Source organism: Nicotiana sylvestris, chromosome 9 (assembly GCF_000393655.2).
Source record: "Nicotiana sylvestris chromosome 9, ASM39365v2, whole genome shotgun sequence".
NCBI classification, from domain to species: domain Eukaryota; kingdom Viridiplantae; phylum Streptophyta; class Magnoliopsida; order Solanales; family Solanaceae; genus Nicotiana; species Nicotiana sylvestris.
In genome coordinates this window covers 3,560,526-3,632,614 of record NC_091065.1, presented here as the reverse complement: position 1 = coordinate 3,632,614, position 72,089 = coordinate 3,560,526, and the positions used below count along the sequence as shown (strand labels likewise).

Genomic DNA, 72,089 nt, shown 5'->3' with positions numbered 1-72,089 from the left:
TACGGGTGCGACACCAAAAGTGAAGAGTCCGATCAATTACCCACCCACTATCAGGGGCGGAGCTAGCATGCGAGACGCGAGTTTCCGTCGAACAATAGCTTTGGGTGAAACCATGTATTATCTTAAGACATTCATTAAATATGAACAAACTATCAATTTGGAACCCAGTAACTTAAATAGACTAATATTCCGAACCCACAAACTTCAAATCCTGATTCCGTCACTACCCACTATCAAGGCTTGAAATTATTAAAAATTGAGATGTCAAGTTGTATGTCCAAAAGCATCCCAAAGAAAGACCCGGAGACGGTTGTGGTAGTGCAATACAAGTGTCGTGCTTCCAGGCGAAGCGGCCCGAGTGATGCGCCCTAGATGGTGAAAGTCCAGTAACTACAAGCATCACTAGCTTATGCTTTGATCGAAGTAGCATGGGGCACGTGAATAAAAAAGGACCACCTTGAAAGGCTAAATACTCTTGCGTGACCGATAGCGAAGTAGTACCTTGAGGGAAGGGTAAAAAGAACCCCCATCTGGGAGTAAAATAGAACATGAAACCGTAAGTTTCCAAGTAGTGGAATGAGCCTCTTAGCACAACATGGACAATCATCATCATCATCATACTATATTATAAGTATGAAGCCCGAAAAAAGAGTTTGAAAGACGAAAATAACCCTAAAAACTTGAATGACAATTTTGCCCTTCACATAAAAAATGACGTCTATTAAATGATAATTTTGGCTACATTGATTCATACTAATGGAGGATTGTTTCATCTCCCAGGGAAGTTGCAATGGTGAAACATTTTTTAGTTACGTTGGCCTTTTTCATATTTTTGCTTTAATTGTTTAAACTTTTGAGTTTCCAACTTTTATAACAATTAAATGTGGCCTTTTCACATTTTTGTTGCACTATGTAAAAGCACAACAAAGTGTTAAATCACTTATTAATTTTTTTTTTCCTTGTAATCGTCAGAAGTTCTCTCCCACAGAAAATTACTGTGGTATATTTTGCTCAACATCATTTTAATAGGTAAATCTATTTATATGTTAGAGCAGTTCATTTTATGCTGATGTGTTGTCTAAGGGCTTGTGTTTATGAGATAACGTATACTACGAAGTTATGCAAAAATCAATCATGGACATAGTTCATGACTTCATGGTGGACTCTTTGCCAAGAAAAAGTTTTATTACTTTCAATTGGTACATGCCTAGAGGTTATACTAAAGATTTTCTTGGTATCATCTTTATATAAGATATTGTAGTGATTTAACTCATGTTAAATAGGAATAGTATATTTTATTATTGCACGGAATACAAAAGAATCGAATTTATGGATACTTATTCTATTAACAAATGAATAATATATTCTGACATTAAAAATAGTAGTATAATGTTTCTCATTTGAATTGCTAAATAATTTTTTAATCCAGATTATTTGGTACAAAAATTAATGAATATTTGATAAGAACTACGTAAAAGATTCAGCTCATATTTTCAAACTTTTAATTAGTCATAACTTACGTGTTTTAATAATATCAATCATTCTAAAAAATTTGTACATATTGATAGGACACACGTGCAATGCATGTGTCTAAAGACTAATATGAAAAAAAAGAAAAAATATGGGGTGTTTTGAAGACAAAAAGGAGCAGTTGTTGTCTATGAAATATAAATGTTTATATTACTTGTACTATTGGAGAGATGAAAGTGTTGTATTGGATCTTCAAACATGCTTGATAGCTTAGGTTTCAAGTGTTTTATAACCAGCACTATCTTTGTACTATCAGAGGTCATTTGGTTAGAAAATAAGTTATTTCATGATTAATTATTCCGTGATTAGTTATCCTGAGATTAGTTATCTCACTCTCCCAAACGGATAAAAAGAATACTACAATTCCAGAATAACTAATCTCGGGATTAGTTATACCACGAGTTTATCCTAACCAAACATGGGATAAAAAGTGATGCGGGTGCCACTGGTTCCGCTCTTTCTATCGGTCTTTGTAACTAGAGGTAGGTATGATGTTTACCTAAAGAGTGGCACCTGCAACCTTTAAATCCTCGATCCGCCTTTGTTTAAATGCCTTGTCAGGTGTGGGATTTTAACACTCCTTAAATTTATAAAAGTTTCAAGATACGCTAATTATAGAACTAAATTATTATTATTATTATTATTTTTATCTTGTTTATAGTGATATATATATATACACACACACACACACACACACACACACACACACTTAAATAATTGGATATACAATTATGAAAATGTTAATAATTTTAATATTGTTAAGTATTAAAGGTGGGTATCATTAATTAGTAGTTAAGTCACAAAAGAAAAAAAAAGTAGGTTGAAAGCAAATAAAATAATTAAAAAAAAAAAAACACATACGCGGGGGTAGGAACAGAGGCGGACAGATATTGCAGCGAAAAAAATCCTAGGGTTCTTCATAACTCACTTATTCTTGAACTCAGGTTTGTAAAATCCCCTATTGTCAATTACCCTACAATAGTAATAGGTAAGAATAGAATAGTTAATTCCCTTCTCCCTCTATATCAACAATAGATTTCATATTTAGGTGTAGTACTTTAAAATTGATTAAAATACACTGATTGTTGTAGAAACAATTGTTTGACGGGTATAAATTTGACTGGAGTCTACGTATTGGCCCAAGGAGTATTGAGGTGAGTTGATATAACCCTTTACTAAAGTGGTTTAACTCACAAAAGCACGCATACAAGGTGTTTGATCAATTGCTTAAAAGAGTTTATCTTTATTTAATTAGAGCGAGTGGGTACCCATTAATTTAGAATTGTTCTAGCAAAAGTTTAGATGATCTATTATGCTATATGTGCTTAAATTTTTAGATTTTTGTGTAATTCTTATATGCTATTTTCATGTTGAAGATTATGAAGAAGAAAGAGTCTTTAGAAATATTTTTATATGTTTATTTCATTCTTATGCCATGCTTTACATTTAAGGGCACCAATATGAGCATGTACATAATGTTCTATAAAGAAAAGATTTAGACTTGAAAAAGTCACAAGGAAGAAGTTTTAGAAAGAAAAGATTTTTGGGGAGTATCCGTTATTCTGAGAAGGGGTCATCGTCCAGGCCGAGGGTCCTGACCAAGGCGTTGACTTCCTGAAACTACTTGTGCCAAAGTAGGGAGCACATGAGCCGAAGGTGTCGTTGCTGAGAATTTACTTAGCCATGCTAAGGTATGATACATGAGCGCTGAGAACCATGAAGCGAGTGGCACCTCGTGGATTGGACCTATTCGATCAGTTTGGGATCGAACCCGTGCCGATCACATGGTGACTGAGACAGAATTAAGTCAGGATAGTTGGAACTCCCAAAGTATAAAGTGAAGTAATTTTTTTGTAAAGAAAGAAAAAGAAAAGAATTTCTTTTAGAATATTCGTAAATTGCTATTATGCAATTATTTTAGAATTATTCTTATAAGCTTTATGTTTTACATGCATTTAGAACATTTGCTCGTAATGTATATGTTATTAAAGTTTCTCCTCCTGTTGTTGAGACTCACTGAGTACAATGGATGGTACTGACGTTCTCTTTTGGGAACCTACGTTGGTCTGCGGTACAACGTAGGAACCGGATTTGCAGGCGAGCAGGCTTACGAGTTAGGACTTTCTTCCCTTCCAGTGATATTGGTGAGCTCCGCTTTTGTTCGTGGAGTATTCTTAGAATCATTTTCATTTAGCTATTTCTTTGTTTATCTAGAGAACTGACCAGGAAATCTCATGTCCTGAGCAGTGCATCAGTTTATCAGTAGAGGCTTCATAGACATTGTAATTGGGTTGAGATTCATATGTTATTTTATAATAACTTAGCAATAATTCAGTAGTTACAATGAATAAAGTTTTGGAGTTGATTTATTTAAATATTTCAATTAATCAAGAGTATTTGGTTAGAGTATTGCTTTGTTGCATATAAAGTGTGGAGCTATAATAGATTGAATAAGCAGAGATGGTTCGCTCGATCAGGTTCAGTGATCGAGTGCCGGTCTCGGCTTGTTTAGAAAATGGGTCGTGACAAACTTGGTATCAGAGCCTCAGGTTTATGGAGTCCTAGGGGTCTTTGAAGCCGTGTTAGTAGAGTCTTGTTTATGTGTATGAAGCGCGCCATACTTATAAACAGGAGGCTACAAGCATTTAGGAAATTTTTTTTTCATACTTTAGATCGTGCAATAGAGCCTACCTCTAAGAAATTATCTAATGTATTCTTTTCTCCAAAACTCGCAGAAATGGCTCGTACTCGCAACTCTGACACCGACACTCAGGGTGCTGCTCAAGAAACTATTGCTACTATTGTGGCTCGAGGCATAACTAAAAAGGCTCGAACTCAGAAAAGGAAGGGTAAATCCACAAGGGGGGTTCAAGAACCCCAGGTTGAACATGAAGAAGGGGTGGAGCATGATGAGCAAGTACCTCAGGATCCAATGCCAACCCCAACAGCAGCTCCGACTCAAACAACTATATCCCCAGAGGTGGGTCAGATGTTCAATGCAGTCAACAGTGCTATGGAGATGTTTAAGGACTTTATGGCCAACCAGAACGAGAAAAGAGATAAGATTCCACCTCAAACAAATAGGCAGAACAATTCTGAGTCCTCAAGAGTGAATGAATTTCTGAAGTTGAGTCCTCAAATGTTCCATGGTTCTATAGTTGATGAAGATCCAATGTTATGGATGGAGGGTGTTAAGAAAGCCCTCCAAGTGATGAAAGTATTTGATGACAGAGCTGTGGAGCTGGGTGCTTACCAGCTTAGAGATGTGGCTGGCGCTTGGTTTGAGATGTGGGAAAAAGAGAGAGATGAAGATGATGGTCCACCTACTTGGGAAGAATTTGAAGAGGACTTTATGGCTAACTTTATCCCAGAAGAGGATATGGCAGCTAAGGCTACAGAGTTCGAACAGCTCAAGCAAGGGAATAAAAGTGTGCAAGAGTACTACATGGAATTCATAAGGTTAGCTAAGCATGCTCCTCACATGGTTAAGACAGAAAAAGCAAAGATTCGCAGGTTTGTTGGCGGTTTGGCTTACCACATTAAGGATACGACATCAGCTGCAGCGGTAGGAATGACAGCTTTCTCATCTGTTGTGGGGTTCGCCAAGCACTTAGAAAAAGACAGACAACAAAGGAGAGAAGAGAAAGAGCATAACAAGAAATCCCGGATAACGGGCAGGTTTAATGGTACATCCAGCAGAGGCGGAAGGGATTCCTTTAATAAGGAGTCATTAACACCAGCTCAGTTCAGTCATCAGTCAAGTGGTGGGTCTTCCTTCAGACGTACTCAGAGTAATGGAAATCAGTCTCGCCAGAATCAGAATTTTAGGACATCATCCTCACATAGTCAGAGTCATGCTGAGCAACATTCACACCAGCAAAGTCTTTGTGGAACATGTAAGCGGCAACATTCAGGTCAGTGCAAGCTCGGGTTTCATGGTTGCTATCATTGTGGAGACATTGGTCATATAAAGGCCAACTGCCCAAAGTTGCAACGTAATTTCAGTGGTGGATCAACTCGTCCTTCTAGTTCCTCAGCTACTGCAGTTGCACCACCTCAGGCTCGTGGTTCTCATAATCAGTCCGGGCATGGAGCAGGCAGAGGTGCAGACCGAGTTACTTAGGGAGGGGGACAACCCCGTTTATTTGCTACACTTGATCGTCAGAGTGCAGAGGCATCTGCAGAAGTTATTACAGGTATACTTTTAGTCTGCTCACATAATGCTTATGCCATAATGGATCCAGGTTCAACATTTTCATATGTGACTCCATACTTTGCAATTAACCTCGGACTAGAACCTGAACAACTTAGTGAGCCATTCCTAGTATCTACTCCAGTTGGCGAGTCAGTGAAAGTCACCAGAGTCTATAGAGGCTGTATAGTTTCAGTCCAAGGTCGCAACACCAAAGCTGATCTCATAGAGTTAGAAATGGTGGATTTTGATGTGATCATGGGTATGGATTGGTTGTCTTCCTGCTATGCCATGTTAGATTGTCATGCCAAGATAGTCAGGTTCCAATTTCCAAATGAATAAGTCTTAGAGTGGAAGGGTAGTTCAGCATCGCTTGTAGGTAAGTTTATTTCTTATCTTAAGGCACAACGAATGATCGGTAAGGGGTGTCTCGCCTATTTGGCTCACATTATTAATCCAGAATCAGAACCACCAGCTCTTCAGTCAGTGCCAATTGTTAGAGAATTTCCAGAAGTTTTCCCAGATGACCTTCCCGGACTTCCTCCCGAAAGAATCATAGACTTCGGCATTGATCTCATGCCAGGCACTCAGCCCATATCTATACCTCCCTATAGGATGGCTCCAGCAGAACTTAATGAGTTGAGAGAATAGTTGAAATACCTTCTTGACAAGGGCTTCATCAGGCCGAGTGCTTCACCGTGGGGTGCCCCAGTCTTGTTTGTCAAAAAGAAAGATGGGTCTCTCAGAATGTGTGTCGACTATCGGCAGTTGAATAAAGTTACCATTAAGAACAAGTACCCACTGCCAAGAATTGATGATTTATTTGATCAACTTCAGGGTGCAAAGTAATTTTCAAAAATAGACTTGAGGTCGGGATACCATCAGTTGAGAATCAGAAAGGAGGATATATCTAAAACAGCCTTTAGAACTCGCTACGGGCACTATGAATTTCTAGTAATGTCCTTCGGGTTGACAAATGCTCCAGCTGCATTCATGGACCTCATGAACAGAGTTTTCAAGCCATTCCTGGATACCTTTATTATCATGTTTATAGACGATATTTTGGTATACTCTAAGAGCAAGGAAGAACATGCAGAACACCTTAGAATAGCCTTGCAGACCTTGAAGGAGAATGAGCTTTATGCCAAGTTTTCAAAATGTGAGTTCTGGTTGCAGTCAATAGCATTATTAGGCCACGTGGTATCTAGTGAAGGAATAAAAGTAGACCCTCAGAAGACAGAAGCAGTCAAGAACTGGCCCAGGCCGACAACGCCAACCGAAATCAGGAGTTTCTTGGGGTTAGCTGGCTACTATAGAAGGTTTGTAGAGGGGTTTTCCTCACTTGCAGCTCCATTAACTAAGTTGACTCAGAAAACAGTTAAGTTCCAATGGTCAGACGCTTGTGAGCAGAGTTTTCAAGAGTTAAAGAAGAGGTTGACCACTGCACCTGTGCTAACCTTGCCAACAGGTTCGGGTGGGTTCACAGTGTATTGTGATGCCTCCAGAGTGGGCCTTGGTTGTGTTCTTATGCAAAATGGAAAAGTTATTGCTTATGCTTCCAGGCAGTTAAAGAATCATGAAAAGAACTACCCTACACACGACTTGGAGCTTGCAGCGGTGGTGTTTGCATTAAAAATATGGCGACACTACCTTTATGGCGAGCATTCTGAAGTGTTTACAGATCACAAAAGCCTCCAGTATATTTTCAAGCAAAAAGAACTAAATTTGAGACAGAGAAGGTGGCTCGAGCTATTGAAGGATTATGACATCAATATCCTTTATCACCCGGGCAAAGCTAATGTGGTAGCAGATGCACTTAGTAGGAAGTCAATGGGTGTCTTGGCCCATCTTGCAGTACAAAGGCGATCTTTGGGTCGAGAAATTCAAAAACTAGCAAATGATGGAATTAGATTGGATGAGACCGAAGAAGGAGACATAACTGCTTATGCCTTAGCGCAATCCTCCCTTGTTGCGCATGTTAAGGCTAAGCAAGACGAAGATCCGTACTTAGTGAAATTAAAAGAAGGAGTCAGAAGCAAAGAAATCACTGCTTTCACTCTAGGAAGTGACGGAGTTTTGAAGTTGAATGATCGGTTATGTGTGCCTGATGTAGATGGTCTTAGGAAGGCCATAATGGAGGAGGCTCACAGTTCGAGATACTCTATCCACCCAGGTGCTACCAAAATGTATCTAGATTTGAAAGAGTTGTATTGGTGGAAAGGCATGAAGAAACAAGTAGCAGATCATGTGGCTAAATGTTTAAATTGTCAGCAAGTCAAAGCCGAGCATCAGAGGCCTGGTGGCCTAGCTCAAGATATAGAGATACCACAGTGGAAGTGGGAGATGATTAATATGGATTTCGTAGTAGGTTTACCTCGCACATACCGTAAACATGATTCAATTTGGGTTATTGTAGACCGACTGACAAAGTCCGCGCATTTCCTACCAGTAAAGACGACAGACTCCGCAGAGCAGTATGCGTGGTTGTACATAAAAGAAATAGTCCGATTGCATGGTACTCCAGTTTCAATCATATCTGACAGAGGCCCTCAGTTCACGGCAAATGTTTGGCAGGCATTTCAGAAAAGATTAGGTACCAAGGTCAATTTAAGCACCGCTTTTCATCCACAGACCGATGGCCAGGCAGAAAGGACCATTCAGACTCTCGAAGATATGATGCGTGCGTGTGTTATAGATTTTGGAGGTAATTGGGATGATCACTTGCCACTTATAGAATTTACTTACAATAACAGCTACCAGGCCAACATTGGTATGACTCCTTATAAAGCATTGTATGGGCGGAGATGTAGGTCTCCGGTGGGTTGGTTTGAACCAGCAGAGGTGCCGTTGATTGGTCCAGAGTTTGTTTGTGAGGCCTTGGAGAAAGTTCAGCTAATTAGAGAAAGACTTAAAGCGGCACAGAGTCGTCAAAAGTCTTATTCTGACAAGAGGCATCGTGAGTTAGAGTTCATGGGTGGTGATAAGGTGTTTCTGAAAGTTTCACCCATGAAAGGAGTTATGAGGTTTGGTAGAAAGGGAAACTTAGCCCTAGATTTATCGGACCTTATGAAATTCTAGAAAAGAAAGGAAACGTGGCTTATAAGCTAGCGCTACCCGTTGAGTTGTCCTCTGTTCATCTTGTCTTTCATGTGTCTATGCTTAGAAAGTACATCCATGATGAGTCGCATATAATACCTGTCGATACCATAGAAATTAAGGAAGGCCTGACTTATGAAGAGGTACCTATAGAAATTCTCGATAGGCAAGTAAGAAAGTTAAGAACAAAAGAATTAGCATCGGTAAAAGTTTTGTGGAGTAATCATGATTCAAAAGAAGCTACCGTGGGAGGTCGAGGAAGATATGAGGAAGAAGTATCCTTATTTATTTGAGTAACAAGGTATGTGAACCTAGGTTTGACTTGACATTTATATTTCATTTATTAATACAAGTTAGCAAGTGTTTATGTCCTTCTTAGATTATACTTAGTTGTTGTAGTAATTTAGTTTATGCCATAGTATATTTAATTTATTAAAGTGATTTACTTGTGCTAGAGTTGTTGTGCTTTAGATTCTTGTTAGTTATCGTGGTACCTCCTTGCCGGAGTGTGAGTAATTAATTTATGAGTTGCGTATGGTGCCTATGAATGGCCTGTTATGGTATATTTGGTTGTTGTTGGTGTAGTTGTGGTATTTGTGACAGAGATATTTTTTTGGATAGTCCAATTTACAAGGGAAACTCTGCCGAAATTTTTAAAATTTTAGGGAGTCAGCCAAAATTTTGAATCCCTTGCAAGAGTGAGTAGTGCTAAGAAAATTTAAGAGGTTCAAGGACTTAAGGAATGATTGTTAGCGCACGAATAAGGTCCTAGCAACATTCGAGGACGAATGTTTTTAAGAGAGGAAGATTTTAACACTCCTTAAATTTATAAAAGTTTCAAGATACGCTAATTATAGAATTAAATTATTATTATTACTATTATTTTTATCTTGTTTATAGTGATATATATATACACACACACACACACTTAAATAATTGGATATACAATTATGAAAATGTTAATAATTTTAATATTGTTAAGTATTAAAGGTGGGTATCATTAATTAGTAGTTAAGTCACAAAAGAAAAAAAAAGTAGGTTGAAAACAAATAAAATAATTAAAAAAAATACAAAAGGCTTAAAGCCTTGGAATAAGAATGAGCGTAATTCTCATTCAGAAAGGCAAGAAGCCTATTTCTAACAAACAAGGAAATAAAGAGGCGCAGAACACAAAAAAAAAACACATACGCGGAGGTAGGAACAGAGGCGGACAGATATTGCAGCGAAAAAAATCCTAGGGTTCTTCATAACTCACTTATTCTTGAACTCAGGTTTGTAAAATCCCCTATTGTCAATTACCCTACAGTAGTAATAGGTAAGAATAGAATAGTTAATTCCCTTCTCCCTCTATATCAACAATAGATTTCATATTTAGGTGTAGTACTTTAAAATTGATTAAAATACACTGATTGTTGTAGAAACAATTGTTTGACGGGTATAAATTTGACTGGAGTCTACGTATTGGCCCAAGGAGTATTGAGGTGAGTTGATATAACCCTTTACTAAAGTGGTTTAACTCACAAAAGCACGCATACAAGGTGTTTGATCAATTGCTTAAAAGAGTTTATCTTTATTTAATTAGAGCGAGTGAGTACCCATTAATTTAGAATTGTTCTAGCAAAAGTTTAGATGATCTATTATGCTATATGTGCTTAAAATTTTAGATTTTTGTGTAATTCTTATATGCTATTTTCATGTTGAAGATTATGAAGAAGAAAGAGTCTTTAGAAATATTTTTATATGTTTATTTCATTCTTATGCCATGCTTTACATTTAAGGGCACCAATATGAGCATGTACATAATGTTCTATAAAGAAAAGATTTAGACTTGAAAAAGTCACAAGGAAGAAGTTTTAGAAAGAAAAGATTTTTGGGGAGTATCCGTTATTCTGAGAAGGGGTCATCGTCCAGGCCGAGGGTCCTGACCAAGGCGTTGACTTCCTGAAACTACTTGTGCCAAAGTAGGGAGCACATGAGCCGAGGGTCTCATTGCTGAGAATTTACTTAGCCATGCTAAGGTATGATACATGAGCGCTGAGAACCATGAAGCGAGTGGCACCTCGTGGATTGGACCTATTCGATCAGGTTGGGATCGAACCCGTGCCGATCACACGGTGACTGAGACAGAATTAAGTCAGGATAGTTGGAACTCCCAAAGTATAAAGTGAAGTAATTTTTTTGTAAAGAAAGAAAAAGAAAAGAATTTCTTTTAGAATATTCGTAAATTGCTATTATGCAATTATTTTAGAATTATTCTTATAAGCTTTATGTTTTACATGCATTTAGAACATTTGCTCGTAATGTATATGTTATTAAAGTTTCTCCTCCTGTTGTTGAGACTCACTGAGTATAATGGATGGTACTGACGTTCTCTTTTGGGAACCTACGTTGGTCTGCGGTACAACGTAGGAACCGAATTTGCAGGCGAACAGGTTACGAGTTAGGACTTCCTTCCCTTCCAGTGATATTGGTGAGCTCCGCTTTTGTTCGTGGAGTATTCTTAGAGTCATTTTCATTTAGCTATTTCTTTGTTTATCTAGAGAACTGACCAGGAAATCTCATGTCCTGAGCAGTGCATCAGTTTATCAGTAGAGGCTTCATAAACATAGTAATTGGGTTGAGATTCATATGTTATTTTATAATAACTTAGCAATAATTCAGTAGTTACAATGAATAAAGTTTTGGAGTTGATTTATTTAAATATTTCAATTAATCAAGAGTATTTGGTTAGAGTATTGCTTTGTTGCATATAAAGTGTGGAGCTATAATAGATTGAATAAGCAGAAATGGTTCGCTCGATCAGGTTCAGTGATCGAGTGCCGGTCTCGGCTTGTTTAGAAAATGGGTCGTGACAAACTTAGTACCCATAGGTGGTGTATTTGCAAATTTCACTCTGCAATCTTTCCCAAGGAACAGAGATCTATGTGGAATGTACATATTTGAGGTTCATGCTTTGTGCTGTCACTAGTTCTGGACAACAATCAAAGCCTAAAAAGCTTGTGATAAAAGTCATTGCTCCAGTTGTTATTTCATCTTATCTACTATTTTTGGAACTCCTGGTTACATTGTACCTAATTCTAATCTTCATAAATACTAATCTAATATCATGCCTTAAAGAAAACCAGTTAATGAAAAATCATCCTCTCAGAAAGAGGCAGCAAAAAAATAGAGCTCTTCAACAATTTACCATTTTCACTACACAATCTACGGATGAGAAGTAGATCGATATGTTTCATAACCATCACTTAGCAATATATGATACCTTACCTCACATCCTTGATTGTTTATGTGCAGGACCATGAACACTAAAGTTCCAGCCTTACGCGAAGCAACTAATCAGACAGTATCAGCTTGCATTCGCTATGAAATCAGGCCTTTATTTGTCTCAGACCTTTTCTGGAAATCAAGATCACCTCTAGATATGATACCTTACTTCACATCCTTGATTGTTCCATCATTGTCCGCCAAAAAGAAGAGCCACATTATCCCAACCATGCAAAAATAGAGACAAAGACAAGGAAACAAAGTCATGTTGACTGGAATAAAACAAGCATGCACATCAACCAAATTCAATGTTCCAAAGTCTAACTCAACTTTTTCTCCTTTCTTGATTTCTCAAGGGTCAAGACAATGACGCGCAAAACTAATCAAGTTCAATGGGGCAGGCAACTATACAAATCAATTATTTGGAAGCAGCAAATGATCAAATTCAGAGATCCACTCTCTTTATTCCGGCCAGAGAATTGCTTTCTAGTTGGTTATAAAAAGAGAGTTCCCAAAAAGAAGTAATCTCTTCTTGCTCAACTTTAGAAGCAATCAATGTCAACAACCAAAGATAAAATAAAGGATCAATCAATCAAAATCAGAGAGTACTATCATCAGAGGCAACTTATTTTCATGAGTAGATTTCATTAAAAAAAAGAACAACAATATTTATCCACTATCCAGGCACTTTGTCCACCTATTGAAGCATTCAATATTTATTCATAGACTGAAATAAAGTTATTTAACATTGAGCTATCAATTTGTATGACATCTTGAATAACTGACAATAAAACATAATGTTTGATATCTAAGGCTAATAAGCATTATTAATTTATAAAGAAAGAGCTAAACGAGGGAAGAGCAATGTGAATATTCATGCCATTAAGCAAAAGGATAGTTTTTTCCCGTCAATGTTTAACTAGGATTTATTCATACCATGAAATGATTTCCACATAACACAATAAGAATAATGACCATAAAACAATTATAACATCATTTTAAATGTAATAGTTCAACTTAAGGAGTTAGATATATCCCAAAGACCACAAGATAACCCCACAATATGATCATAGAGCATTGTTTGGTCAGCTTCCAAAAAGTTTAACTAATTTACTCTAAGCAAAAGGTGAAATCCTAAGCATTATGAATGACGATACAACAAAAAACAGCAGGACGAAAGCCCAAACCTAACATACAGAAGCATTATTGCTACCTATCAACTTCCCAAGGAAAACAAGCCATCAGTGCAAAGTCCACACCAGATCCATCGGCGGGATCGTAGATTGTCTATTCTCATGAAGCACTTGTTCTCTACATCATACCACTCAAGATGACTTTCAGAATTCACATTATTTATTACATTCATAAGAATTTTCCCTTCCATGCGATCCATGAGTCGGATGAGTCAGAACCAGGCTCGAAATGCTTTGGATATGTCGAAGAAAGGCCGGAGAGGCCATGGACCCCTGAATCGGCGAAGATCTGAACGGACCTCATTCGAGGTCAGACCTCAAAACTTCGAACATCAAACGTTTAAGAGTGGAGGGTAGTGAGAACAGGCCATTCATGGCCTGAGAAGCCATGGATTCCGGTGAGATGGTGTTGAAAAATGGTAGAAGAGAACTAGGGTTTCGGAAAGTTTGAGAGAGTTTGAGAGACGGGAGGTTTCAAGGGCGGCGGGTCAGGTGAGAATGAGGGGATTAGGGTAGGTCATTTGGTTTAATTATGGAATGGTGGGTTATGGTCGTTGATCTTGAATGACCAACGGTCCAGATTTGAAAGGGTAGGTGGGAATCGGGTAGGGTCATTTGGATTGGGTTATGGGTTGGGTCAGGTTAAAAAGTGGGTCGGTCCAGTTGGGATTGGGATTGGGTCAAATGGTGGTTAAAATTGAAATATAAAAGGGGTTGTAATTGAAATAAATGAGGCTAAATTTTAAACAGCCATTTCTTCCCTTTTATTTTATAAAAATAGTAAAAATAATTTTAAAAGCAAATTAAAAGAACTGACCCAATTAATAATATATAAATATTAATTTAAAAATATTAAAACTAATTTTACAATTATAAAATGCTATTAATATTAAAGTAGGCTACAATTGCAATTATATGTAATTTAACTTAAAAATACCAAATGAATTTGTAAAAATATGCAAAAATCACCTTAATTATATTTTGGTGTAAATATGAGAAATAAATAAATTATTCACCAAAAATGATAATTTTGTGAATAATTATTGAATTTTGCACTGCTAAAATAGACAATAAATTAGTTTTAAAAGTCTTTAAAAATTTGGAAAAAATACCAAAACACTTGGGCATGCTTATGTATGTGCAAAAAATATATATGGAAAAATTGGGTATTAACACAGAGAATATCAAAGAAACGTGCATCAGTGTTCACCTGTTACCATCAGAAAAGAAAGAGTACATGGAGTTCCTAAAGGAATATGAGGACATATTCGCCTGGTCATATGATGATATGACTGGTCTCAGTACATCCATTGTATCTCACAAACTGCCAACCGATCCAACATGTCCGCCGGTAAAGCAGAAGCTCAGGAAATTCAAACCCGAAATGAGTTTGAAAATCAAAGAAGAGGTTACCAAGCAATTCAAAGCCAATGTTCTCGGGGTAGTGGAATATCCAACATGGTTAGCCAACATCGTGATAGTACCAAAGAAGGATGGGAAAGTTAGGGTTTGTGTCGACTACCGGGATCTTAATCGGGCCAGTCCCAAAGATAACTTCCCCTTGCCGAACATACGCATTCTAATTGACAACTGCGCCAGGCATGAGTTGCAGTCTTTCGTTGATTGTTTCGCTGGGTATCATCAGATATGAATGGATGAGGAAGATGCAGAGAAAACGGCTTTCATCACGCCGTGGGGAATGTACTGTTACAAAATGATGCCATTTGGTTTGAAGAATGCTGGTGCCACCTACATGAGAGCCATGACTACTATCTTTCATGACATGATACATAAGGAGATCGAGGTATATGTAGACGACATCATCATCAAATCCAAGAAAGCCATGGATCATATGGAAGACCTGAGAAAATTCTTCAACAGACTGAGGAGGTACAATCTGAAACTGAATCCTGCCAAGTGTGCATTTGGGGTTCCTATTGGAAAATTATTGGGTTTCATCGTGAGTCATCGAGGAATAGAATTGGATCCATCAAAGGTTAGGGTCATCCAAGAATTGCCGCCACCAAAGAACAAGAAAGACGTGATGAGTTTTCTGGGAAGGCTCAACTATATCAGCCGGTTCATAGCTCAGTCCACTATCATTTGTGAACCTATCTTTAAAATGTTGAAAAAGGATGTTGCTACCAAGTGGACTGATGATTGTTAGAAAGCCTTCGACAGAATCAAGGAATACCTATCAACGCCACCAGTCTTGGTTCCGCCTGAGCCAGGAAGACCCCTATTACTTTACCTTGCGGTATTGGATGGAGCATTCGGTTGTGTTCTGGGACAACATGATGAAACAGGGAAAAAAGAGCAAGGCGTCTACTATCTCAGTAAGAAGTTCACACCGTACGAGGCCCGGTATTCTCTTTTAGAACACACTTGTTATGCTCTGACTTGGGTCGCGCAGAAGTTGAGGCATTACTTCTGTGCTTACACTACTTATCTCATATCCAGAATCGACCCTTTGAAGTATATCTTCCAGAAACCCATGCCCACTGGCAAGCTCGCCAAGTGACAAATCCTGCTAAGTGAATTTGACATTGTTTATGTGATCCAAAAAGCAATCAAAGGGCAAGCCTTGGCAGATCATCTCGCCGAGAATCCCGTGGATGGAGAATACGAGCCCCTAAAGACGTATTTTCCCGATGAAGAGGTATTTTTCATAGGAGGAGATATTGCAGAACCCTATGATGGTTAGAGGTTGTTTTTCGACGGAGCTGCAAATTTCAAAGGAGTTGGCATAGGAGCAATCCTAGTATCAGAAACCGGCCAGCACTACCCGGTATCCGCCAAGCTCAGGTTCCCTTGCACCAATAATATGGCCGAATATGAAGCCTGCATCTTGGGGCTCAAAATGGCCATTAACATGAACGTTCAGGAGTTGCTAGTGATCGGGGATTCAGACTTGCTCATACATCAGGTTCGAGAAGAGTGGGCAACCAAGAACTCTAAGATACTTCCCTACTTGCATCACATACAGGAGTTGAGGAAAAGGTTCACAAATACAGAATTTCAGCACGTCCCCGGAGTCCAGAACGAGTTTGATGATGCATTAGCTACTTTATCGTCCATGATCCAGCATCCAGATACAAATTTCATTGATCCCATCCCAGTAAAGATTCATGATCAGCCAGCTTATTGCACCCACGTTGTGGAAGAAGCGGAGGGAAAACCATGGTTCCACCAAGGAGTACTTGACAACAGGGGAATATCCAGAACTTGCCAACGCTACTCAGAAGCACACACTTCGTAGGTTATCCAGCAACTTCTTTCATAGTGGAGTAATCTTGTACAAAAGGACTCCCGATTTAGGTTTACTAAGGTGTGTCGAAGCAAAAGAAGAATCTAGGCTATTGGACGAAGTGCATGCAAGGACCTGCGGGCCACACATGAATGGTTTTGTCTTAGAAAAGAAGATACTCTGAGCAGGGTATTTTTGGATGACTATGGAAACAGACTGTATCCGGTATGTTCGCAAATGTCATCGCTGTCAGATACATGCAGATATGATAAAGGTGCCTCCAAACGAGCTTACTGCAATAAGCTCACCATGGTCATTCGCCGCTTGGGGAATGGATGTTATCAGACCTATCGAGCCTGCCGCATCAAATGGGCATAGGTTCATCTTAGTGGCAATCGATTATTTTACCAAATGGGTCGAAGCAACATCATACAAGGCGGTCACTAAGAAGGTTGTGACAAATTTCGTCCGCAACCGTATTGTTTGTCGGTTCGGAATTCCGAAATAAATCATCACCGATAATGGTTCCAATCTCAACAGCGACTTGATGAAAGCAATGTGTGAAACATTCAAGATCAAACACAAGAACTCTACAGCCTACAGGCCTCAGATGAATGGAGCTATGGAGGCAGCCAACAAGAATATCAAGAAGATACTAAGGAAGATGGTCGAAAGGCACAAACAATGGCATGAGAAATTATCATTCGCCTTATTGGGATACCGCACCACAGTCCGAACATCGACCGGAACAACTCCCTACATGCTGGTTTATAGTACAAAGGCGGTCATCCCCGCCAAGGTAGAAATTCCCTCCTTAAAGATCATACAAGAAGCAGAGTTGGATGATGCAGAATGGGTAAAAGGTCGCTACGAGCAGCTAGCCCTTATAGATGGGAAAAGGATGGATGCAGTTTGCCACGATCAGTTGTATCAGAACAAAATGTCCAGAGCCTTCAACAAAAGAGTTAAGCCAAAGAAGTTTACACCGGGGCAGCTGGTGTTGAAGAAAATATTCCCACATCAAGATGAAGCCAAGGGGAAGTTCTCTCTCAATTGGCAGGGTCCGTACATGGTTCACCGGGTTCTAACTGGAGGAGCCCTTATTCTTGCAGTGATGGATGGAGAAGTCTGGCCGAAGCCAATCAATTCAGATGCAGTGAAATGATATTATGTGTAACCACTTATGATTCCCTTTATGATGTAATTTGAACTACACCTGACTTGATTCCCATTTAAGAGGGGATACGTAGGCAGCCCTATGAGTTCGGTCACAATTTAATAAAAAATTCCATTTTCCCCCGCTATTGGAACTGGGGCAGAATTTTGAGGAGGACCCTCAAAATTCCGAAGTTGATTTTAGTCCATGCATCGCCAGAAGTGCCAGCCTAGTAAACTGGGGCAGAATTTTGAGGAGGACCCTCAAAATTCCGAAGATGATTTTTTTAGTCATTCAGCACAGCCGTCAGAAATGTCCGCTCAGCAAACTGGGGCAGAATTTTGAGGAGGACCCTCAAAATCATGGAGCGAAAGAGGTTGCAATGTCTTGAACCACGTCGCAGTCGTTGGTTCATCTAAAGAAAACTATTTTCGATTATATACTTACGTTATATTTACTAAATCATGCATAACTATTATCCGAATTGTTGTTGTTTAGCGACGCTACCCCAATGACACACAACGTCAAGAGCCCGAGGAAGATGAACTAACCTTTTCCCCTTACAGAATTCACGATTTTTCTTTGGATGCAGGCACTCGACTTGCAGTATCGTTAAGTATATTTATGTATGCATACTTTCCCAAGAATGCAACTTCTCAGAATCATCACTTGCCCGCAATTGCTATCCGTACACAATCTCCCCAGCAGTCATATTGTCGTAATCGGCTATCAGCTAAGAGATCTTACTACTAATCGTCCTTTTACATTCTTTCACTGCATAAGGCTACTCTTCTGCCTTTCGAGACTAAGCTCTGTCTCCATCATCATCTGCATAAGTCTACTTATCTGCCTTTCGAGACTAAGCTCTGTTTCCATCTGCATTTTGCATAAGGCTACTTTTCTGCCTTCTGAGGTTAAGCTCTACATCCATCATTATCTGCATAAGGCTACTTATCTGCCTTTCGAGACTAAGCCATGTCTCCATCATCATCTGTATAAGGCTACTTTTCTGCCTTTCGAGACTAAGCCCTGTCTCCATCATCATCTGCATAAGGCTACTTATCTGCCTTTCGAGACTACGCTCTGTCTTCATCTGCATTTTTGCATAAGGCTACTTTTCTGCTTTCCGAGGTTAAGCTCTACCCCCATCATCATTTGCATAAGGCTACTTATCTGCCTTTCGAGACTAAGCCATGTCTCTATCTACATAAGGCTACTTTATCTGCCTTTCGAGACTAAGAATTGTCTCCATCCTGCATGGCTGAAATATCGCCTCTTTACTTTTATCGCACAGATGCAACATTGCTAACTTCATTTAAATTCTGTATCGGCTGAAAGATCGCCACCTTTTGCATTTAATGGGCTAAAAGATCGTCAACTTATTCAAAGGCATCATAGTTCGGAGGCACCACCTACATGGCCCGAGAACATCATTTCATGGCCTGCGAATTTTTATTTACGCTCTTCATAGCCCGGGACGTCATGGTCCAAGTTTGTCATCCTAACCGTCCAAAGACAGCATTCATGGTCCGATGGGAACTTGCATCACGTTTAAATTTACGCACGATATACGCTCATATTGCTTACTTGCAGGTACACCGGTTGGCAATGGCTGTCTCAGTAGTAGCGATCCCGCTCCGGTTCTCGCAACCTATCAGACTTCAACTATCTTTCTCAACTTAGGCATCGCGTCCGTTCCTTTCAATAACTCTATCGGCATATTTTGTCGATGGATCCTGAACTGCATATGGTCTAATTCCTGTGAGACCCGAGATATGTAGGCAGCTCAGGAACCAGAGCTCAGTCAAAATTCCTTATAAATCGCCTCTTTCGGTCAAAATTGATCATCCTATCTTTACCCGATAACTCTTTCATCCTTCCCGGGTAAAGAGGGGCAGTTGTCGATATCCAATTTTCCCTAGGTATTTTTGTACTCAAAATACTTTTAAAATAACATATATATGCGTATATGAACATACCCAAGTGTTTTGGTATTTTTCCAAATTTTTAAAGATTTTTTAAAACCAATTTATTGTCTATTTTAATACTACAAAATTCAATAATTATTCCCAAAATTATCATTTTTGGTGAATAATTCATTTTACTCTCATATTTATACCAAAATATAATTTAAGTGATTTTTGCATATTTCTACACATTTGTTTGGTATTTTTAAAGCTAAATTGCATACAATTACAATTATAGCATATTTTACAATTAACAGCATTTTGCAATTATAAAATCATTTTTATTATTTTTAAATTAATATTTATATGTTATTAATTAATCCAGTACCTTTAATTTGTTTTTAAAACATTTTTTACTATTTTGTAAAATAATAAAGGGGAAAAATTGGCTATTTAACAAACAGCCCTTTGTTATTTCGATTTTAGCCAATTTGGCTATACCCCCTATCAGATTTCATTGGCCAAATATACCAATTAAACTAACCCGGCCCAATCCCTAATATGACCCGGTCCAACCCCGTTTCAATCTGAGTCGTCGATCAAATGAGATCAACGGCCCAGGTTCACTTGCCTTAATTAAATCTAAATTACCCCCCCCAGACCCCTCATTTCCACGAGACTCTCTATCTCTCTCTATATCATCTCTCCCTCTCCCTTCTCTCTAGAACCTTCTGGTTCTCTCTTCTTCTCTGATGAACTCACCGCCTCTCCGACCACCTCCAGCCTCACCCCTTTCGACCACCAGTCGCCGTGAAACTTTACCTCATTGATTCCCTCTATTGGTGAGACCCGAGAAGCCTCCGCCATACGATATGGTCACTGGAGGCTTGATCTGGTTTGTCTCCAGCCTTTCTCCGATGGGTTTTGGTCCGATGGTGCTGTGGACACCATTATTGTTGAGTTTCACAGCCAGGTTTCTCTTATCTCTCACTGGTTTCTTACGAAATCCTAATCTCTACCCAAACCCTCAAATCTCTGTATTTTTTAACGATTTTAACTCACACCTTTATGTTTTACACTACTCTCTACTTGATCTTTACGATTGCTCAAGTTTTAAACGTTTTGTTCCTTTTTTTCAAACTAGGGTTTCTGAACCCCTTTTCGAAATCGCTTTATCTTCTGATTTTGAGTACTATATGTTTGTGTTTGTATTATTTGCTTGTTTGTGTGATCTTCTAAGTTATTCTCCGAGTTCTATGCTTTAATTTTGTTGTTAGGGTTCCAACCTTCTACTGTTTCTGTGATTTCTTGCTTAGGGTTCTCTAATTTTCATGCCTATTGTGTTTTATAGGTTTAATTGTTCTTCGTTTACCAAATATTCTGTTGATTTTGTGCATCTCTTCGAATCCCTGATTTGTATATGTTTTCCTTAGAAGTTTTACACTGATTTTTGAATCACTTCCTTATTTGTGAAATGCTCTCCTTACTTAGTACTGATTCCCTTTGATTTTCAATTTCATCCGTGATTCTTTGAACTAATTTGTATGCACAATATGATGTCCTTATACTTTCATTACTTAAAATATTCTGTATTTATTCCTTATCACGTGCATCATACTCTTACTACTCCTATTATGGAAATACCAGTCTTGCAAACAATAATTTTCCTTATTTGATACAATTTGTACCCGTTTGAACTATGACTCCCTAATTGAAGGGAGTCCGGGGCTTTAATTGATTCTAATAGGTATTATTTCCATAACTATGATCAGTCTATACGTGTTACCTTATTCTCCACTTGTTTTCAAAACTATAAATAGTCTACCCTCTCTTTGGCATAAGACACGAACAATCACTGTTCTGAACTCTCTCTTATACACATAAGCATCTTCACTACTCTCTCTCTTATTTTTTCTACATATTCTCTCACTTCTTCTGGTTACCCAGTCGGCAGAAAGCCTAGATTGAGTAACTTGTTACTCTACTGCTGAATTGCTCTGCTTCTCTTGGTCTGCATACACTCATGCTCTACTTCCCTGCACACCACTATTCTATATTATCTTACTCTTGACTGGTATGTCTCCTATTTAATTTACAGTTTCCAAAACAACATGTTGTTATGTGTATTGCACTTTCTCTTGTTTCTTTTATGCTTCTACTTATGGTTCTGCTGTTCTCATTGCAATTAACAAGTCTGGTTAGCTGCGTTCTTTTAAAACTGGGATTAATATGCATGCTCACCTTTAAGATAAGTAGGCAATACACACGCCGTCTAGGCAAACTTTAGGCCTAATAAGAATCGATTAATCATGTTTTTTATCAGTTTAAGATTAACCAGCCCTTTTTTTTTTTTTAACTTTGCCACTCTCATTCTTGTTGTGATTACCTGAAGTTCACTTTTTTTTACTAAAAATACATCTCTATCTAGAAACAACCTTTGAAATCACGTATCTATATACTCTCACTGATTTTTGATTCTTGTCCTATTAAGTTTTCAAACTACTGGGTTACCTTTCCTGCCTAGAATCTTGTTGTTTTGATACTTGTCATAGTTAAACTACTGTATCTTCAAGTCTTTACTTTTTCAAACCATGTTTTAACGGTTCCTTTATCTTTTACTTACCCAACTGCTGTCACTTATTCCTTTTATTTAAAAACTCCTATCTTTGAGACCTTAAATGTGTTTGAGACATGCTGATTACATGTTTACTTGTGGGGGGATCTGTGAGTTTTTTATTTGCCTTTGTATTTTTCCTTTATGTGTAGTCCTACTTGTTATGTATGTCGCCTAGCATTTTGTCATTTAAACCTAAGGGTTCAGCCTAGTCCTTACCCTGTAGGAATAGTGGTCCTAATGCCTCCGGGACTGATAGGATTGGGACGGGTACTAGCATGCAATAAGTAACAAAACTTTCCGCGCTTTAATACCATAACGGGGTGGGAAGAGTAGAATATGAATATGATGACCGGTGCGCTAATATCATGTGTGACCCCTCTTCTGAGGAGTGATTGCTGGATATTGCATTGATGTGATCCATATTATCGGTAAACCTAGGACCGCTTTCCCCTTTACTTGTTAATTTTTAAGTTTTCTTTTAAAACTAATTTTCTAAACTCTCTACTTCTTCAACTCTTAAATTTGTTTGCAAAACTATGTGAAGCCCTTTGCTTTATTTTTCTACTTGTCTTCTTAAAGTTACAATTGTAGCATGGCCGGGAACCACACTTGTGGATCCTGAGGGGTGCCTAACACCTTCCCTTCGGAATAATTTCTAGCCCTTACCCTAATCTCTAGTCTCTTCATCTCAAACTCTTCTAAAAAGTGTCCTAATGCACTATAATCATTAGGTGGCGACTCTTCAACTTCTAAACCCAATTCTCGAAAGGGAATAGAGTTGTCCTCCCAATGTCGTATACCCGATTTCGACCCACAGAAAAAGGGGGCGTCGACAGCTATCTGAACCATCAGAACTCACATCCAAGCCCTCTAACACATAAGTCAACATCCAGTTGACTTTTCCAACTTAAGCTTCCTCAAAAGAAACTAAGTGTCTCAAACCTTACCAAATTCATGAGACGACTGGTCGGGTCGTCACATCCTCCATGAAGTAATTCATACCATGAAATGGTTTCCACATAACACAATAAGACTAATGACCATAAAACAATTCTAACATCATTTTAAATGTAATAGTTCAACTTAAGGAGTTAGATACATCCCAAAGACCACAAGATAACCCCGTAATATGATCATAGAGCATTGTTTGGTCAGCTTCCAAAAAGTTTAACTAATTCACTCTAAGCAAAAGGTGAAATCCTAAGCATTAGGAATGATGAAACAACAATAAACAACAGGACGAAAGCCCAAACCTAAAATACAGAAACATTATTGCTGCCTATCAACATCCCAAGGAAAACAAGCCATTAGAGCAAAGTCCAAACCAGATCCATTGGCGGGATGTTAGATTGTCTATTCTCATGAAGCACTTGTTCTCTACATCATACCACTCAAGATGACTTTCAGAATTCACATTCTTTACCTTCATAAAAAATTTCCCTTCCTTGTGATCCATTGGAGTAATAAACCCCCTGTTGAGATTAAACATGCCCAGATCAATTCTGTACTCCTTAACCCACATATACTTCTTGGAATCTTTCAACATCCAAAAATCCATGGTAGAGTGGTACTCAGATAAATCAACCAAACACAACATCTCCTTCATTTCCATCAATAACAAAGCTCTATCGGGATGAAACCAACCTTCTGGTAGCACCACCGTACCAAACTCCTCTGTCCCCAAATCGAGCGAAACGATTGCATCAATCTTGACATCATTATACATGTCCCCATATCCTATCCAATAAAACATAGCGTCAACCAAAACCCCCCAACTGCGAAGATAATACGGGCATTTTGCACTAACAACCTTCCAAGAATGATCTTTCAAACAGCAACCATCAGTCCACCTCATAACCTCACACCAAAATATACTCATTCCTCTCCTTTATATACCCAAAAGCTCTACTATTACAAGTTGGAGGAATACTAGTACAACTAGCTAACTTAACCAATTCTCGAGTACTTGGATTACATACAGAAAACCCCTCCGTACCAACAAAACAAATTAACTCCCCTTTAGAAGGCAACAGATTGACCCAATGACTTTGTGGGTAGTCTTGAGAAAATGTCCATTGTAATATCCTTTGACAATATTGTGAAACTGATTATCATCTTTGCTTTGGAAGATGATGATGAAGAAACGGCTCTTGATTTTGACTCCATTTCTCTGTTTTGTTTTTTTGGGATAATAAAAGGACCTGAATATAAAGAGCTTCAACTTTTTTAATTTATTTATGCGTTTGCTAAATAATAAAAGTATTTAATTAGTTACTACTCCCTCTAGAGTCCACAATAAGTAATTTTTAGGTTATTTTCACGTATTAAAAAATTTATCTTTTAATAATAATTAGCAATAAAATTGAACATATTAACCTTTACTATCTCTTCACAACATATATTCTAACATTATTTACTTCAAAGACAATGTAGGAAAAAAGTAATTAATTTATTCTTGAAATATGAAAAAATTACTTATTTTGGACCACTAAAAAAAAGACCAAAAGATCACTTATTATGGACCGGAGGGAATATATAAGCTACAATAAAAGCTAGTTTAGAGGGTGTTTGGCTACGCTTATAAGCTAGTCAAACTGGCTTATAAACACTTTTTGGCTTATCTACGCGTTTGGTAAAATTAAAAGTACTTATAAGTTAAGTGCTTATAAGCCAAAAATAAGCCAAAAGTCATAAGTCGGTCTTCCCCAACTTATCAAATTTCAGCTTATAAGCACTTTAGGTTTGGCCAAAATATTTATTATTCTATCCCTAAAATACTTCTTTTTAAAACAAAACTCTTCGTATACCCAATTCTTCAGCTGTTTATTATTAATTTCAGCACTTTTATCCAAACACGTAACTGCTTATTTTTAAATCAGCTTCAACACTTAAAAGTGTTTTTCAGCACCTAATGCTTATCAGCTACTCTACATCAGCTAAGCCAAACGGGCTCTTAGCCGAGTTATCAAAAACTGCTTATTTGATAACTGTGAAGGGTTTTAAACAGAATAACGTCTCTCTTTGTTCGTCACAATATACTTTGAAAAATCTTTTTGGCCCTTTTTCACAAAAACAAAACAAAACAAAAAAAAAAAAAAAACTTGAATGTACTGTTCCCCTTTTTCCATTGTCATATTTTATGTGGCACGATTAATTATAATCACAAAGTTCAGATAAAAAACGATCATTTTATATTTGTAAATATTAATACCCTTACGCTTTGTAGAGATATAAGGAGTCATTTTAGGATTCCATTTTCTAGTACCATGCAGTGGCGGAACTATTCATTGGCAAGGGGAGTCAATTGACACCCCTTCATCGGAAAATTATACCGCGTAGATAGGTTAAATATTTTATTATTATGTATAGATACAGTCAAACCACTCTATAATAGCCTCGTTTATTCCGAATATTTTTAGAAGTTATAGCGAAGTGTTGTTATAGAGGACATGTATTATAATATAACATAAAAATTGGTTCCAAAAAAGCTTGACTTTTATAGTGATGTGTTGTTATATAGAGATGTTGTTATAAGAAGTCTCAATGTACTATGTATTGACTCCCTTAATTTTTTCATATGCTTGCTTATTTATATTTTGATTCTCCTTAGGGAAAATTCTGGCTCCGCCACTGATACCATGACCAAAATGAACTCATGCCCCCATCATCTCCAAATTTATGTTCCAATATCTTCTTATTATTTCTTCCCACTAACACCTCTATAATATAATCAACTTCGCATACATCTCTTGTATTTTAAAATTGAATATTTCCACCCCTTATACTATAAAAAGGATAGTGAAAATTCATATGCAAATGACAAATTGCTTGAGATTGAGGCATCAATATTATTATTGTTGTGATTTTACACCCATAAATCTTCACAAGAACAAACCATCCAAACATGGTGGACCTAGAACCTAAAATTTGTATATATGTTGACAAAAAAATATGGATACCTTATTTTATATAATAAGTTGAAATCTCAGTGGATTATAGCAGCAAAGCCATTGTACCTCTTGAAATAACTTGTCGCGTATTCAAGTCGTCTGCTAATTCTATGCACCGTTCACTAAATACACTCAGCTCACTGCAGCAATAGGCATAGACATTATGTTGTGTCTTATTTGTTATGGTTTCTTTAGGCTGCTTCCTGTAGTTGCCTCCTCTTTGTTCTTTATATGGTGTCTTATCTGTTGATGCATCTGCTTCGTTGTCGAGCACAATTCACGAACCAAAAACATATCTCCTAAAAAAATTTCTTTTCGGAAAAGGCCGTATACGAGTAAGTATTTGTTGAAAAAGAGAAATAGGATTCATACTTCCTCAGAAGCTTGGAGATGTCAAAATGTCAGTGATGCAAAAAGACCATTTAACTTAACATTTGCCGATAAAAAAGATGAAGGAGCTAATGTTATTTGTACATTCGAATTTTCTCCATAAAGCCTCATACCTATGGTACAGTCGTAGTATTATACAGTCATCACAGAAAAGCCTATTGCATTTCTACACTACCAAAAGCTTAGTATAATTCAGAGGCCGAAAAAAACCACTGGCTACTGCATTTGTATAATTCAGTTTTCAATCCATGTTAAGGTTCCCACGATTAGGTATTTGCTCGGAAGTTCCCCAGCACATGGTGCAAGATATGTTATCTTTTTCCTGAAAATGGAGATAATCGAAGATAAAGATCATACTCGCACTCAGAATAGCAAAAGTGACTGTCTAATAAGAGGAGAGTTCGAGTTCACACCTATGCATGTCAACGTCTGTGACATAGATGAATCCGGCAACATTACTGTCATGGGAAGAAAAGAAGTATATGAGACACAAAAACAGGTTTTTCTGGGGGAGGGAATCATGAGATGGCAGGAATATACACCACTTTGCATAATTTTAATGAACAGCATACTACTTAATGAGGTAGATGCTTCAATATCAGTGAAATATATTTTGTGAGAAACAGTGAAGGAAATGAAATAGTAGTTACCTCGCCAGTGAAATTTACAAATTTTAGATTACAAAGGAGCCAAAAAGACTAAAGAGAAAAATGCCAAATTTCCAGGCTACATCACTAATGGATGAAACTGAGGCTCCACATGCAATTACACGAGACTACTTTGCATTTCGTACAATTTTCACTCACCCAAGCACTGTTATGTTAAACTTTGTGTTATACATGATTTAAGCTTTTTGCAGAGAGGAGTGCAGAAAATGGTCCCATGAAGGCAATAACCCCTCACTGCCAACACCAAAAACTAGTATCCTTCGGCAAACAATTTAAGGATAAATTTAGAAATGACAATCACTCCCATTAGGCTTTCCAAATAAGTTACTATTTATTGTCATAAATTTTAATAGAAGTCATGTATTATGTGCTGATTTATCTTGTCATTTTAATAATAAACAGGGGTTTCTTTTACAGCTAGGACTCACAAATTAAGAGCAGTAATTCAAAAAATGAACCTCATAACCTTAAACTCTTTTAGCTAAAACAGAATAATCAATTATCACTGAGCATAAGAACGACGATAGAAAAACGAACTCAGCCTTACCTGGAAATTATTTGATCTGGTTCATTGGCATACGAGACGGCAAGAACCAAATGGAGCAAGTCCCGGTTGATACTAACAGAAACCAATCTTGTAGGATCTGCAGCAGGCTCTGCACCAATAGGTAAAGCTGAGCGTGGAGCCTGTGGTCCACCCCCAATTCGGTAGATGAACAAGTCACCGAAGTTCACTACATTAGAATGTGGTGAGAGGTCATTTGAAGGGCCATAAAAGTACTCCTGGTAGGGGAAGCAAAGACGAAATAAAAAGTTTAGTTTTGCATTACAAGGACAAGGTGAAAAATAAGAGGACCGCACTCCCTTTATCACTAATCTAAAAGGAAATCTGTACCCGTATTCTGTAGCCCCTTGCTTTCTGCCGTACTTTTGCATTCCTTGATACAACTCCACCGGACTTTTGAAGTTTCACTACATCCACATTAGGCCGATTCTTCAATACATCTTTTAGCATGCTACAAAGTTTTTCCTGCCCCGAGTACAACCACATAATAGATATAAGATCAACTTTTACAGTGTAGAAAACAGCTCTATAAACAAGTAATTGCTGCACACCAGTTCTCAAGCTCAATTAATGTCTAACAAGAATAGTTTGGCAACACTGAAATTTCAACTTGCCATACTTTCACTCTCTATTTCCTTTCCTTTTCATATCTCTATTAGTTGGTCCATTTTCAAAAGTTTCCTGATATCCTTTCACCTTCTACCCCTCTGATAATACCCACTCAAGGAAATGATTTTAAGTAATTGTTTCCGAATAAGACTATCAAGTTGAGTTTCTATTTTCAACTTAGTTAAGACTTTCAAAGATCCTCAGACCAACTGATAGAGCAACGTTGCCTCCACTTCCTAATAAAGAGTTACGAATTGGTCCAAAACAGCATAGCCTGTAAAAGCTTGTCTTTATCACAAACTATTAAGAGATTCATCAAAACAAACATCTTATAGCTGCCTCTTAGCACCACCAAAAAGAAGAGCCACACTATCTCAACGTGCGAAAATAGAGCTAAAGACAAGGAAACAAGGCCATGTTGACTGTGATTAAACAAGCATGCACATCAACCAAATTAAATGTTCCAAACTCTAACTTTTTCTCCTTTCTTGTTTTCTCAAGAGTCAAGACAATGACGTGCAAACCAAATCAAGTTCAATGGGTCAGCGCAGCTAAGCAAATCAACTATTTGGAAGCAACAAATTATGAAATTCAGAGATCCGCTCTCTCTCTCTCTCTCTCTCTCTACCTACCTACCTACTCCGGCCAGAAAATTGCTTTATAGTTGGTTATAAAGAGAGAGTTCCCAAAAAGAAGTAATCTCTTCTTGCTCAACTTTAGAAGCAATCAATGTCAACAACCAAAGATAAAATAAAGGATCAATCAATCAAAATCAGAGAGTACTATCATCAGAGGCAACTTATTTTCATGAAAGTAGATTTCATCAAAAAAAGAAGTTCAATATTTATCCACTATCCAGGCACTTCATCCACCTATAGAGGCATTCAATATTCATAGACTGAAATAAAGTTATTTAACATTGAGATATCAATTTGTATGACATCTTGAATAACTGACAATAGAACATAATGTTTGATATCTAAGGCTAATAAGCATTATTACTTTATAAAGAAAGAGCTAGACGAGGGTAGAGCAATGATAATATTCATGCCATTAAGCACAAGGATAATTTTTTCCCCGTCATGTTTAACTAGGATTCATTCATACTATAAAATAGTTTCCACATTACACAATAAGACTAATGACCATAAAACAATTCTAACATCATTTTAAATGTAATAGATAACCCCACAATATCATAGAGCATTGTTTGGTCAGCTTTCAAAACGTTTAACTAATTTACTCTAAGCAAACGGTGAAATCCTAAGCATTACCAGCGACGAAACAACAATAAACAGCAGGACGAAAGCCCAAACCTAACATACAAAACATTATGCCGCCTATTGGCTTCCCAGGGAAAACAAGCCATCAATGCAAAATCCACACCACATCCATCGGCCTGATCTTAGATTGTCTATACTCTTGAAACACTTGTTCTCTACGCCATACCACTCAAGACTTTTAGAATTTACATTGATAAGAATTTTCCCTTCCCTTTGATACATTGGAGTAATAAACCATTTGCCGAGAAACCTGCCTAGATCAATTCTGTACTCCTTAACCCACATATAATTCTTGGAATCTTTCAACATCCAAAAATCCATGGTATAATTGTCCTCAGATAAATTAACTAAACACAACATCTCCTTCATTTCCATCAATAACAAAGCTCTCTCGGGATAAAAATGACCTTCTGGTAGCACCACCGTACCAAACTCCTCTTTCCCCAAATCGAACGAAACGATTGCATCAATCTTGAAGTCATTATTCTTGTCCCAATATCCAATCCAATAAAACATATCGTCAACCAAAACCCCCCAACTATGAAGATAATACGGGCATTTTGCACTAACAACCTTCCAAGAACGATCTTTCAAACAACAACCTCATAACCTCACACCCAGTATCATTATCAATACCACGAGCATTAACCAAAATATACTCATGCCTCTCCTTTATATACCCAAAAGCAATACCGTTACAAGTAAGAGCAATACTAGTACAACAAGCTAACTTAACCAATTCTCGAGTACATGGATTACATACAGAAAACCCCTCCGTACCAACAAAACAAATTAACTCTCTTTTAGAAGGCAATACTGTAGCCCCTTGCTTTCTGCCGTACTTTTGCATTCCTTGATACAACACCACCGGACTTTTGAAGTTTCACTACATCCACATTAGGCCGCTTCTTCAATACATCTTTTAGCATGCTACAAAGTTTTTCCTGCCCAGAGTACAACCACATAATAGATATAAGATCAACTTCTACAGTGTAGAAAACAGCTCTATAAACAGGTAATTGCTGGACACCAGTTCTCAAGCTCAATTAATGTCTAACAAGACTAGTTTGGCAACACTGAAATTTCAACTTGCCATACTTTCACTCTCTATTTCCTTTCCTTTTCATATCTCTATTAGTTGGTTCATTTTCAAAAGTTTCCTGATATCCTTTCACCTTCTACCCCTCTGATAATACCCACTCAAGGAAATGGCTTTAACATATGTGAAAAGGGCCAAGCAAGGCACAACAATTCGATAGTGATCACAATAAAATTTAGGCAATTGCCTTGGCATTTTGGGGAGGGAGAACTGAGAAGCCGTACATGGGTAGAAGCACATTGGTGAGAGGAGTTCTCATGTACTTTAATATTAGAGAGTATATGCCAGAATGAACACACTTATGGTGCAGTTAACCTGCAGAATGTCCAGGAATTACCCCAAACGACACTGTGTTGTGCATTTATCATTTTCGATACCTTTCCAGAAAGGTGACTGACAAGACGCGCGGTGGGGTTAATGCTAAGCTGGAGGTGTGGCGACAGATCCTGAAGCCTAAAGGTTTCAAGTTGAGCAGGACAAAAACAAAATACTTGGAGTGTAAGTTCAGTGTTGGGACGCATGAAGCAGAAGTGGACGTGAAGCTTGATACACAAGTCATCCCCAAGAGAGATAGTTTCAAATATCTTGGGTCAACAATACAGAGTAACGGGCACATTGACGAGGATGCCGCACATCGTATAGGTGCGAGGTGGTTGAAATGGAGGCTCACTTCTAGGGTTTTGTGTGACAGGAATGTGCCATCTAGACTTAAGGACAAGTTCTACAAAGTAGTTAGACCGGCCATGTTGTATGGAGCCGAGTGTTGGCCAATCAAGAAATCTCATGCCCAAAAGATGAAAGTAGCAGAAATGAGGATGTTGAGATGGATGTGTGGGCATACCAGAAAAGACAAGATTAGGAATGAATATATTAGGGACAAAGTGGGTGTGGCTCCTGTGGAAGATAAGTTGCGGGAATCGAGGTTGTGATGGTTCGGCCATGTGAAGAGGAGAGACTCTGATGCCCCCGTTAGGAGGTGCGAGAGGTTGCCCATGGCGAGTCAGAGGAGGGGTAGAGGGAGGCCTAAGAAGAACTGGGGTGAGGTAATTAGGCAGGACATGAATCTACTCCAGCTTACCGAGGACATGACCCTCGATAGAAAGGTGTGGAGGCCGAGAATTAGGGTGGTGGGTTGATAGATAGTCAAGAGTTTCGCGTTGTCTTACTAGTAGTAGTAGTACTAGTCGGGTATTTTCCTACTCCTAGTCCCTTGTTTTTAAACGGTGTGTCATTATTAGCAGTAAGATTGTCTCTATTCTTGTAGCTTTGTATCCCTAGATCTCTGTCATTACTCGTTTTATTTGCTTCCATTGTCTCATTACCTTGTTGTTGTTATTGTTTCCTTATTGCTTCATTTTTAATGTTCATGAGCCGAGGGTCTTTCGGAAATAACCTCTCTACCTTCATAAAATAGGGGTAAGGTCTGCGTACATACTATCATAAGGTGGGACCAATATGGTGCAAGGACCCCGGATTTACAGACTTTCGCCTTCAAAGTTCTAAGTTTAACTTGTAGTTCATCCGGATGTGAAAGTAACTTAAGCGTTTTTGAACACGTGAGCGCTACAAAATAAAACAGCTAATACGGAAAAAATTTGCTTAGAGAAAAGAATCTGGAACGGTGCTGCTAGAACAGGTGAAGTTTGACGATTAAACTGTGAAATTGTAGCTTCTTTTATAGAAGTATTTGGGTGTATAAAACTAGAAAGGATTTATATAAAATAAATTTGTATATAGTTCAAATAGACAAAGAAAAATTTACCAAATAATAAAACTCTTAACGAAAAAGAAGTCCAAAAAACTCGTCTTTCACCAATTTTTTTTTTTATGAAAAATTAGTCCTTCAAAAATTTTACCAAATAATAAAGACTCCTAACAAAAAAGCAAAAAGAAAAAAGAACAAAAAAAGAAGAAGAACGTGTGAGAGAATTAGCCAAATGTTGGGAGTTGAACGAAGAATTAGGCAAAAGTTTACTAACTTTCCTAGAGTGTCAATAATAGGAGAATAATTAAATAACTATGTCTAAATTATAGAAAAATTAATTAAATGACTATTTCTAAATATTAATGAAATACTCAAATTACTATGTTGTCCAATGTGAACTCTATATTTTAAAGGGTAAAAAAGACGAACAACATTTCGCTAAGGGCCTTCGTGTTTCTAATATAGCATAGATAAGTGTAGAATGTGCCTTTGAGGTTTTGAATTTTTGTCCCCTCGCTCACAGCACTCAACAACAACAACAATAAACCCAGCGTAATCTCACAAGTGGAGTCTGAGGAAGGTAGTGTCTACGCAGACCTTACCCCTACCTTGCGAAGGTAGAGAGGTTGTTTCCAATAGACTCTCGGCCCAAGGAACAGTGACAAGGAAGCAACCAACCATAACAATAACAAGACTCAAAAGTAATCGTGATGCTCTGTATTATTATTTCTGTCCATTCTATTTGTGGTTGGAGAATACCAGTGGCATCTACATGTTTTTATGTAATAATCTTCATAATAAAAAAAACAATAACAAGAAAAGAAAGAAAACACGGACTCACGTATACTAACAAATATCTAAGATAAGAAAATATTACTAATAGTATAAGTAAGAAAGAAACAACGTATCATAAAAAGGTCTCGGAACAGGAAATAAGAATATTACTTATACTACCGGTAACACAAGGAGATACCCTCGACTCTCTATCAACCTTCAACCCTAATTCTCGACCTCCACAGAACTCGAGTTTCCAACTGATATTTAACCCCATGGCATACATATCAAATTCCTTCGTGTGCAAAACTAATCATATAAAATGGACTTCACTGTCAGTAGTGGAACATACCTGACCCAAGACAAGAATAACTGTGGCACTGAATGTATCAATCGCATGGAGTAGCAACTGCAGAAGAAGACGAAATGGTGACCACAACACTCTAAATGCTACCCTGGCTGTCTTTTACACACACAAAAAAAAGGAATTGAGCTTAAATACCTCATAACCAACTCCCTCTATCCATCCCATTGTATTTATTACCATGCCTGAAGCTCGAGATTCAGCATTGCCAGAAAATTGCTTCTCCAGAGTCTGAGCTAGCTCCTTGACGAGTACCTTGTAGTGATCTATGTTGGCACTGTCAAATAGAGAAGTGGTGTCTGCTAGTTAGTAAATATGCTAAAAGCAAAGTGCAAGTGCTAAAGCAAGTTTTCTTCATACAAACTTTATCTTGTACAAGGGACGAGGTCAAAATAACACTATGTCATGGTACAAGGTTTCTACCTAGGAGTCACATGACCAAAGAAGTAGACCATAGGCATTTCAAGTGGAATTCCTTCAACAGGATCAATAGGCAACTCGATTGGTGTAGCAGCAACACATCCTGGAATAGTTATCGATCCTTGACCTATGTCCAAATCCACAAAAGTAGGTTTCCATCCCTGTTTTGCTGCCCAACTAAGAAGCATCCTTGATAAAGTACTCTTGCCAGAATCTGTAGGTCCCACGACGACGACCCTTGGGCCCTGACCAAATCAAGTATGTTAAATCTTGTCGATGAAAAACATGTAGTTCTCATAAAGGATGTCTATGGTTAATTAACAGAAAGGAGCTAAGAATAAGGTTAGCATAGAAATCCTCAATGTATATCAATAACTAGGATAATATACACTCCTCAAGAGAACCCTAAGAATCACCATTTCCACTTCCTATCATACCCAAGTGAAGTATCATCTTACAAAAACGCAGGCTTCTATCATTCATATATTACCTCTTACTCTTGTAACCTCTCCAATTTGGATTCCGTGCATTATCACGACAGAAGCTAATGTATCTTAAGGAATCGCAACATTAAACAAAGCAGATCAACAAGAACTTCCATGTGTTCCTAAAGGCTGACCTACACAACCTGAGAGTGGGCAAGCACCACCCCATTCGGATTGCCCCTATAGACCTGCAATGATTAAATAAAAACTTTACCTAAATTCACTCTCTCATGACCTAACAAATAAGTTCTCAGTATCAAAAGTTGCATAGAAGAATATCATAAGCAAATCAAGTTTGTCAAGGTTTATGATATGGTTTTCACTTTCTATTAGACATCTTTGATTTAGCGGCTTGATTTAGTTCCTACAATGCCCCAAGGATTGTCAAGCAAGGAGCAGTGTTGTCAAAGGTTCACTTGATGTGAGCTTGAACCCTGAAGATAGGTGGGAAATAGGTTCTGCGCTTTGCGTTGCTTAAGCGGCTCTTCAATAGAGGCACCAAAGCGCTAAGCCGTGCGTCTCATTGCCCACGGGATCTGTCTAGAGGAGAACCACACTAAACTATAAATATTTTACCTAATTGTATTATTCTTTTCAATTCCGTTGTCTATCTAATTGTTGTTTGGGTTTATGATTACATTCTTCTTGAACTACATATATTTTTTATATTCCCTTCAATTGTTTGCCTTTTTCATTAAAACTCACAATTTTGCGTTTAAAGTCTCAATTGACTTCAATATTTTTTCTCCTTTTTGCCTTTGATAACTCTGGGAAGGAGGACCCAGCTAGGGTTGCAATTGGCTTTCCTATAGCTTCCTAAATCTTTAACTTGATACTACCACCTTCGGGTCATGCAACTAGTTATCTTCATCACCAGTACCCAGGATTTGTAATCTCTCTCCCCCCTACAACCGCAAACATCTTCCCATGGTACGAAACTTGTCAGTGATTTTGTAAACCAGAGAAAGTTGGTTTCCTTATGCCCCATAAGCAGAAGAGTAAATGATTAAGAAAGAGAAATGAACCTTTTAAATTCTTTGAGTTTTACCCTACGCTGAACAATAACCAAAAATGATACCTGAGAAGTGTCAGAATCACTAGGCGAAGCTTTGGCACGATTTCTTCGTCCATCAAGTACAGCATGAACATTTATATAACTTATCATCGGTGTCTAGAATAAAAAATTACAACGTGATTAGCCATTCGGTTTAGTAAAGCTCAAGTCAATCAAACCATTCTGAAATACAAAAAAGTAAAAGAAATTTTAAAAAAAAAGTACAGATGGCTAGGGAGAGAGGCCACACCTCATCTGCTGTATAATCAGTTTCAGTGGGACCATCCATCTCGATTGTGGCTCCATACCAAGTAAAAACCTAGGATTTACAACTTGAACAAGTCAAAAAAAAAAAAGGAACAGATCCACTCACAAGATGCAAACTCTTGAGCAAGATATCCTGATGGGCGATTCTTATTCTTATTTTTGGCTAGAAAAGAGTTTGATTCACTTTTAACAGACATCAAATATCAAAGAACCACTGCACACGTAAATGCATTTTTTCCCTATTTTGTGGTAAAATAAATATTCGATCACAATCTGAGCACCAATTTAGTGCTGCCTAACAACAATACAACTTCCCATTTCTCGGAAAAAAGAAAAGCTTCTTTAGAGGTTGAGTGGACTCGGAAGTTCAACCCAAATCTAATTGCAAAAGCATTCCCATTACAATAATCCCTGGAAATGAATGAGTACACAGAAGGCAAACAGGATAATGTTGACTGCAATAATGTATAGCTCCTACATTGTGGAAACTACTCCAACTAGCTAGCCTCTTTCTAAACCTCGTAAATCTAGAAAGAATTTTTCATATCCTTGTATTTCGGCAAGAATTGTCCCCTCTCTCCTCTTTCCTCTCTTTTCTTGCCTCTCCCGTCTCTTCTTTTTCCCAGAACCCCCCCCCCCCCCCCACCGCCGGCGACCACTCAGATTTGGGGACAACACGCGTTGTCCGCGGCCTCTCCATCCCCCTTCTTCTCTCCCCTCACTTTCTTTTCCTCGCTGCTCCTTTCCTACCCAGCACCCCTCCCCCGATTGCTTGAACCATCCCCCCCCCCTTTTCTCTTGATACTCCGCCCTAGTGTGTGTGGAGGTCGTTGATGTGTTTTGTGTGCTGTAAACAGGACTCCAAGACAGGATTTTCCACGGCGAGCGAGCATCCGGGCAGCTAGACCTCCAGCAGATTTTGAGCAGTTCTGATGCGAACCGACGATTTACATCCGGTTCTTCGGTGTATCCCAAGCTATTCCTAGGTTCTATCTCTCCTTCTTTGATGGTTGGTGTCGGTATATTTTATTACCTATTTCTTATTGTATCGGCAGTATCTTGTATTTAACTTGTCTAAGATTGGACTTGCCTGCCTTGTTCTGCTCCTGTCACTAAATTGAGTTTTATAGTTAGATACATAATTTGTGCCTGCTTACCTGTAGCCATAATAAGCATCTTTGGACCTTTAGGTATTTTTTAGACTATCCATCCTGTAGCGCTTTGGTCTAGTGGCCGCGACGAGATATGATAGAGTGAGGTCATGTCCTCGGAGGAGGGGGGAAGGAGGAGAGGGCAGGGGTGGGGGGTAAGGGTGGCAAGGGGGTAAAGGAACCTTTAGGTTGAGAGTAGGGTCATGGAACATAGGGACTTTAACGGGGAAGTCGATAGACTTAGCGAAGATTCTCTACAAGAGGAAGATAAACATAGCCTGTGTCCAGGAGACTAGATGGGTGGGAAGTAGGGCTCGGGAGGCCGATGGGTTTAAGTTGTGGTACTCAGAGATAGTGAGAGGGAAGAATTTGGTAGGCATTTTAGTGGATAAGGAACTTAGAGAGCTAGTGGTAGAGGTTAAGAGGGTGAATGACCGGTTGATGGCTATTAAGATAGTCGTGGGAGGGCATACCCTGAACGTAGTTAGTGCTTACGCACCTCAAGTGGGTTTGGATGAGGAGGTTAAAAGGCGTTTCTGGGAAGATTTAGATGGGCTAGTGCGGGGCATTCCGCTCACACAGAAGCTTATTGTAGGAGGAGACTTTAATGGCCATATCGGGATGTTGTTTGGGGCATGATGGTGTGCATGGTGACTTCGACTTTGGAGATAGAAACGGAGGAGGTACTTCGTTACTGGAGTGTGCCAAAGCTTTTGATCTGGTGATTGCTAAATCGTGTTTTCCGAAGAAGGGGGAGCACCTGATCACCTTTCAGAGTAAGTAGGCCAAGACTCAAATTGATTATCTACTCCTCAGAAAATGTGATAGAGGTTTATGCATGGATTGCAAGGTCATCCCAAGTGAGAATCTTACGACTCAGCACAAGCTATTGGTTACTAACTTAGAGATCAGGCGGACAAGGATAAAGAAGGTTCTATCTGGCCTGCCTAGGAACAGGTGGGGTACATTGATTAAGGACAAAGTTCGGGAGTTGGGGGAGAAGTTGCGGATTATAGGGGCTTGGGGAGTAGTTAGAATGCGAGTTGTATGTGGACTATGACAGCGAATTGTATAAGAGAGACGGCTAGAGAGGTGTTAGGAGTCTCGAAGGGTTTCTCTGGTGGCCATAAAGGGGATTGGTTGTGGAACAAAGATGTTCAAGGGAAAGTGGAAGCTAAGAAAGCGGCGAATTTGAAGCTTGTAAAGAGCATAGACGAGGTGGAGCGGAGGGCAAACAGAGAATGTATAAGAAAGCTAAGAAGGAGGCGAAGTTCGCGATTACTGCAGCTAAGCAGTGTTAAAAATAGCGTGAAGCGAGGAAAAGCGACAACCCCCATTTCACGAGATGCGAGAAGCAAGAAGCGAAGCGCCCGCTTTTTTGAAGTGAAGCGGAATTTTTAAAAAAAAAATTAAAACAAATACAGCATAGACAACACATGTAATTGTAAGCAAATGTTCAATACTTGAATTAAAAAACTAAAGAGTAGCATTAATTAAAGCACAAAATAAGCATCTTATTCTTCTACAAGATTGTCAAGAGTAGCACCAATTGGGCAGAAATTGGGCAGAATTTTTCTGAAAAAAATTCGCCATCATTTCCGCGCTTTTTGGACGTTTAGAAAGAAAAAGAAGAAGAAGAATGAAAATAAAAACATACATGTTGAAACTTGAAAGCTGTTGTTGTAATGTTGAAGAAGAAGAAGAACCCTAGTTTGCTTGAACAAATCGTTGCTTCATGTGAGGAAGAAATCGCTGGTTTTTTTGAGGAAGAAAAGGCTAGTTTAGAACCCTAGTTTGCTGCTGAAGAAGTGTCTAAAACAGAAGACTCAACAATTTGGGTCTTTTAATTGAAAAAGACTCGTTTGCGCCTTTTAATTCAAGAAGCGATCGCTTCTTCCGCTCCCGACCGCTTCACCGCTTCTCGCTTTTTAGAGAGAAGCAGTCGCTTTTCTGTACCTGAGCCGCTTTTAGTTGGGGTAGCGACCAACCCATCGCTCTGCTCGCTTCTCGCTTAAAGCGAGGAAGCGGACGCTTTTTTTAACACTGCGGCTAAGACCGCGACGTTCGATCGTTTAAATGAAGAGCTTGGAGACAAAGGCAGGGACAATAAGCTGTACAGACTGGCCAAAGTGAGAGAAAGGAAGGCCCATGATCTGGACCAAGTAAGGTGCATAAAAGACAAGGTAGAGTCTTGTTGGAGGAGGCACAAATCAGGCGAAGACGGCAGTCTTACTTCCATAAACTCTTGAATGAAGAGGGAGATAGGAGCATTGTATTGGGCGATTTAGAGTACTTAGAGCGACATCATGATTTTTGGGGACTATAGACGCATAAGAGTAGGGGAGGTCGAAGGGGCTATATGTAGAATGAGTACAGGTACAGCGACCGGGCCAAACGAGATCCCTGTTGAATTCTGGAAGAGAGCGGGTAAGGCAGGCTTGGGATGGCTCTCTAGGTTGTTTAACGTTATTTTTAGGACAAAGAATATGTCTGATAAGTGGAGGTGGAGTACGATGATTCCGCTATACAAGAACAAGGGGATATCCAAGACTGCAACAACTATAGGGGTATCAAGTTGCTAAGCCATACGATCAATGTCTGGTTGAGGGTGATAGAAGGGAGGATGAGGAAGAGTTGTCCATTTCCGACAACCAATTTGGTTTCATACCCGGACGGGTCGACTACGGAAGTGATTCACCTTGTGAGGAGGTTCGTGAAGGGTGTTCATTGACCTACAGAAAGCTTAAGATAAAATCCCATGAGAGGTCCTATGGAGACGTTTGGAGGCTAAAGGAGTGCATGTAGCCTATATTAGAGCGGTCAAGGACATGTATGAGGGAGCTAAGACCCGGGTAAGGACGGCAAGAGGAAACTCGGAGTACTTTTCAGTTGAGATGGGGTTGCATCAAGGATCAGCACTTAGCCCATTTTTATTTTCCTTGACGATGGATGCATTGACGCGACACATCTAAGGATAGGTGCCCTAGCGTATGTTATTTGCAGATGACATAATTATGTTGATGAGACGCAGGGTGGTGTTAACGAGAGGCTGGAGGTCGGGAGACATACCCTTGCATATAAAGGTTTCAAGTTGAGCAGGACCAAGACAGAATACTCGGAGTGCAAGTTCAACGGTGTTACCCAGGAAGCAGACATGGATGTGAGGCTTGATACTTAAGTCATTCCTAGGAGAGAGAGTTTTAAGTATATGGGGTCTGTGATTCAGAGTGATGGGGAGATTGATGAAGATGTCACACATCGTATCGAAGCGGGGTGGATGAAGTGGAAGCTCGCTTTCAGTGTCTTATGCGATAAGAATGTGACATTGAGACTTAAAGGTAAGTTCTACAAAGTAGTGGTTAGACCGATTATGTTATGTGGGGCAGAGTGTTGGCCAGTCAAGAACTCCTATGTCTAGAAGATGAAAGTTCCTGAAATGAGGATGTTGAGATGGATGTATTGGCATACTACGTTTGATAAAATTACGAATGAAGTTATTAAGGACAATGTGGGAGTGGCCCCCGTGGAGGATAAGATGCGAGAGGCGAGACTTCGATGGTTCGAGCATGTTAAAAAGAGAAGCACAGATGCCCCAGTCAGGAGGTGTGAGAGGTTGTCCTTGGGGGTCGGAGGAGGGATAGAGGTAGGTCAAAGAAGTCTTGGAGAGAGGTAATCAGGCGGGACATGGCGCAGCTTGAGCTAATCGAGGACATGACCGATGGGAGGGTGTGGAGGTTGAGGATTAGGATAGAAGGTTAGTAAGCAGTCGAGTGTTTCCCCTTGTCTTCTTGTTTCAGTAGTATTAGTGTTAGTATGGTATTATTTTATCCTTAGATGGCTATTAACATATCTTGTATTGTATTACTTGTTATCAGTGCTTCTTTCATCTTGTATCTTGCTATCTTAATCTCAGTTTTCTAATATGTTGTATGTTATTACTTGATATATGCTTCTTTCTAAATATCTTGCTATCTTAGTCTCATCTTTTCTTTAGCTGTAGGTCTATCGCCTCTCTGCCCGTTCAGGGTAGGGATAAGGCTGCGTACACCTCACCCTCCCCCGACCCCACTTGTTGTTGTTGTTGTATTTCGGCAAGTAGTTCTTTTGAACAAACATACTCTAAATCAATAACTGATGTCCAAAAGATATATTAACCAAAAAAAAAAGAGACAAAAACTTCAAAGATATACACATTCATGAAACTTGCAGCATGTATTAAATGCATCCAGCAACAGATTTTCATAAGCATCAAACAGTTAGGCAATCGGTCAAGGGCACACATTCATTTGATTGCATAGATGATGGAAATAATATCATACAGCAAATTTGAGTCTTGGAGGGATGGTAAGCCAGATTTCAGGAGGGATTTCAGTTCCAAAAATCTCAGCTGTTCCAGTCAAGAGCCGAAGACGGAGGGGCAAGTCGAGGCTGGTTTCAATTCGGAGCTCACATTCTTTATCCAGCTTCACCTGCCTCACAGTTGTTGAACCACCTGTTGCTGCCAATGGATTGACATTTGTGCCTCCATAAGCCATATGAGATCTGCTTCTATTGTTGGCTCCGACTATCTACCAATTTTCACCAAGCATATGGGTACACTTTAATCATAATAGAAGATTATTAGTCCATATACTATTGTGGTGGTGGTTTTTTTTTTTTTTCTTTTTTTTTTTTTTTTTTTGGGGGGGGGGGGGGGGTCAAGGAAAACCCACAAAAAACAAGCAAAATAAACCCATAGCAATTGCAAAAACGACAAATGGATAAAGGAGACCTCCGGAAAAAATAAAAAAAGACAGATTCTAATACCTACATTAAGGGTACATAAGAAAGGAAAAGGGAAGGACATACTCTATTATTTTTATAAGGTATCCTGCTATGCACATAGGTGAGATTAACTAGTTCCAATATAAGACTTCTTTTTTTCCCCTCGTTATGATCAACATCAAGTTGGATGCTTGAATGTGGTGTTTGATGCTTCTTGGTGCTGCTTTGACGATTGCAAAATCACTGGATAAGTTTTCGAGTAGATAGATCAAATCCCAACGCAGTCGAAGCTCCACAGGGGTACCAACTCAAACCCTTCCTATCCAGTTCAGGCTATAACCTAAAAAGGGGCTTTTACTTAGAATCTAAGCCTTTTGAAGTGCCAGTGGTTATAGCAGTGTTACAGGGCTTTCATGATTCCATTGGGAACAAACTATGGTCATGGTATCTATGGTGAAGTTGGCACATGCACCGACGTCTATGCTCATAATACACATATGACGAGTGCCACTGACGAAACCAGGAATTTCGTAAGGGTTTTCAAGATTTATTATATATGTATACAAAGTAATCCGACCTATATATTCAATATAATTTTCTATATACAATATAATCTTTTCAATGAAGGGTGTTCAGCTGACTACCACCTTCACTATATGTGGCTACGCCAATAGATGAGTCCAAACAACAATTCTTTTTATGGGATTACGTGTATTCCATATTTATCACATGCTACCAAAGAAGTAAAATATTAAATTAAAAGAAAACGTTTTTCAATCAAATTCTTCATTCCTGAGAAGAGGAACAATCCTATAGGGCAAAGGTGCTCCTTTTCTCAGACCTCTAATTTCATAGAACCCTGAATATGCCTCAAAGGATAAATTACCAACATCCAAAAGAAATGGTAAATTACCAACATCCAAAAGAAATGGACTTTAATAGAGTGGAATGGACACAGAGAAGTAATATTAAGCATGAGCAACAAAAACAGTTAAAAATAACTGCTTGTGCTACAAAGTTAAGAGTAAAACTCAGAGCACATTGGCTACAACAACAACAACAAACCCAGTTTGATCCCATAAATGGGGTCTGGGGAGGGTAGTGTATACGCAGACCTTACCCCACCTCATAGAGATAGAGAGGTTGTTTTTAATAGACCCTCGGCTGAAGGAACAATGAAGATAAAGCAACTAAGTAGCAAAGAATATTAGCAACAATGTAACAATATTGGCTGATAAAAATTATCTAATGTCACAATTTTTCTAATGACCAATTGGACACTAAAGTACCAAGTTTCTACGCAATCAAACAAAGACAAGAAGGAAAAACAAATTGTAAGGGAATAAAAACAAATTGGGGCTTCTCGTTTAGAGTGGCAATCAAGAGGAACAAAGTCAGTGAGGAGGAGAGGTACCTACGACGAGAATTTGCCGGAGAAAAAGAGAGCAAGTTCGCCGCCGAGCAAAGACTCTGTGTTTCAGTACCACTAGGCCCAAATTGAAAACGGCTACTGCTATATACGGCGTCGTTCCAAATTGGCGGGCCGCCAAAGATTTAGCTCAGTACACGACTACGCTCCTTAAAAAAGTTTTATATTTCTTTCGTATATCACTTGGACCAAAATTAAACAAAGAATATTCCTTAAATAGAACTTTTATTATAGAAACATTTCTTGAACAATTTAGTTTAGATTCTGTCATAATCTTGTTAATCTATATTAGATTTTGTCATAAAATCTATTTAATATTTTAAAAGTGCTAAGTGGTTTTTTCTCAATATGCCACTTGGGTGAACCTCGTGTTTCACTGCCCTCCTTTTAATATAATATAAATAGATTGTATTAAAAGGAAGGGAAATCGTCACAGCTATTTTTAGAAAGAGTTCGACTTGATTACTAATAGCCTGTTTGAGTTTTTTTGGGCCAAAAGTGCTTTTTTTTGGTCAAAAGTGCTTTTGGCCAAAAATTGTAGTATTTGGCCATGCTTCTGGAAGGAAAAAAAGCGCTTTTGAGGAGAAGTAAAAGTAGTTTTTGAGAAGCAGAAAAAAGTAGTTTCTCCCCAAAAGCACTTTTCTGAGAAGCACTTTTGAGAAAAATACACTTAGAAGCAGTTTTCAAAAGCTTGGTCAAACACTAATTACTGCTCAAAGTGTTTTTCAAATTAATTAGCCAAACACAAACTGGTTCTTACCAAAAGCACTTTTTTTAAAAGTACTTTTGAGAAAAGCTCTTTTCAAAATAAGCTGATTTTAGAAGCTTGGCCAAACATGCTATAAGTGGGCGTTTGGACATAAAAATTGTGAATTTTAAGGGAAAAAGTGGGAAAAATTCAAATTAAAAATAGTATTCGAAAATTAGAGTTATGTTTGACATTAATATAATTTGGAGATATTTTTGAATTTTTGTGAGTGCTTTGAAGTGAATTTTGAAAAAGAACTTTTTGGAGTATTTCAAATTTTGAAAAAATTCTGAAATTCAACTTCTAAGTGAAATTTGAAATTTTCATGGTCAAACACTGCTTCCAAAAAAGAAGTGGAAAAAAATTCAAAAAAAAAAAGAATCTCTTTTTATGGTCAAACCTTATTCAATTCAATTAGATTCGAACTTTGACTGACTAAGTGAAGTGACTAGTGAAGATTCACCCAAAAAAAAAGTGACTAGTGAGGTTAAAGTATTAAAGTAATGGAATAATACATAAATACCCTCCTATATTTGCCCCGCATATTCAGTTGCACACTTTGCGGGGTCACTTTTACTTTGAGGGAGTCCTATAACCCGTTAAATTTAAAATAATTTTAAAGTCTTTAACTCTCCTATGTATACAATATAATGAATGCATCCGGGTGCACCCACACCTATTGGACACTATATATTCACCAACCATTTTGATCTATATACACAGTATAATTTTTCAATCAGCCTGAGCTCCGCCTCCGCTTGTGCCCAACATCAAATATGAGAAAACGTTGGACTTATTTATGTCAGACAAAAACAGGAGAACATAATATATGAAAATGTCTATTAACAATAGTGTTTAAACACATCCTTACATTTCACAGATCAAAAGATTTATTCAAGTTTCTATCTATCTATTTACAATTACTAAAGTGAAAGAATTACATAAATACTTATGAGAAAAAGGAAGCTAAGCACCTCCTTTAAGTGCTCCTCTTCAACAATTCAATAGGAAGTTGAATGACCAAAAAAATAAAGAAAACAAGTATATCTGCAAATACCAATCTGCAGAACAGATCATGAATTTCGTGCAGATTCGTCAAGCATCATTCCTTTCAGACTCTTGGCCAACCAAATAGCCGTCTCCCTCGGTGAAACCTTGTTTTTGCCGAAAGGTTTTAGAACGACAGCAAGCTCTTCTAATCTGTCTTGCTCCAGTAAGTCAGCAGATAATTCTAATAGTCCTTCAAGTGCATCTGCCCTTTGTCTAAAAGACTTGACATCTAACGTTTCCTTTACCGGCCTTTCCTCCTCTGCAGCCGGTTCTGAAGAATCTATTCTTGGTGCTGAAGAGGTTGGAGTGCTGTTGTTTCTTACGTCCATCTCCTTATTATGGACACCAATCACCGATTCAGCAAAAGTAGAAGCATTTGGAGTGCCATGAGAACCTAGACTGTCGATATCAATTTCATCTCTTACCACATTTATCAGTTTCCCAACATCAGCACCTGTCTCCATAGTGTCTGCTGCTGGCTGTTCACAACCAACTCGGAAACTACTGTGTCGAATGACATGTATGACGCCGTCAGAAGCAGCTGGTTTTTCAAGAACCATATTCTTTGGAACAACCGTCGTTAGTCCCTTCTCTGACGACAAATTGTTTTGAGGTGAAAAAGGAGGGAGTGAGGGAGTAATGCTTTCGGTCGGAGAGCATAAGAGTTCCTTTGTAATAAACTTGTCATCACCATCGGTTTTTGAGGCACTGTCTGAGTGAGGAAGACTAGTTTGACTCAATGGAACAAGAGGAGCAGTGGGAGAGGCAATTTCTGTTGTCGAGGATGACAACTTCACCATAAACTTATCGTCCCCAAGGGAGGCCGAAGTGGGGTCTGATTTCTGATTGCAAGCACCAACATCCATAATGTGATGAGGCTCCTCAACCTTATCGATGGAGCATGGTTCAGAATTCTTGTTATCAAGGGTTTCCCCTGAAGCAAAAGCAATCTCCGAGAGAGATGAGTTAGTGGTTGACCAGGAGGGCCTTGATCTTGTGGTCTCAGTTTCAGTAGCTCTTTCGTGACTTAGGAGCATCTGTTCGGTCAAATTTATAAAAGGAGGAGTTGTTGCGTCGTCACAAAGTTCAAATCCTTGAATTGATACATAAGAAGAAGCAGAAATGCTACTCTCCGCCTGCGTTTCTTTTGAAGCTCCTAATGAAACCTTTCGAGAATGTTGCACACAATTCTTTATAGCATGTTTATGGCAGTCATCGGGTGTAGAATCAGGAATCGTTTCAGGACACGGGGAATTGTCGCCCGGACCAGACTTAACATTATTGTTAAGAATATTCGGGGCATCATGCCCCACTTGTTTCATCCTTCTGGGAAATGAGGGCCGTCTAATCAGGTTAGGAGGTGTACGCAGTCTCAGCTTTGCAGGAAATCCATCTTCAGCAACGTGCTTTGAAGGACCAGAGGGAGAGATACCCTCATGTCTAGGTTTAGTCTTGGTACTGGACTCAATGGCAGGCAACTGCAAGGAAAGAGGCATTAATTAATTATAGGGATTTTTTCATTTTTGGCCCGTTGGCCGAAATTAATTACGGGCGCTAGCCCAAATATACAAAAACATATTGATTACGGATATTACATGTATATTTATACTTGATATACAAAACTTATACATTTGCCTGTTATTATTTTTTAGGGCGGCCAAAAAATGTAATTATCCCTTAATTAATTATACAAACCAATAGGCAAATACTACTGGAGATAAGAGATTGAATGGCTAAATTACCTGATGCTTTAAAGTATGCGGTCCGTGATTCCTTTTTGTCGTATCACATCCAGTCTTTGCTGATACAGGAGATGGCGTCTCTGCATTATGTTTAGAAGTAGGAGTAACTGAACTTGGTTTTGGGATCTTTGGTGATGTTTCGATGTGAGCTTTCTGTGCACCTGAACCGCCAACTTTAGCTCGGTTGCCCCTCATCGGGGAACTATGCTCTCTCGTTTTTCCTTCTTTCATAGCCAGCACGATACTTTTTATTGTTTTAGGTTGCTTAGCTTCTGCATCACATCTCCTCTCTTCATCAATAATGTTCTTAGATTCATAGTCATCTGTATCTTCAGGAAAGATATCAGCTCCGTGATTTTCGTCAAAGGAATGAGGTTGCTCAAAGTCCATATCGTCGTCAACAAATGCAACATCTATATCAGTGCCCTTATTATCATAATTGGAAGCCCTGCTACAAGAACTTGTACTACTTTGGCTTTCCGCCATGTTCTTTCTAGAGTCACGACCAGTAGCGACAGGTTTTTCAATATGATTTGCCACGCGAGTAGTAAAGGATGGTCGGTATTGCTCAACATACGGCAGCAAATACGGGTGCTTTAGGAGCTCAGAAGCCTGAAAAGGTTGAAGTCAAATGATTGAACTACGTATTATTCCGACGCAAAAGTTATGGAAGAATAAATCCTTGGTAAGCTTACACTGGGACGATGCTCGGGATTCTTTCTTAGCATGCCTTTAATAAGTGTTTTCCTGTAAAAACAATATATAACAATATTCAATATGCTAAATTACATTATAAGTGTAATAGGAGAAAGTTAAATCAAGAGCAGTTTGTTGAAAATTTACTAAAAGTTTGGAAAAGAAAATTGAAAAAATACGCGATAACATTTGCCATAAGGATTAGAAGTACACACAATTTCGTGTTTCATAGTGATTAAATTTGATTCAAACATAAAGCAATTGTGACAAACAAATGGCAGACTTACAAGGATGGAGAATAACAAGATGGCAGAGGCCCAATGGACGACCGATTAATCTTGCTTATTAATCCAGCCATGTCCTGAATCATTATCAAGATTACATTTTCAGTCCAATTAGTATGAAGCTCTAAACTTGAAGGAGGGGAATCAAGGAAAAGAAATAGATTAGAGTAGAATCTTACAAATGCTTTAAATGCAGGGCGATAAGCAGCCATTTCATACATACAGCAGCCTGGTCAAAAAATGAATGACTTTAATCCGCAGAAGCTAATAATAACATTTAAAACATAGTGCACGACACTCAAGCCAATAAGTGTAAGATTAATAGTTAGTATCCTCACCAATGTGCAATTGGTACTTTATACATTGTGACTTCAAATTCTAAAAGCATCGCCTTAATATAAATGCACTACTCTGATGGAGAGTATAAGGTATAGAAAACTGCATACCTAGGGACCAAATATCTGACTTAAAACCATAAGGAATATCCGCAAGAAGTTCAGGGCACATGTAATTGGGAGTTCCAACTACCTGGAATATGAAACAAAAATATATCATCAGCTTTCTAAACAAGTATCTTCTATCTTTACTTATTGCACAACTACTTGTAACAGACGGGTGGGTTGGACTCTTCATCCTCGGTTTGTATTTTCTCCGTTCAGAGTGAAAATGTTTAAAACAAACTTCCAAATTTATTTAGGTATTTGAAGCGCAGACACGCGTTAAATCATTTTCAAGCCCAAATGCTTCATCTAAAACACACTAAGCACGTTATGATATTTTATAGTTGTTTTATCACCAGAACAACAAATCCTGAATATTTTCGTTTAATCGGGATTTTGAACTTCCAAAAGATGGATAGCACTTGAGTCAAAACTCGAGAGAAATCAAAAGTGGCGTGTATATGTCGGTAAACAACAACATATCCTATATAATATGTCAATACATGTGATGTGTCTGCTCTCTTCGAGTACTAACTATTTATGTTGAAATAATTAACCAAAAGTAGTATTGCCCTATTCAATATATCTATTCAACATCATATCCTAGACACCTGAGAACGTCACCCAATTTTCTCTCTACACTTTTCTACAGGTGCAAGCTACAATATGTAGCGCTATCAAAAGTTCCAATAGTCTCCATTAACCAAATAATTCTAATAATGGGAATGTAGAATGCAAATTTTTGCATTTCATTGGATGGTATATCCAAATTAGACAGTAAATAAAAAAGAAGTATGTATATCGGAAGTTACCGAAGAAGCCAAGTCATCTGCTTTCAATGTTTTTGCAAGCCCAAAATCCCCTGCAACAAAGAGTATTGCCGAAATAAGAATTGCATTCATCTCAAGTTCAGTAAAAAGAAAGTGCACTGAACTTACCAAGGCGAACATCTTGTTCCTTGGTGAGAAAGATGTTTGAGCACTGCCACAACAGGTTGTAAAAATTACCTTAGAAAATAAGGAGATAACCTTAAATGTAAACATATTGACAAATATTGAAATACATACTTTAAGGTCACGGTGCAGCACATAATTTGAATGCAGATATTCTACTGCCAATAGTAGTTGAGTGAACCAGTTCAGAAGTTTCTGCAAGGGGAACATTTACTTGAACAATCAACAAACAAAAACGGCAAGAAATTGAAATCTATTCTAGATAAATTATACAGTACCTCCTACAATCCAAATTTATAACTAACATGTCTCATTCGAATTATTAGCTTAATAATCTATGGACATACCTCTTCCGGAAAATATTGACCATTTTGTTTCTTCATCAGTTCAGCCCTATCAAAAATGTTTTATTAAAGGGGGGAAGCAAAGACTTGAAACCCTTGTTTACCAGTTAAAGCACTAATAACAGAAAACTATGTCAACATGAATTGTTCAAGAAACTTACATATCGCCACCTTCGCAATAGCCAGTAACAATGCAAACATAGCAGCCCTGCATTTACGATCAACAAAGGGCAAATAATTACATTATGTACAAAGAAGTTAAGTCCGACTCACTGGCAAAAACTTCACGTCTTTCACCTTCTCTACCCATGCTTCCTTGAATTCAACAATAAATGGATGTTGAATCCGTGCAATTAACGCCATCTGCACATCAAAATCTGGATTACATCTACGTAGAAAATCTTGAGCATATATGTATTCATGTAATGCGTACGCAGACCTTATCCCTGCCCCGATAGGGCAGAGAGGCTATTTCCGATAGACATCCCACAAACACTAAGACGCAAATGAAATCACGATCAGATAAACAAATATACATGCAATTGACAAACATGTAATGTATCTCGAAAAGCTTAAGGAGAAATGAACTAAAGCAACAAGTGCAAGTATTCTTCACGAAGTTTCTAATATCTCCAAGAATAGGACAATGTCAAGTCTAGAATCTCAATAAACTGATACCGGAATACAATCAACGGGCTATCACAGCAAGAGAAGATCAAGTAAAAGCAGAATCTTGAGCTAGCTTTTACGGTTGAATTAGGTCCAAAGTCCATTTTTTATCATGGTATCAGAGTCAGGCCCTCCCAGTTCTTATTTCACCTGATGTTGGGCCCCCGTATTATGTTGTCCACCCTCTAATTGTCCGCCCTAGGCATGCAGGGGAGTCCGTAGTCCCACATCGGTTGGATGGGAGGCAATTTGTCTCGTCTTGGACAATCCTCGCCCCTTGAGCTAGAGTTTAGGGTTGAGTTAGGCATATGGTATATTTCTTTAACAGTTTTCAAGAACCCTTCAGACACTCAATGAACAGTCCAACAAAGTATGAAATCAAACAAAACATAGAAGTGGAAGTCAAACTCAATAGTAACTAACCTTATACTACTATTCAAAAATTTGGGAGGAAAAGGCATTGTATTCAACAAATCAAGCTAAAGAATCTTTTCTTCTTTGAGTAACTCAAACAGAAAAGGGACATAAAATATAATCATTAACCAACAAAAAAGAATAAAAATCTACCTCTTGATGAGCAGATCTCCTGCATCTCTCTGTTTGTCGAGCCAAACGGATCTTCTTTAACACATACCTATCAATTAAATAAACCCCACAAAGAAAATTTTACAAACCAAATCAAACTACAGAAATTCAAAGCACATATTCAGGTAAAAATAAAAATTATAGTTTACTTTTTTCTCTCCTGTTTGTGATGCACTAGAATAGCTGCACCAAATGCTCCACGCCCAATCTGTTCCATGATCTCATATTGATCCATTCTTGATTCCATCTCACAAATTGCCCTTTTGAAATGTGTTCAGTAAAACTTGCTTTCGACTAGGACCATGTATACATATGCAAACAAAAATTCTAAAAAAGAGTACAATATACTGAACTCATTCTGAATTCACTGACTCTAAATCTTGAATCTGTCAAATATAATGACAAAATGAGAGACAGTAAAATTAAATCAATCACTGTACATTTTCTTCATTCAGTCAAACCCCACTCTAATATTTTGGATCAACAGCAACTACTCCTACCCATTTGCAGATAAATTCCAAAGAAAAAGCAATACCCCAAAAAAGATATACACACAAAGATTGCTACTTTAATCAAAGGTAGGTAAGATTTAAACCCAAATGGCTTTTTGGGGTTTCAAGAAATGACATTTACACTACAAAAATTACTTCCTTAACAACATATATACGTAAAGTTTGAATCTTTATACGGCACGCAAGTTGACCCAAACACCACCGTCACAAAAAGTACGAATCTTTATCCAAGATTGGTAAGATTGGAATCAAAATGGCCTTTTTGGGTACTCAAGAAATGAGATTGACAGTACAAAATTTACTTCTGTATCAAGATATATGCACAAAGTTTGATTCTTTATCCAAGATTGGTAAGATTGGAATTTAATTGGCCTTTTGGGTATTGGGAAAAGGAAATTTAGGGGGTCTCTTTTAGGTGCTGAGTCAAAATAGAATGAGAAAAAAGGAAAGTGGCTGAGCTTTGGGGTGCGTGTGTTTTTCCTCTTTTTATTTTATTTTTTATTTTAGCATTATTTTTTCGTCTCAAATTATTTATCTTAATTTCTGAAAATAGATATCTCAATTTAATTACGATACATTTATTTTAATTTATTTGTTATTTTAGAAGTTCAAAATAAAACTAATTATTATTTTTTATTTTACCCTTAATAATAATTATTCTTAAAAATTACAATTATTTCAATTATGGCATAATATTATGAAAACACGACAAATGATTAGAGTTGGAGTAAGTACCAAAGTATATACTATTGCTTTGCTTTCTGGTTTATTCTTGGAGAGGCTTAGGAAAATATTTCTAAAATTATTTGTCTCAAATTATTTATTATTTTAGAAGTTGAAGATTAAATTAATTATTTTTTTTTATTTTACCTTTATTATTAATTATACTTGAAGATTACAAATATCTTTATAAATAAATATTAAACAAAAAAAAATATCTTAAGACAAAATAAAATAGTCCAAAATCACTCTAATTAATATATTCTTAGGAAGCGTGTAAAAGAGAAACACAAAAAATAATTTAAGACGGAGGGGTATAAAGTACATATACTATTGTTTTGGTTTTTGGTTTATTCTTGCTTCTTGGGGAGGCTGGTCTTAAAAAAAACAGTTGCCACAGTTCTCAACTCTTCAAGCATTTGTGGAGCACATTCATTAATAAACACAATTATTTTATAAAGTAATGGTCTACATATTAATGTTGAAAGATATGGAATTATTATTATTCTAATCATGGATAGGGTAGGTTTAGTTTTAAGTCGGTGCAATTTCCAACCATTTTTTCTCTTACATGGACATGAGTTTAAATGTTATACATTTGATAGTTTAATTTTCTTGTACTATTAGGTTATTTAAGAATTTAAGTTTTACGCATTGAAAGTACAAAAATATTATATATTATTTGTGTAATTAATGTATTATAGCATATTATTTATTTTTATATTATCATTAACGTGTATTAATAGAAAAACATGCACTTACTTTTTAAGTGGCCTAATAATAAATATGTTTTCATTATTAATGTATAAAACATAAATTTGTCATTTAATAAGTAATAGTAGATAATTATATATAATAATCATTGAATAATAACCTAAATTAAGTGGGAAGTAAATAGGTCAATCACAGAGAACGTGTAAACACTTTTTACATTTTCAGTAATCCTAGTGTAGTAGTGTTTTTAGTTCTAGAGGTTTTCAAGAGAATATAAATTTCCTGCAAATATATTAGTCGAGATCTTAGCTTTTTTTTATCACTAATCACTTTATTAGTTAAAAAAATTTATCTCTCAAAAAAGATAAAGTTCTCATAAAAGTAATCCAATTATTAAACAATTATTGTAGGGGGTCTTCCCGTTTGATGTATAAAAAAAATAATCTCTGTATATAATTTTATACTATACAATCACTTGATTTTCTGTACAAAATCTTTCGTATTAAAATAGTAAAATAAAATGTCTGATTTCCAATATAAAACTCGAAATAAGTATTGAAAACCAAACTTATTAAGTTCAATGTAACATATACGAAAACTATTCTAATATACTATTAGATAAGAATATATAAATTGAGCAATACATCAATAAGAATATATATCTCAAGATAAAAATACCTTTAGATTAGGCAATTTTCACATAATAGTTCATGTATGTAATCATATATTATTATATAGCCCGTAATAATTCATGTATTATTATTCACCACATAATAGTTATTGCTTTTTTTTTTAAAAATAAACAATATAAAAATGGTGTGTGAAAAAACCTGAGAATATCTTTTTATATAATCGTTGGTAGGGTGTGGCTGTCAATGAATTATTGAACATGATATGTGACAAGGAATATGCTTCTAATGGACAAGAAGCAAATATGGGAAGCAAAAAAGTTGTATAGTCAATTATTATACATGTGTTTAATTTCCTGATATAAATTAAATTTTCTTTTTGTATTTTTTGATGATAAAGTTTATTTTCAGTTTTTTGTTGATTAATATAATATTGTGGTTTCCAAATCATATCTTTAGATTTTATACACTTGAGATATTTAACCTTATACAAAATTTATTTCCAGAAAAAAAAAAACAAAGTAATCAATAGACATGGTATGCAAGTCATGGAAAGGGATAATGTTAAGTTAAATTTTTTTCAAAGTTTATTTTCCTACTTATAACAATTAACTTTTCCTACTTGTAAAAGTCATGGATAGGCTTTTGGTGATGGACATTTGTATTAGGATAAGGAGGAAGAAGAGGTCAGTACAAGGACGCCCCAGGATTAGGTGGGGCACCTTAACTAAGGATAAAGCTAAAGAGTTGGAAGGAAGGTTATCGGCAATGGGAGCTTGGAGAAGTAGTGGGGACGCAAACACAATGTGGTCGACGACGGCGGACTGTATAAGAAAGGCGGCGAGAGAGGTGTTAGGGATATCTACGGGCCACTATGGTGGACACAAAGGAGATTGGTGGTGGAATGCGGTTGTCCAAGGTAAAGTGGAAGCAAAGAAGGCGGCTTACCTAAGGTTAGTAGGGAGCACTGACGAGGAGGAGAAGAGAGAGAACAGTCAAAGGTATAAGGTAGCTAGGAAGGAGGCGAAGATGGCAGTGACGGAGGCTAAGACGACAGCTTTTGCTCGTCTGTATGAGGAACTAAGGAACAAAGGTGGGGAGAAGAAGTTATTCCGACTCGCTAAGGCGAGAGAGAGGACAACTCGGGATCTGGACCAAGTGAGGTGCATAAAAGATGATGACGACAAAGTTTTGATGGGAGATGACCAGATTAAGAGGAGGTGGCAGACCTACTTTCATAAACTTCTAAGTGAAGAAGGGGATCAGGATATTATACTTGGGGAATCGAGGAATGCCGACAGTCACCATGAATTAAGTAACTGTAGGGACATTGAGATCGATGAAGTCATGGAGGCAATGCGTAAGATGAGAAGGGGCAGAGCTACCGGGCCAGACGAGATTCCGGTTGAACTGTGGAGGTGTGTGGGTCAAGCAGGCTTGGAATGGCTTACTGCATTGTTTAGTGTTATATTCAAGACTAATAGAATGCCTGAAGAGTGGAGGTGGAGTACAATGGTCCCGTTGTATAAGAACAAAGGTGATGTCCAGAGCTGTAACAACTATAGGGGCATCAAATTACTAAGTCATACCATGAAAGTTTGGGAGAGAGTGGTAGAAATGAGAGTGCGAAGGACGGTGTCTATTTCAGACAACCAGTTCGGGTTCATGCCGGGACGATCTACCACAGAAGCTATCCACCTTATTAGGAGGATGGTGGAACAGTACAGAGATAAGAAGAAGGATCTCCACATGGTGTTTATTGATCTGGAGAAAGCGTACGATAAGGTTCCTAGGAAGGTCTTATGGAGCTGCTTAGAGGATAAAGGGGTCCCGAGTAACTATATTAGGGTGATTAAAGACATGTATGATGGAGCTAAGACTCGGGTTAGGACAGTAGGAGGCGACTCTGAACACTTTCCAGTTATTACGGGGTTGCACCAAGGGTCTGCGCTCAGCCCATTCCTATTTGCCCTGGTGATGGATGCACTGACTCATCATATTCAAGGGGAGGTTCCATGGTGCATGCTATTTGCTGATGACATTATTCTAATTGACGAGACAAGAGGCGGCGTCAACGAGAGGCTAGAGATTTGGAGACATGCTCTTGAGTCTAAAGGTTTCAAGTTGAGTAGGACGAAGACGGAATACCTCGAGTGCAAATTTGGAGTTGAGCCGATGGAAGCGGGAGTTGAAGTGAGGCTTGACTCTCAAGTCATTCCCAAGAGAGGTAGTTTCAAGTACCTTGGATCGGTTATTCAGGGGATCGGGGAAATTGACGAGGATGTCACACACCGTATAGGGGTGGGGTGGATGAAGTGGAGGTTAGCGTCGGGAGTCTTGTGTGACAAGAAAGTGCCACCGTTACTAAAAGGTAAGTTTTATAGAGCAGTGGTTAGGCCTGCCATGTTGTATGGAACTGAATGTTGGCCGGTAAAGAACTCACACATCCAGAAGATGAAAGTAGCAGAGATGAGGATGTTGAGGTGGATGTGCGGGCATACAAGGATGGATAAGATTAGGAATGAAGATATTCGAGAGAAGGTGGGTGTGGCCCCCATGGAGGACAAGATGCGGGAAGTAAGACTCAGATGGTTCGGGCACATTCAGAGGAGGAGCACTGATGCACCGGTGAGGAGGTGTGAGCGACTGGCTGTAGTGGGCACGCGGAGAGGTAGAGGAAGACCTAAGAAGTATTGGGGAGAGGTTATCAGACAGGACATGGCGCGACTTAGGATTACTGAGGACATGGCCCTTGATAGGGAAGTATGGAGGTCGAGCATTAAGGTTGTAGGTTAGGGGAGAGTGTGAATATTTCTACAGCACAATAGAGTGAGACTATCCAGTTAGGAGTTAGACTAGGAATGTCATTGGTCGTCTATTGATGCAGGGCTTTACCTTCTAGTTGTACTATACCAGCCATCTATTTCGTATTTCGTATTTCGTATTTCGTATTCTGTATTTCATATTTCATATCTCTTATATATTGTTGTTATTTTTATTACGCATTTTTATGGTACTAATATATCATCTCCTATTGCTTTTTTGAGCCGAGGGTCTCCTGGAAACAGCCTCTCTACCCTTCGGGGTAGAGGTAAGGTCTGCGTACATATTACCCTCCTCAAACCCCACTTGTGGGATTATACTGGGTCGTTGTTGTTGTTGTTGTTGTTGGAGTGTAAGAGTTAAGAAGCTGATCTCATGGGAATCAAATTAAATAAATGAATTTTAGACATGCCTTTTTTCAATTTACATTTTTATCATTTAACTATAGTTAAGTTATAGTATATATTCTTACTTTAATAGTCGACTCTTGCGGTTAAATTGTTTAACTTGATGGTAACAGAGGCGTATGCACCTTTTTGCATGTAGTGTTATAGGACACCGTTTCGTCGAATTTTGTTACTAAATATGCAAATATTGAAAATAAATATAAAAAATGAAACCGCTTATCATAATATTTATTTATTTATTAATCAACTTTTTCAATTATGACACTGAATATGAAATATGCTGTATATTCCGCCACAGGATGGTAAGACTCTTCTTCAACTAGATACGATATACCTCTCAAAACCAACAACAATAACAACAACTCAGTGAAAATTCCACAAGTGGAGTATGGGGAGGATAAGATGTACGCAGTTTTACCCCTACCCTGGGAGGACATAGAGATCGTTTCCGATGTATTCTATCAAAACCCCACCTCAATTTAAATATTACTCTAGAAAATTAGGTGAGAAATAAAACAAAGTTTGAGATCATAGTTTAAGGATTACAATTTTATCCTTTAAAATCTTTTCCTCTACTGGCCCCTTATATAAAAGAACTCAAAAAAGCACGATAACTTTAGCATTTTCATTTAGAGGAGAAAAGAACAAAATTTTATTAATATAATTAGGCTAATGGTAGACCACTAAACTAAGCTACTGAAAATAAAGTGTTAAGTTTGACAAAGCAAAAGTTGAATTTCCACTTTAATTTGTTCGTTTCAAAACTATTTTGACACACTTTATAGTTTGATGGTGTCCACTCCACATGTTTCATGAACTTTCATAGTTTTTCTTTAAATTTGTAGCTATAATGGTACAATAAAAAAATTTATACAAACTTTGGTGACTTGATATATTATATGTATATATTTGTTTAGTAATTTTTTGAACCATTTATTGCTTTTAATATTTAAAACTCTTCATCTTTACCTCTTGGAAGATTATTCTTTTACACTTTATATATCAGGTCATAGTACGTAATATTTATTTATTTTTAAGGTTACAAATCTCATTTTTATAAAAGGTACATGCATATATTTTTTGCGTGTTTAATTTTTTTTAACATTATCAGATTATCAAAAGGATATTTAGAGGCACCTTCTATAAAAAAAAAATGAGACTTGTAATCTTGAAAATAGAGCACGCTACGTGCAAAGGCGAATCTAGAATTTTTAAAACATGGGTGCACCACTGGAGAAAAGGCAAAAAAAAAAATACTAAGTGAGAATTGGTCTTTGTTTCTTTAGGTAAATAACTCAATATTCAACCAAGTGCATCATTCATGTTTTGTAAAGCATGGGTGCCAACAAATAGTATTGGACCAATTCTAGAAAAAATATACATAAAATACCTAATTTGCCGGAGAGAGGGTTCATGTGCCCCGTAAACTAATATATACATCCCTCTCTGGCTACGTGCTATAACAGGTAAAATGATAACTTGACAGGAAAAAGTTCTTTTGTTACTCCAAAGATATCTATAGGTACTCCTGAGCCGGCTCCAAGGTTATGAGTAGTAAGGCTTGTGCCTTACGCCCCCAAATTTGGAGGGCCCATTTTTAAAAAATAATAGGTTTATAAGTATTTAAAAAATAATATTAGTACAATTAATGCAAAAAGTGGAGTTTTTAATATAAAAAGAAAGAAGATCTTTTTAGATATATAAATAAAGTACTAATTTGACTTACTTAAAATGGATAGATGAATAATAGTTTTTCCAACGTTTTACTATTTCTTTTTTACACCTTCATTAGATAACGTGTAAAAATTATACTCCTTTTATCTTAATTTGACCAAGTCAGTCTTTCTTTTTTCCAATCTCTTCATATTTAAGAGACCCCTACGTATTTTCTGTCTTTCTCTTTGATATTTGACTCACCTTCTGTTTCCAAAATTTCATTAGTTCAAGCATTCAACAATACTTTTAAACTTTCAATAATTCTATATTTTTATTGCTTTATAAAATTTTATCTAAGATCAATAATATCTCAAGAAAGATTATGAGTTGGCTATATTATCAATTGAAAAGGAATTATTAAAGAAAATCGATTATAAGAAAATAGATCATTAACAACTCAAAAAGTTAAAAAATAGATTTTAAATAAAAATATATCTTATAATTTTCTTTTAAAAATTTAGGCCTCGTATTAAATTTTAATTTTAGGTCTCGTATGTGCTTGAGCCGCCCCCTAAGGTACCCTCTATAAAAATGAGACTTGTACTTTTAAAAATAAGATAGGTTAACATACTACAACTTAAAATTATTTAATAGTATAAAGGCTCTCTACATTGTTACTGCTCGTTTGGTTCAAGGGATTAGGTGAGTTACCCCCAATATACGTTTTGGAATTAAATTTACCTCGTGTTTGGTTGGAAATAATAGTTAAAACCGGTATCACTTTAATATAAAAATCATAATACAACTTATCCTATATAGAACGTGAAATATGTTATTCAAGTTTTAATCCTAATTATAATTTTAAAATTATTATAATCCTGAAATATACTGGTTTTAAACCAACTAATATGCGTTAAACTCAATGGTCCCTAATGATGAGCTAGGTTTCATAGCTAGCTTCATCCTCCATCTGTATAAATGCAAATGACATATTTCGTTTATCGAAAGTTAATTTGACTAAACTTTGAAGCTATCAGGTTGTTTGGATGGTTGTTACCCATTGTATTGTATCGTATTATTATGTCAAATACATTGTTTGTTTTGATTGTTACTTAAATTTTATTGTATCGTATCGTTAAATCCATCGTTACATAACGACTAAATGTGTCACTTTATGTAACGACCGATTTGGTGTGGTCGCGTCGTTACCTTGTCTTTTTCTCTCAATCTCACCCTTCATTATTATTAAATAATTTTATTTTATCATTTACCCTACCTTTTTATATAATAATTTTATCTTGTATCATAATATTTTTTTAATAGTATTGTAAGTTTATTCTTCATATTGCTAGTATGTGATATCATGAAACGATGACAAACGACACAATCTATTCAAACATTGTATTTATCAAACGATACAATACAATACGATACGATAAATTATGAAACGATACGTAACAACCATCCAAATAAGTTGTAAATTAAATTAGTTCAGCTTATTATTTTAAAATTAAAATTTAGATATATATAAACTATACAAAAAAATACTATAAATTATAATTTTTTCATTTCAATAAGATAAAAATATATATTTTAAAATATTAGTCAAACTTAATGCAGTTTGAGTTTCGATAAACAAAATGTGTCATCTAATTAAAATGATGGACGAAAGACTGCCAACTGTGTCTTTCTTTAGCAGCCGGGTTGCCAGTCTGCCAGCAGGTGGCTTTTGGGTCGGCAGCCAATGATTGATATCAGACTGGGATTGTATACGGTAAAGTTGGCTATAATATTTTGCACATGGCTATTTCACTAAATGACACACTCTATCTAGCTGGGAACTAGGATATCCAGTTGGATGAGTTTTATTAAGAGTCCGGAACCTTTTTATTGTCTTTTAAAAAAAAGTTATCTTTATATATATAACGCAAAAACACACTACGCTATACTTTAACGGTAATTTTTGCCGTTAAGGTATAGCGTGGTCTGTTTTCGCGTTATATATACTGACATTTGTCTAACACAGGTATATCGTGTTGTATTTTTACGCTATATATAGCGTACAAATACAGCACGCTATACCCCCAATTATGGGCCCACCAATAAGTGAATGTATCAATCCCCGGGCTCGCACATTTCCTACATAAAGGAGTTAGGATTTTAGGAAAATCCATTCACAAAAAATTCTAACTCCCATTCAATCTTTTCTTCTTGTTAAATTCTCAAGCATTTTTCTGTAATGTCTCAAGAGCGTAGAATAAGAGTTTCATTATATTGGATGAGTGAGGTTGTGATGGAGAATAACTCAATGAGGTATAGTTTATCTCCACGGGGTCATGTTAAATTACCACTTACAATGGAGTACGATAAATTGATATCGTTGTTATGCAAAAAAATGAGAGTGAGAAAATACCGAGTGATACTTAAAGTAACCAAAAGATATCCGTATTCCGTCACTCCGTAAGAGGCTGTTTTTTACTCGGAGTTAAACATCTACGATGATGAAACTTTGAGGGATTTTCTGAGGACTCCGGATGAATACCGGGAATTTCTTGTAATCAAAATGTTGGATATGTACGTCAAGGTCGAAAACGTTCCCAACAATGAGGTTGCCAGACATGTTCCGGATAACCCCCAGTCATCGGGTGGTTATTCTGGAGCAGTTTTTGCCGGACAACTTCCGGATGAAAGAGTTTTCTTTGATTTAAACTTATCACCGTCTGTTTTTCATAATTCACAAGACGAGTGGTAAACTTTAATTTCCTTTGTGTTACGATGACATTTTTGTGTATTGAATTTGTATTAGCGTTCATACATTTAACAGGGGGTACCGACCGGATATGAATTTTACAAATTATGAACCCAAGCATAGTTTTGGTGTGTTGGATCATGGTGGTCCATCCAGTAGTCATCACCTAAATAAAAATGTCCATCATGGAATTTCATCACATTACGACTTGTAAGTGAAGTGATACAACTATATGAAAAGTATTTATTAATTTCAGTAGCTTATTATTTTGTTGATTGTGCAGTAAAAACGAGCAAGTTGAACCACATATACCCACTCAATTGCCTGAAGACGATGTATTAAATCGGGATCTGGCAGATGCATAGAGTGAGGAAGAGAACAGTAATTACGACAACAATGCTGATGAATCTGGAGACAATACACCATTTCCTCGTGAGGATGGTGATGGGGAGGATGAGAAGGAAGGACCTGATTCGACCAGAAAGTATGCTCCACCCCCTAGACGAAGTGTGTACGAGTCCCAAGTGTCGTTTCATTCAATGGAGATTCCTTACCTTGATAACTTGACAAGCATGTCGGATGTGGAAGCTCTCACAAGGGATTTTGATGAAATTCGGATAACAATGTGGGATGAGTCTAGACCAACGATGCTGGCAAAGGGCATGCTTTTTCCTGATAAAGCGCGTGTAAGCAGGGCTTGTAAAATGCACAACATAAAAGAGTGTCGTGAGATGAAGGCATGGGAGTCAAGTCCAGTTGTATACAAGGTTGTTTGTCGCAGGTGGTTTTAGCCATGTCATTGAATGTTGCGTGTGAGCAAGAAGAAGACAGGTTTGTGGTCTCCAAGTACTGTCTAATGGGGGTCAAAGACAACCGACTAGCACCCGACGAAAATATCTCGTCCTGTGGCCTGAAACCCGTGATCTGCTGCAGCATGTCCAAATAATCATCGCGCGACATAGATCTCAAAGCAATAGGCAGTGAAACGGCCATGCCATCAACGGGCAGGCCATATAAAACCTCCACGTCCTGCAGCGTGATGGTGGCCTCACCAATGGGCAGGTGAAAGGTGTGCGTCTCCGGTTGCCACTGCTCAATCAACACCGTGATCAAATCCTAGTTGAGCTGCATTCGCCCGATCTCAATAATCCTATAAAATCCCGTATCCTATAGGCGCTGGACTACACGCTCGTGGAGATCTCTGGGCCTAAAAAATCCCATAGGTCGTCCACTCTCTTAATGCGGAGAGTCTGGGACAGTAACTCACCGTCCCATATATGGGCGGACCTGTGATCGCCCTGTAGCACTAATATCTCACGAGAGTAAGGGCCGTGATGTATAGGCGGCGCGTCCATGTCGTCAACTGTACATTAGACAACATTAATTGTATGTTTCATTATTTAATTGTACAAAGTATATATACCTATTGGATTCCAAGCTCGATATTTGAGGCCCAGTAGCACCAAACTATCATGAATAATTATGTATGTCAAATTCAATATTTTGATAATTTTGTGTGTGTTTGTTTTATAATTTAAATTCTTAATTTTTAATTATTTAATTGTACAAAGTATATATACCTATTGGGTTCCAGGCTCCATATTTGAGGCCCAGTAGCACCAAACTATTATGAATAATTATGTGTGTCAAATTCAATAATCTGATAATTTTGTGTGTGTTTGTTTTATAATTTAAATTCTTAATTTTTAATTATTTAATTGTACAAAGTATATATACCTATTGGGTTCCAGACTCGATATTTGAGGCGCAGTAGCACCAAACTATCATTAACAATTATGTGTGGCAAATTCAATAGTTTGATAATTTTATGTGTGTTTGTTTTATAATTTAAATTCTTAATTTTTAATTAATTAATTGTATATATATATATATATACACACACACACACCTATTGGGTTTCAGGCTCGATATTTGAGGCCCAGTAGTACCAAACTATCATGAATAGTTATGTGTGTCAAATTCAATATTCTCATAATTTTGTGTGTGTTTGTTTTATAATTTAAATTTTTAATTTTTAATTATTTATTTATACAAAGTATATATACCTATTGGGTTTCAGGCTTGATATTTGAGGCCCAATAGCATATATATATATATATATATATATAACTATCATGAATAATTATGTGTGTCAAATTTAATTTTTTGATAATTTTGTGTGTGTTTGTTTTATAATTTAAATTCTTAATTTTTAATTATTTAATTGTACAAAGTATATATTTTCATCTACCAATATAAGCAATACTTAAACTACAGGGATTCTACGCTAAAATACTCTACAGTTTACTACGCTAAAAGGTTCTACATTTCACTATACTAATAAATAATCTAAACTCAATATAAACAACAAATACATTTTAATCACATAACATTCACAAAAATACATATAACATACTAGTTTCGCAAAAATAAAACACAAACCAACATGAAAAACAATAATATCTAAATCCTTATTAACAGAAAAAATTATTTCTCAATTTTACATATTTTTTAGAACAATAATATCTAAGTTCGGATAAATATAACATACTAGTTTCGCAAATAAAGCACAAAATGACATGAAAACACATTCAATCAACTAATAAATATGCATTATTATATAAGTTTCAACATAAAATAAATCGAAATACCTCGATGTAGTGTTCTGTGTGAAAATTTGAGTCCGAAAGAGTGAAACCACAATAATACGATGCTCGACTACGATGTGGGACCTAAGTTCTTAACATTTTGTGTGACGGGCGGGGCCCACAATTTTTTTTGTAAAGAAGACGAAGAGGAGGGGGGACCAGAAACTACTTCAAAGTAAAAAAAAATGGGGAAGGATCGTTCTGGTCGGGGAAGAAGATGAAGGGGATTAATTAATTACGGGTATAACGTGTTGTATTTGTACGCCATATATAGCGTAAAAATATAGCACACTATACATATGTCAGTCAAATGTCAGTATATATAACGCGAAAACACACCACGCTATACTTTAACGGCAAAAGTTACCGTTAAGGTATATCGTGGTATGTTTTGGCATTATATATATAAAGGTAACTTTTTTTCTACATTTATTTGCGTATTTTTTGTCCAAAAAGACAATATAAAGGTTCCAGACTCCTTTTATTAGTTTCTCCCTTGGGTCGGACCTCTGCCTTTTCGGGATAAAGGTAATGTTATGTACATCGTATCTTTTTCAGATCCCATTTATATAATTTTTATTGAATTGTTGTTGTTATTGTTGCTCCTTCTGTGGGACATAGGGGCGGACCTAAAGGAAACCAAGGGATTTATTCTAACTTTCTTTATCAGGAAATTATATTATATATATAAGGTCAATATATATGTGTGTGTGTTATTTTTTTAAAAAAATTTAATCCCTTTGATAAAAATGCAGCTTCACTACTAGGACCCATCTTTTCTATTGGGCTAACATGGTACGGTGAAATTGAAGATTTTGTGTACTAGACCAATTTGCCTTTGAAATTAAGATACTATAAGTACTAGCTAGTACCAATATGGTACTTAGTATTTTCATAGTACATTGTTTGTTCGGAAAAAGGGTCAAATATATCCCTATATTTTTAAATATTGTTTAATTTTATTCCCCGTTATACTGTTGGGTCATTTGAGTCCCTACTATTATACTATCACACAAATATACCCCTAGTTTTAACGGAATGTGACAGCTCAGGAATAAAAGGACACACCATCTGTTTTAATAGTATGTTCAAATTAAAACCAACCCCTAATTTTTAATCCATGCATTACCCGACCCAATTTGCTCAATTTTGGATATTTTTCTTTAAAAAAATTCAAAAGAACATTTGCATACGTATCCTTAACGATTTGGTTTCTAAATTTATCAAGCAACAACAATAGATTGAAATCAGTTCTTTAATTGATTTGCAGCATCACGACTCAAACAACACCAAATCTCCAACAAATAAATCCGATAAAAATTCCCAATTTAATGATTCAATACCCAAAAGAGCTTCAATGGTGTTTTTAGTTTTTGCTCTTCAAATTTAATAACGATATTCAATTTTAATCTCAACAAATATTGCCCTTTCAGATTGAATCTATCAACTATCACTTCTTCAAAATCGCAGAGTTAATTTTCACACCCATCTCACATTACTGGTGCTCCCAAAATCGTCCGATACACTCGATTTCCTCACCAACTTTTCTTGAATCGCTAGTCCTTTAGATGGATTATCCACAATAATAATTGGATGAGATTTGGAACAACAACCAAAGCAACCTCTGTAAAAAAAAATAAAAAAATAAAAAAAAAATAATAATAATAATAATGTGATGACCCGGTAAGTCATCTTATGTGTTATAATCTAAATTTGCGCTTTGAAGCCTTAAAAACCTTATTTTAACTCTTCTCGATTTGCGTGTGCAGTCAGGGCATATTTCCGAAAAGTTTTTATGTTTAAAACTGTGAAAAATATGAAATTTTGCTTTGGAAACCATTTGAGTTGATATTAGTCAATATTTTTAGTAAACAGACCCGGATTCGTATTTTGACGGTCCCTATGGGTCCGTATCATGATTTGGGTCTTGGGCGTATGCCCGGAATCGAAATCGAAAGTCCCTAGCCCAAGTTACCGGACTTGTTGAAAATTGAAAATTAAAGGCTTAAGAATTTGAAATGTTTGACAATTGTTGACTTTTTGAATATCGGGTCCGCACTTTGGTTCCGAAACCCAATATAGGTCCAATACCATACTTATTATTTACCTATCGAATTTGGTGAGAAACAGAGTTGATTTGACGTGATTCGGACGTCCGGTTGTGAAAATAAAAGTTTCAAAGTTTTCTTGAAAATTTCAATTGATTTGATGTTCGATTCGTAGTTCTAGGTGTTATTTTGGCGATTTGATCACACGAGCAAGTTCTTATGATATTTTTAGACTTGTGTGCGTGTTTGATTTGGGCCCCGAGGGCTCGGGTGAGTTTCGCATAGGTTACAGAGTGAATTGGACTTAGAACATTGCTGGTGTGCTTCAGTTTTTGTTATAGTCCTCAGACCTCGCAATTGCGAGGTCAAGCGTCGCATTTGCGACCACTGATGGATTCACATTTGCGAAGAGTAACTGGGGAGGTCAGAGTTCGCATTTGCAAATAAAACTTTGCATTTAAGAAGTGGGACAGGGAGGGGGCGTGATCGCAAATGCGATCAAATGGTCGCATTTATAGAGATCATGGTTCGCATTTGCAAATATTTCTTCGCATTTGCGAGGAAAGCAGAGATGTGAAGGTCTTCACATTTGCGATGGATTCCTTGCATTTGCAGGGTTCGCATTCGCAAACCCCTGGTCGCAAATGCAACATCTGTAACTAATCAAAATGGGACTGAGGCGGGGAGTTTTGGTTCATTCTTCAAATTTTCAAACTTAGAAACCTTAGAGGCGATTTTTTAAACAACTTTTCTTCCCACTGGTAAGTAATTCTAAACTAGTTTCTTTCAATCTTTCATTACTTTTCCTAAGATTTCAACCTAAAATTTTGTGTTTTCATGGTGAAAATTGAGAGTTTAGGTAAAATTAGGGATTTTTGTAAAATGGAAATTTAGACCTTCAATTGAGGTCGGATTCCAAAATAAATTACATAACCGAGCTTGAAGGTGAATGGGTAATCGGGTTTTGGTCCGAATCTCGGATTTGGACCAAGCGAGCTCGGGAGTTGACTCTTTCAGTAATGACCTAAATTGAATTCCTTGCAATCGTGGTTAGTTCCTTGGGATTAATTTGAATCGTTTGGTTAGTAATTTGCTAGATTCTATTGGTTCGGAGGCTTGTTTGAAAGGCAAAGATGTGGTTGAGCTTTGAATTGGCCATTTGGAGCGAGGTAAGTGTCGTGGTTAACCTTGACTTGAGGGAATAAGACTTGTTTGTCTATTTGTTATGTGTTAGATGTTGGGTACAATGTATATATGAGGTGACGAGTACTTATGTATTTTTGTCGGGTTTAACCATGCGGGTGGGACTTGATTTTTTACAAATTATTGCTTTCGTTGATCATGTTATCCATGTTTAGACTAGTTATTATTAAGTTGATCATTCTTATCATGTTTACAGATTTTTGGTAATAATTGAGTATTGATTTCAAAGTTGAGATTGATATTGTGGAACCAATGTTGAAGTAAGGCTTGTTCTTGTTATTCTATCTCCTTGTTGTTATTTATTCATTGCTTTATGGTAATGGAGAGTGTTAATGTACGAAGTGTGATGGCGTGTCATATTGTGAGTGTTAATGCACAAAGGGTGATGCCGTGCCATATTGTGAGTGTTAATGCACGAAGGGTGATGACGTGCTATGTTATGAGAGTTAATGCATGAAGGGTGATGTCGTGCCTTATCTATTAATTTATATTGTGAGGTTGAGACTAAAAGCACGAAGGGTGATGCCGTGCAGTTTCATTGTTCACTGTGAGATTGGGAGTAAAAGCACGAAAGGTGATGTCGTGCACTTTTTCTTACTGTGTTTAATTATTTTCACTGGTCAAAGGCATATTATTTGTCCTAGTTGTCATTTCTGCTGAAATTCTCTATCCCCTTTAGCATGTCCCCCTCCCGATATTACTTGTCTAGCTCTTATTTGTTGTTATTTTGTACATATACCATTAATTGCACAAGTTTATTATATAGGTGTCTTGTCATGGCCCCGTCACTATTTCGTCGAGGTTAGGCTCGACACTTACAAGTACATGGGGTCGGTTGTATTCATACTATATTCTGCACTTCTTGTGCAAATTTGGGTACCGGCCCTAGCTGATCGTGGGGTTAGCAGCTAGACTTACCTGAGGTAGATCTGCTGCCGTCCGCAGACCATGGAGTCCCTTCCTAGTTTCTTATTTATATTGTTTCCTTTCTTTCAGAACGGTTGTATTTTCTTTCAGAATTTATTTGTAGTAAATCTTAGAAGCTCATGAATCGTGGCACCAGATCCGAATTGTATCAACTGTTATGAGTTTTATGTTATTCCGCAAATTCAGTTTTAGCTTCTGTTTAGCCTGATTGTTTCTGTTATTAAAATTGACTGAAGTTGACTTAAGAATCCTCTAATGTTGGCTTGCCAAAATGTTAGGCACCATCACGGTCCCGAATGTGGGAATTCCGGATCGTGACAAATAATAATAATAATAATTAAAAAAAATCAAAGCATCCTCTGTTCTGTTCAAAACTTCAAATTTAGATTTATTTGCATATCCAAAGCTTTGAAGCGTGTTATTTCATGGTGGGCTTCTATTTTTTTTCCTAATTCTTTTTTTATCACCAATAACTTCTTTTGCTTAAATCAGATTTAGGCCTCACGTCTCCCTTAAAAAACACAGTCGCAAATTTTTAATTCCAAAGCAAATGGGTTTTCAATTTTTTTTTAATAATTATACCCAAAAATTGTGAAGAACCGAGAGCAGTTATGCTTTCTGATCTTTCTTTCTTCTTTTTATGGCATTTTTCGAAAACCTTAATTTAAAAAATATGGATTCTCACAAACCTAATTTTTAGCCATGATATATTATTTTTCTATATTGGTTGGAGTGGAAAATAAATTGAAAAAATTTTCTTTTCTTTAAAAAATAAGGAAAATAAAGATGTTCTAGAGCATGGAATTACTTCCTTTTCCTAATTGTTGAATCGATCAAGATGTGAAACATGACGCTTAATGGTAAAAGTTGGTATGAAGAAGATGAAAATGGCGGTATTAGGCCAATTTGTCGTGAACTGTGGATTAAATTTGATGCACATGAGTCGGGTAATGGGCAAAAAATTTGGGGTGGGTTTTAATTAGATTTGGCTATTGAAACAGAGGGTGGGTCCTTTTGTTCCTGAGTTGTCACGTGGCACTCCGTTAAAATTAGGGGTATATTTGTGTGATAGTATAACGGAAGAGGCTCAAACCGCGAAATTGTGTAACAATGACAGGATTAAAAAATATTTGACCCTTTTCCGTTGTTTGTTACATGGGATCTAATTCTTTTCTATTTTGCCGACTTAGTTGATCTTATTTGAAAATCGAAAATCGTCAACTCAATTTATTTGGGTTTCATGCCAAATATGTTCAATAATATGCTCCATATATAGTAATAATTTTTCATTCCCAAAACTCAAAACGGGTACTTTCGGTTAGATGTGGCGAAATCTTACACATCCTTTCTGATGATATAGGGTGTGTTTGGTATAATGGAAATGTTTTCCATGGAAAATATTTTCGTAATCTTTTTTATTTTTAGGTGTTTGATATGCAAATTAAGGAAAATAACTTCTCAAGAGTATTCATAAATAATTTAGATATAATAAACATGAAGCCAATACTTTCAAACCAACAACCTTCCGAATTCACAAATTTCATAAACTTTCGAAACCGTGGAATTTCGAACCCGTAAACTTCCAAACACATAAACCTCCGAACTCATAACTTTGGAACTTGTAAAATTTTGAACCTCTAAACCGATAAATAAAAAAACTAAAACCGAAAAATATATTTAAAAAATATTTTTTCCGGGGGGAAAGGGGGGGGGGGGGATGGGGAGAAAAACAAACGAAAAAAACATAAATTTAAAATATAAAAAAAAGTAAATTTTTTTGGTGCGGGTGGGAGGTGGGTGAGGGGGTTGGGTGAGTGGTGGGTAGTGCAGAAAAACGAAAAAACAGAAATTTGAAATTGCAAAAAAAAATTAAGGTAAAAAAATAATTTTTTTTGCAGGAGGGGGGTGGGGTGGGTGGGGGGTGAAATAGAGAGGTAGTAGGTGGGTGGTAACGTAAAAACTGAAATTTGAAAAAAAAAGAAGAAGCCTTTTTGGAGAGAGAGGGTGAGGTGGGTTGGTGAGGGTGGGGAAGGTTGAGAAGTAGTTTTGGAAAATGTTTTCCCTTCTCTTGATAATGAAAATATTTTTCTCTAATTGGAGGAAAATAAATTCATAAGAAAAATATATTTCAAAATATTTAAGCCAACCAAACATGAGAAAATTAAAAAACATTTTCCAAAAAATATCTTCCTTCGTACCAAACACACCCACAATCTAATTTGGTTTTCTTGAAAACTAAGGTGAAGTTATTGTAAAAGTTGTTTTTTGAGACATCATTTTTGCGCTTGTTAGTAATCAACAATTTAATTACTGCCCTTTTTGTCTCTTCTTATCTTATTTTTCAAAGTTATTAATTCATTATTATATGAATAATATGAAGTTATCATTTAGATAATAATAGTGTAAAATTTCTATTACACTATCAGTCTATCAGCGTATTATAATTTGGTTATCGGACCACAATTATGAACAATTTGTTACAATGGTTATAAATCAGATTGAGACCGACTTCTTCTGTTGTTTAAGACGTTTCATTTGTGTGTTTGCATAAATAACATTAGGGGTATTCAAATCGAACCGGAAAACCGCACCAAATCAAAAAATCAAATCAAATCGATTAAAAAACCCGATTAAAGGGTTGTTTCCATCTAAAGCTAAGATATTATGAGGGCCTTCTATACGTAAAACACTAGCCAATTGATTAGAGTATAAGTAAAACACTAGCCAATGAAAGGGTTGTTTCCATCTAAAGCTAAGATAGTATGAGGGCCTTCTACACGAGGAAAGATCACTTTTAGCCTGCTATCGAAATTATTTATATTTGTTAGCCGTATAAGTATATAAAATTTAATATTTTTTGTATATAAGATACAAAAATGTGTATATATACAAAAATAGATATTTTAAAAGCGGCTGTACATTACCATTTTCCCTTTTATATGCCACAGGCTCATAGAGCAAGAGATTTTGTCGGAGGGTAAGACATTGAGATTTTGGGATACGACATTGAGATTTGGCTAGTGACACTTTAGTCCAACAGTCCTCACAGATTTGTTCATAGGGCTACATTATCATTAAGTTTAAAAGTGCGCGTATCATATGAATTTATACTATAGCTTATAAAGCTTTACTTCCTTCCCGTCTGATATGGGTATTCGCCTAATGTATAACATCACAATAAAAAGAGGTTCAATTTTTGTGCATTAGTAGTATGTAAGTTCTTTATACTATCAAGTTAGGGTACAATATGTAACTTTTCAAAGACGCATGATGTTATAGCACTACTAGAAATTCGAGAAAACCTATCCAAAAAAAACGATCAAGGTAGGTTGGTAATGGCCAATAACCGTCCAAAACGCGATCATTAATGCGTGGTCGGTATTTTGAAGGTCGGGGCATACCGACCAAAATTGGTCGGAAATTACCGACCAACTTTGGTCGGTCAATTAAATTCAAAAAAAGAAATTGCCGAAAAAACCGACCAAAGTTGGTCGATTTTTTCCTACCAAAGTCGATCGGTATTTTAATTATGTAATTAAAAAATGCACTATTTGGAAATCGAACAGGGGTCTATTCTGTGGCAGGATACTATTCTACCACTAGACCATTGATGCATTTTATTTTAAGACTGTCTTTTATTTCATTTATACTCTTTAATTGTATTTTCGCACGAAAACAATGGACCAATGTCGATCGATTTTATTAAAAAATAAAATTACCGACCGAATTCAGTTGGTTTTTTAAAATAACCGGCCGAATTAACCGACCGATTTCAGAAGATTTTTTAATATTAATTTTAATTTATTGTAAATGAAAAACCGACTAAAGTTGGTCGGTTTCTTGAAAAATAAATTTTGCGGGACTCAAAAATAGATTCCCGCATTTTTGCGCCAAAGAAAACTAACCAAAGTTGGTCGATTTCGTAAAATAAATTAAAAAATAAAATATTTTAAAAAACCGACCGACTTTAGTCGATTTTTTGACCGATCAAAATTGGTCAGTCGACCGTGATTGATTTTTATCGAATTTTTAGTAGTGTAACTTAAAATATAGAGCAATACATACTACAATTACTGTTAAATTACTTATGCATATTGCAAGTCCAACAGTTAAATAAGTCATAAGCAAATGAATAAACCGCCACTAAACTTAGGGGCGTCAATAGATATTCGAAAACCGACTAAACTGATCGAACCGTACCGCACCGAATCGATTTTTAGGTTTCTTTTTAAGAAACCGTAGGTTTTTATATAAATCTATAACCGCACCTATAATTAGGATAGATTTTTTATTTTATAAAAATAAATCAAAAAAATACCGAACCGTACCGAATAAATTTTACATGTAGAAAATATATTTATTT

General features: G+C 37.0%; 3 protein-coding genes across 8 annotated transcripts; 1 reads left to right on the top strand and 2 right to left on the bottom strand.

The window, feature by feature from the left end:
- The first annotated feature begins 4,267 nt into the window (after window positions 1-4,267).
- Window positions 4,268-6,373, top strand: LOC104223569 (uncharacterized). The gene is made up of 3 exons (XM_070156768.1): window positions 4,268-5,633; window positions 5,775-5,984; window positions 6,183-6,373. The coding sequence occupies exons 1-3, from the start codon at window positions 4,268-4,270 to the stop codon at window positions 6,371-6,373; spliced, it is 1,767 nt and encodes a 588-aa protein (XP_070012869.1).
- Window positions 6,374-26,553: 20,180 nt separating this feature from the next.
- LOC104238607 (protein CLP1 homolog) lies at window positions 26,554-43,313 on the bottom strand. Of its 6 annotated transcripts, none has more exons than XM_070155901.1 (12): window positions 43,165-43,313; window positions 41,306-41,584; window positions 35,819-35,887; window positions 35,593-35,685; window positions 34,033-34,274; window positions 33,748-33,886; window positions 33,598-33,654; window positions 30,510-30,611; window positions 28,106-28,240; window positions 27,758-27,993; window positions 26,956-27,000; window positions 26,554-26,864 (listed from the first exon to the last, which is right to left on the bottom strand). In XM_070155901.1, the coding sequence occupies exons 2-12, from the start codon at window positions 41,519-41,521 to the stop codon at window positions 26,777-26,779; spliced, it is 1,422 nt and encodes a 473-aa protein (XP_070012002.1). In that variant the 5' UTR covers window positions 41,522-41,584; window positions 43,165-43,313; the 3' UTR covers window positions 26,554-26,776. The 6 variants fall into 6 exon arrangements, with proteins under 6 accessions (XP_070012002.1, XP_070012003.1, XP_070012004.1 ...); XM_070155902.1 differs by having other exon boundaries at window positions 41,306-41,554; window positions 43,165-43,310; XM_070155903.1 differs by having other exon boundaries at window positions 43,169-43,304.
- A 1,431-nt stretch (window positions 43,314-44,744) lies between these two features.
- On the bottom strand, window positions 44,745-51,652 carry LOC104238605 (serine/threonine-protein kinase Nek5-like). Its single transcript, XM_009793005.2, has 14 exons — window positions 50,840-51,652; window positions 50,673-50,739; window positions 49,734-49,799; window positions 49,598-49,644; window positions 49,440-49,485; window positions 49,207-49,287; window positions 49,078-49,120; window positions 48,952-49,001; window positions 48,146-48,227; window positions 47,879-47,928; window positions 47,703-47,776; window positions 47,415-47,466; window positions 46,720-47,331; window positions 44,745-46,455 (listed from the first exon to the last, which is right to left on the bottom strand). The coding sequence occupies exons 1-14, from the start codon at window positions 50,935-50,937 to the stop codon at window positions 45,001-45,003; spliced, it is 2,823 nt and encodes a 940-aa protein (XP_009791307.1). The 5' UTR covers window positions 50,938-51,652; the 3' UTR covers window positions 44,745-45,000.
- Between the last annotated feature and the right edge of the window lie 20,437 nt (window positions 51,653-72,089).

Coding starts and splice junctions, on each gene's coding strand:
- LOC104238605 (XM_009793005.2), bottom strand. CDS start 50,937: ATGGAATCAAGAATGGATCAATATGAGATCATGGAACAGATTGGGCGT. Junction 49,486..49,597: donor TATTGCGAAGGTGGCGATAT/GTAAGTTTCTTG, acceptor CATTTTTGATAG/GGCTGAACTGATGAAGAAAC. Junction 49,121..49,206: donor TGCTGCACCGTGACCTTAAA/GTATGTATTTCA, acceptor CTGTTGTGGCAG/TGCTCAAACATCTTTCTCAC.
- LOC104238607 (XM_070155901.1), bottom strand. CDS start 41,521: ATGGCTTATGGAGGCACAAATGTCAATCCATTGGCAGCAACAGGTGGT. Junction 35,888..41,305: donor CTCCAAGACTCAAATTTGCT/GTATGATATTAT, acceptor TGTAAATCCTAG/GTTTTTACTTGGTATGGAGC. Junction 26,865..26,955: donor ACAGACGTTGACATGCATAG/GTGTGAACTCGA, acceptor CTCCATTTTCAG/GAAAAAGATAACATATCTTG.
- LOC104223569 (XM_070156768.1), top strand. CDS start 4,268: ATGGCTCGTACTCGCAACTCTGACACCGACACTCAGGGTGCTGCTCAA. Junction 5,634..5,774: donor CGGGCATGGAGCAGGCAGAG/GTGCAGACCGAG, acceptor TAATGGATCCAG/GTTCAACATTTTCATATGTG. Junction 5,985..6,182: donor GGATTTTGATGTGATCATGG/GTATGGATTGGT, acceptor TTATTAATCCAG/AATCAGAACCACCAGCTCTT.